The sequence below is a fragment of the Adiantum capillus-veneris genome, chromosome 3 (assembly GCF_014529385.1).
Source record: "Adiantum capillus-veneris isolate H3 chromosome 3, ASM1452938v2, whole genome shotgun sequence".
Classification (NCBI taxonomy): Eukaryota; Viridiplantae; Streptophyta; class Polypodiopsida; order Polypodiales; family Pteridaceae; genus Adiantum; species Adiantum capillus-veneris.
The window spans coordinates 5,939,889-6,011,977 of NC_140933.1; the positions used below are offsets into that span (position 1 = coordinate 5,939,889).

The 72,089-nt window shown below is 43.8% G+C and overlaps 2 protein-coding genes across 2 annotated transcripts; both read right to left on the reverse strand.

Annotated features, from left to right (window-relative positions):
* Positions 1-6,112: 6,112 nt before the first annotated feature.
* Positions 6,113-48,419, reverse strand: LOC147460454 (oleoyl-acyl carrier protein thioesterase, chloroplastic-like). The gene is made up of 7 exons (XM_086507711.1): positions 47,640-48,419; positions 47,142-47,275; positions 46,912-47,025; positions 46,709-46,804; positions 6,894-6,981; positions 6,755-6,823; positions 6,113-6,665 (listed from the first exon to the last, which is right to left on the reverse strand). The coding sequence occupies exons 1-7, from the start codon at positions 48,072-48,074 to the stop codon at positions 6,363-6,365; spliced, it is 1,239 nt and encodes a 412-aa protein (XP_086363837.1). The 5' UTR covers positions 48,075-48,419; the 3' UTR covers positions 6,113-6,362.
* Positions 19,907-22,456, reverse strand: LOC147460455 (uncharacterized). The gene is made up of 2 exons (XM_086507718.1): positions 21,412-22,456; positions 19,907-20,593 (listed from the first exon to the last, which is right to left on the reverse strand). The coding sequence occupies exon 1, from the start codon at positions 22,232-22,234 to the stop codon at positions 21,500-21,502; it is 735 nt and encodes a 244-aa protein (XP_086363844.1). The 5' UTR covers positions 22,235-22,456; the 3' UTR covers positions 19,907-20,593; positions 21,412-21,499.
* Positions 48,420-72,089: the final 23,670 nt, after the last annotated feature.

Below are 72,089 nucleotides of genomic sequence, written 5' to 3' on the forward strand. Positions count from 1 at the left end.
CACCTTCTTCTTCCTTCAGCTTGTAAACCCATTTGTTTTGAAGTGTCCGCTTACCTTTAGGCAACTCAACCAACTCCCATGTTTGGTTGCGATGTAGTGAGTCCATCTCCACTTGCATGCTCTTCCTCCATTCTTCTTTGGATTCATGTTGCATAGCTTCTTCGTATGATTCCAGCTCTCCAGAATCTGAGATCAAGAGATGGTTGAAGGAAGGAACAAACCTTTCTGCAGGTCTACTTGCTCTTGTAGATCTTCGGGGAATAGGTTGAGGCTCCTCATTTAGTTGACGTTGTTGCACATTATCATCGTTTGCAGTCCTTAAGTCTTCATTGTCCTCAAGCTCCATGTATTCATCACATATTTCTTTTGTTTTTTTTTCTTTCCAAGTAATCTTTGTACATATTTTGTTCGTTAAAAGTTACATCCCTACTCCTTAAGATTTTACCATCTTCAGGATTCCATAGGCGATAGCCAAAGTCACCTTCTCCATAGCCAATGAAGAAACATTTTTTGGACTTTGATTTTGCATCTAGTTTTGATCTTAGGCTTCTATCTATGTGCATGAAAGCCTCACACCCAAACACTTTGAGAAATGCATAATTCACCGGTTTACATGTCCATGCCTCTTCTGGAACTCCCCCATCCGCTACCGTTGAGGGTGATCGATTGATTAAGTACATAGACGTACTTACAGCTTCCACCCAAAGCTCAAGCGATAGGCCTGCATGTAGTCGGATGCTTCGTGCTCGCTCCATGATTGTCTTGTTCATCCTTTTTAAAATCTCATTCTGTTGAGGTGTCCTTGGGGTTGTCCTTTGCCTCCGAATGCCATTGCTAACACAAAAGCTTGGCCACAATATTCGCCTCCATTGTCGGATCTGACGCATTTATCCTTGGTACCTATTTCATTCTCCACAAAGGCTTTCCACCTTTGGAATATAGAAAATACATCGGACTTATTCTTCATGACATAAACCCATGTTTTTCTAGTCGCATCGTCTATGAATGTTACATAGTACAATGAGCCACCAAGTGATGGTGTACTTGCAGAACCCCAAACATCAGAATGAACCAACTCAAGTTTTTTATTTTTTCTTTCATGTCTTGATTTTTGAAATTTTACCCTCTTTTGTTTACCATAAACACAATCTTCACAGAACTCTAAGTCCACTTCTTTCAAACCTGGTAGAAGCTTCTTCATTTGAAGGATTTGCATCCCTTTGGCACTCATATGCCCAAGCCGGTAGTGCCACACCGCACTATCAACTTCTGTAGTTAATGCACAAGCTGAAGGTTGCATGTTGATAGTACACAAGTAAAGTGTACCGACCTTTTCTCCCTTGGCAACCACCAAAGATCCCTTTGAGATCTTCCACCGTTTGTTTCCAAATGCACTGTTGTGACCTTCATCGTCCAATTGTCCTGTAGAGATCAAATTTTTTCAAAGAGAAGGAACATGCCTAACATCTTTAAGCTTCTATTCATTTCCGCTAGGAGCTTTGACAGAAACTGTACCTTTGCCGACAATCTCACAAGCTTCAGCATCTCCCAAGTATACATACCCAAAACTACATTTGGTGTAATCTTGGGAATGTTTCTTGTGTGGTGTCGCATGGAATGAAGCCCCAGAATCTAATATTCAGGAATTAGACACATTGTTTAATGAAAGAATTGGAGCATCTTGCTCTACTTTACCTGCCACATCGGCCTCCGATGTTGGCTTGTTGTCTTGAGACTTAGTCTCCTTCTTCTTCTTAGACCAGCAATCCTTCTTGACGTGGCCCTTCTTGCCGCAGTTCCAACATTCAAGAACTGACTTTGTGCGTGACTTGCTCCGTCTTGAGCAATCACGACCCTTTTGGTTTTTGAACCTCTCCTTAGGACTTCCTCTTATTTCCCCTGACAGTGTAGCACTTGATGATTCTCCTGTGCTTCTCCTTCGTATTTTCTCACTTAGGAGAACACCCATAACATCATCAAACTTAAGAGTATTTGTGCCAGAAATAGAATTACTTACAGCCATCACAAGGCTGTCCAAACTATCCGATAGAGATGATAGTATAAGCAGAGCTCCCACTTCGTCATCGAAATTGATTTTCATCGATCAAAGCTAACTTATGTTTGTGTTAAAGTCATTTAGGTATTCTGCAATTGAACCATTCTCTGTCATCTTTAGATCCAACAAGCTTTACATAAGAAATACCTTATTGGATGCCGATGGTTTCTCGTAGAAGTCGTCAAGTGACTTCATCAAGTCCTCCATGGTCTTCATCTCTGAAACATTGAAAGCTACCGTTGACGCCAAGCTTAACCGGATTGTTCCTAGTGCCTTTTGATCAAGGACAATCCATGCTTCATCTGTCATTGTTGCAGGCTTCTTCGCAAGACCGCCTACTGGCAAATAGAGGTCCTTCTGATAGAGATAGTCTTCAATCTGCATCTTCCAATGTTGATAGTTTTTGTCGTTGAGCTTCTCAATCTTGAGCTTCCCTTCCTCCGCCATAACTCCCACTCAATTCAAGGAATCCTTTCCTTGGGATAATTTGGTTACAAGCAAACCTTGCTCTGATACTAGTTGTTAGGAAATAAGACGTAGCTAAATAGATATTTGAGTAAATTACTTAATGGAGAAAGATAGATTTCACACATAAGAGATTATAGATTAGAGAGAGAGAGAGAGAGAGAGTACACACGATATACGTGGTTCACCCAATGTGGGCTACGTCCATGGGAAAGCAGTCACTCAATGGCTTTCGTACTCCAAAACAAGAAGTAGTTTACAAAGGGATTATATCCTTAATAAAGCTCCCGCCTTGCTTCACTCTCACCACCTCACACTCACCTTGTTGCATCAACTTCACACTATGAAATGTGTGTAGAAATGGCCTCCTTTTATAGGCCAAAAGGGTTGCTCTCTCTCATGAGAGGCAACCATGTGTAGCCGCCCTTGTGTAGATAAGTTCAAATCGGACCCTCCAATCCGCCCATGTGTGGCCGCCCTTAAGAAGACAAGTCCACTTTTGAATTCGGCCACTGGCCACGGGCTATTAACTTCCAACCACCGGCCACCGGTCATTATCTACCGGCCATCGGCCAACCGACCGATCGTTTTTCGACCACTTTTCGGCTGCCGTCCGGCCATAATATTCTGGTGAAAAGGAATATTCCGGCGAAGGAAAAAAAAAGACTCAGGCTAAAGTTGCCCCTAAATTTTGGCGGTGAAAATTTTGGTTTCTAGCGAATGATTTTTATTTCTGGCGAGTGATTTTCCTTCACGCATTATGGCTTCTCCTCATAATGGGGACCTTACAAATGTGCGTTTTTACCACAAAAAATTACAAGGATAAATCAGGCTCCATACTTAACACTATGACGAGGCCACGAGTAGGGGGATCTCCAACAACCTGTATCACCAAAGGTGTCTCATACATCTGAAAACACCCCAGCTCAATAGGGTCCTTCAAAGGATCAATAGACTCAATGATTAGCCACAGTCTCAGAAAGGGCTCTTTCACACCGATTCTCAGAATCAGCTAGGTAACTGCCAAATCAAGCCATAATAGGCTCTACAATGGCGTACATAGGCAATATCTGTAGCACAGCGTACATAAGTAGTATAGATCACCGCAAGAGGTAGGGCACGTGCATAAACAAGCACCAATATGTATTCAAGAAAAATAGATTCCTATGGAGATACCGCTCTCAAAAGAGCTCACAACACTAAACTTATGCTCTAACATGCAAAAACCATACACATGGAACTCCCCCTAGAACTGAGATGATCCAAAAACCTATGTCAATCTGTTGTAGACCATGTGAGTGTAAGAGAACTACAAATTTGGAGATATGGAGATCGCAATCTCAAAGTACAAGTGTGTACATCATGCCCAAAATACATATGGCATAACCAATCACTCTCAAGATGTAGAGAGGGCTCAGAACACTTGTGAACGCATAAATGCTAGGACACTTGAAGTGTCAATGTTGCATCTTCACATCCCAGCAGTGTGCTCAAGAATCGTGTCTCTCAAGAGACCACTGCTGCGGAGAGTGTACTCTCCTTGCCTCCCACTACTGACAAGCTCTCTCCTTGTTTCACCCTCTACAATGCTCGAGAGTGTGTATGTGTGTAAACCAACAGAGACTGACAAAGCGTGTCTACCTGTGAGAATCTAGAGTTGACGTCACCATTGTCGATGATGGTCAGAGCCGCAAATACTAAAGGTAAGCGGACGAGGATGCGATGGGATGCCTACTCTTTATTTGCTTTGTTGACCACCACATTGTAAGGCATATCAAGGGAGGGTTCCAACCTTACCATCAAAGAGTGGTCAGAGTCCATATCAGTGGCACCATATGCAATTTCTCCTTGTCTATCATCACATGAGCATCAACAACATCCATAGCTCAATATCTACTACCCAATCTTTATGATCTTCAACTCTTGTGAAAATAGGGCAAATGTTTGACATCATTATCTTCATTAACTCTTGATTTAACCATCAAGCATTTTACCGTGCAATTTGCAAATCAGCCTTCATCTTCAAAACTGATTTCTCTTATAGCTTATGCATTCAAGTTATCAATGGAAGGACAACACTATGGAATGCAACCTTAACGCCCTCCCACAAGGCTAACCTGCCCAGGGGAAGACTACATGAGAGATAACAGAAGAGAACTAGGGTTAGCGTGGAGAGAGAGAGAGAGAGAGAGAGAATTAATTAATGGAAGAACACCACTATGGAATGCAACCCATCAATCCAATTGACCACACCAAAGCTGCTTTTGTGCAAACAATATGTGGTGGCTCTCTCTCTCTCTCTCTCTCTCTCTCTCTCTCTCTCTCTCTCTGCGCGGCCAAGTAACCATTAGAAGAACCACTTTAATGGACACCAAAGCTCCTTTTGTGGAAACCATATGTGGTGCATGCCTCTCTCTCTCTCTCTCTCTCTCTCTCTCTCTCTCTCTCTCTCTCTCTCTATGTGGCCAAGTAACCATTAGAAGAACCACTTTTATTATGGGATGCGACTCATCAATTCAATTGGCCACACCAAAGGTCCTTTTGTGCAAACCTCTCTCTCTCTCTCTCTCTCTCTCTCTCTCTCTCTCTATCCATCCATAGATTTACAATCAAAGATCAAAAAGTAGAGATGTCAAGAGACCTGTAGACCCAAAGTCTCTTGCACTAAATAACCTTTCTAGCACACATTTATTGTATGTGTAGATGTGCTTTTCACTTTCCATTTTATTTTTATCTTTTGACTTGGCTACCGCCTCACTTTCATTGAAAGCGCGCAACTAGGTGATACAATTTTTGAAAAAGAAGAAAAGAAAATCAAGACAAGTTCTCCTCATGCAATCTGTGAGGTGGTGGTCCCGATATCAATAAAGCAAAGAGAGAGAGAGAGAGAGAGAGAGAGAGAGAGAGAGAGAGTACGGTGTGCCTTGGTCAACATCAAAAACCAGAGAGTGCTCGAGGAGCTTCCGGTCCACGGCATCATCTCTTGGAGTTCACGACAAGGCGACGGGCAAAGCAGAAGGGTGGGGCACCAAGGCTACGATTGACCATTTCCTACAATTGAGGCTTTTTATCCACTGATTTTCAAGCCTCTAAAACAACACTTTCAATGAGTTTCAAAAACTTTTCCCAGTAGGTGGGTGGGTTCATGACTCGTCGAAACTTTTCTGGACCTCCAAACCTTGTGCCACAAGGTACATTTTGTGAAAACAATTATCAACGTTTCTTTTGTGAAATGAGATACATAAAGCCTACAAAAGAAATTAAAATCAATCGATGTATCACAATGGGTCAGATTTCACGATAATAACATTTGATCAAATTTTGTTGTTATCCAAGATACACGAAAATTTGTGCTCTTCTTAGTGTACATTCATAGTATCCCCCCCTCACAACACGCAATTCAACGAATTAAGACACCGTCTCAATCACATGAATCTATGCCCACTGTGCATGACAACGCCATTTTTTGTGTGAACTTTTTTACGACTCCTAATCATATCTACGCCTCGCATCAAAAGGGGAAGGTGAAACAAATTACTTTTCATGTGGTGCCACGTACAAAACTCAAAGCAACATCACAAACACATGATAAGCAGGCAAAATTAAGCTTCTAATCTCAAAACCTAGAGGTCCCTTATGCACCTACGCAGTTAGGCTGGACTGCTCTGTATGAATGGTATGCCCGAAAAAACGCCTAAACATCATGTTATCATGCCGCAAACTAGTCTCATGTTTCCAAGAATGGCCTGGCATCTTGTCTTGCTAGGTTTAAGAAGAGCTCCAATGTCCTAACTGTTAGACAAGGTACATTCATATAATGGAAGCACAAACTCGTAAACTATCACTGAGCTCTCTCTGATTTTCTCTTCCACACAGTTCTGCCCCTGTTGATCTCGATGTTGCTGCCAGCAATGCGTAGAAGGTGCAAGAACTCTACGCCATCTGCAACAGCAATGTTTGGCTTCTGAGCTAGCCCATTGATGCCAGCCTTGAATCCACCGCTTTCTCCACCTCTGCTGCCTTCCTCATAGCAACTTTCCAAACTTGCAAGAGACTCTACTGAATCACCATGCTTGCATTCTCGCCTATAATCGAGAGTGATCCTGTGCAGCTGATGTGTATCCAGTACGCTGAGTGGCGTGCTCTACAGAAAGCAAGGAAAAGGTGAGACTTTAGCTGAGATAAAAACATTTTGAGCTTGCAACTTTGAAAGTGTTGTGCGTAAATGCATACCTCCAAAATCCATCCAATGTAGGTGACATTATTCACATGTTGGTTCATATCAAGATCTCCACGCCTTGGCTATACAATGTTCCAGTGAAGTAAATGACAAATTATGTTGTGCGTACAGACTAAACAGACTTTCACTTACCATGAGGCCAGATCTAACATGCTGAGCTGGATCCCCTAGCTTTGGTATCTTCCTCAAGCTGGAGCTATTCTCTTCCGGAAATGCATATCTGCATCATCATCATCATCATCATATCTCTCTCTCTCTCTCTCTCTCTCTCTCTCTCTCTCTCTCTCTCTCTCTCTCTCTCTCTCTCTCTCTCAATATATATATATATATAAGTTCAACCGTGCCATGTGCAAGGGCCTACCTGATACTTGGAGTTTGTCCACTATCGTACGTACCTTCAAGTCAGGGGACCCTATGGAGCCTCGGAATTACCGCACTATCATGATTGGACACACATTGGCACGGTTGTACGCATCCATCCTTGAGCAGAGATAGGGTGTATGGGTAGCAGGATAGGTGGGTTTCAAGAGAGGTTTCTCTACTCTTGATCATATTCTGACACTCAGAGCCATTATTGAGGAGGGGAGATCACGTGGGAGACTCCTCTATTGTTGCTTTGTGGATTTCCACAAAGCCTTCGATACAGTGCCCAGAGCTAGATTGATGCGCAGATTGTAGGAGATGGGCCCTATATAAGTCAATAGTGGGGCAGGTACGCACTCCAGAGGGGATTTTTGATTTGGTCCACTCCATTATTGGGGTGAAACAGGGCTGCCCGCTATCTCCTACACTATTTGGCATGTATGTGGATGAGGTTGCTGATTACATTGAGAGGGATGGTGATAGAGGAGGAGCACAGTTGGCAGGGACATGGATCCCACTATTGTTATATGCTGATGATATTGTGTTGATTTCTGACTCCCCGGAGGGGATGCAACGTCATTTAGATGCTTTGTACATGTTTGCCCACGATAGTGGATCGTCAGTCGGCCTAGGGAAAACCAAGGTGGTTAGATGCAGCGGAATGAATGTTTGTGCTTTGCTCAAGATGAGTGCTCCGAACTCTGCTCAAGGTTCCTTTTGTTCTTATGGAAGGTAGAGCCTTCCGTTTTTAATGAGAGAATGCTATGATCACAAACAAAGTGAATGGACACTGTGCGTGCAAGTGTATGAGACTGAAAGATAGAGAGAGAAGAGAGAAACGACACCAGAGACGTTGTAAAACCCTCCTCCGAAGGCCCCACTCTCGTCGGCTAGAGTAGTCTACTTATGATTGCACAATTTGGTACAAATGAATGCAAGTCTAAGCTACGTCGACGATGACAACGGTGATGACGAAGTCGACCTGAGGGCTGAAATCTGCAATCTTTCTACTGCTGTCCAAAAACGCTATGGGCTGAAATCTGCAAATCTTCTATCGGCTGAATTCTGACTCTATGTCGATGACGACGATGCGACGACGACGCGCTGAAAACGCAGATACAGAAATCTGTGTTTTCCGGGCTGAAACTGTAAACCTTGCGGAAACTGACCGTGCGGCGAGGAACTGCTGCGGGAAGGTGAGATCTGCGAGGTTCGGGACTTGATCTGTGATGTCTAACTGCTGAAAACTGAAAACGCTGATGGTACTTGACTTTCCCTCGCGGTTAAGGTGCCAAACCCAGGGCTGATCTGCAACCAAAAACACTAGGGGCTGAAATTGGTGTTTCTGTCGCCGTGGTTCTGCAAATGCAAAAACGCTAGGCTGATCTGCTGTGGTCTTGTCGCCAGGGATCTGCAAGAGCAAAACGCTGGCTGATCTACGGTGGTCTTGTCCAAAAACGCTAGCCAGGCTGTTGTGAAGCAAAAACGCTAGTAAGTCCTTGGATTCTGCTAAGAAGTTGCATGTTGAGCAAGGTGCTCCTGCTGCCTCTTCTGCCATTGAGTGCTAACTTGGGTTTGCTTATATACAAACTTAGCAAAATTGCCCTACCTACTTTTGTTGGGAAGTCACTTAAATTAATAAGTGAAAAATGCCAAAAATAGGTAAAATAGGCTAAATGCACTCGAAAATTCCCTAACTGATTCTAATGGATTCTGATGGGAATACTGATGATCATGCTGTGTGCAACCAGAGGATATGCATCTATACTAAGTGATTGGGCATGCACGGTCTACGAATAGACTCACAAAAGTGCCAGATCACTTCTAAATCTAGACTGACTTGACTGAACTGAACCTTGATCATGCTGTAGCTTATCCACGGACACATAGGGTTGGATGTTTGGATGTGTCACGTGTGACAAAGGTTATGGTGTTTTAACACCACACCCCGGTGGGTCAGGAGGTGAACACCCACTTTTACATATGGCGAGGAGGGTGGAGTATACAGATGCATACACCTATCTTGGGGTAGTCTTCAATGGACCGGTGTTTTCATTGAGGAGAGCAGCAGAGACTAGATTGACGAGAGCTTATGCACCCTTGGGAGGACTGGAGAAGATGTGTTCGTAGGTTCAGTTTCACTTTCAAGAACCTCAAACAAAGCTATGGCTTTCTGACACTCTAGTGGCTTCAACTATGCTTTATGGGGTTCAGATTTGGGGACCCTAGTGGACCACCATGGAAGATCTAGTAGTACTGATGAATGGAGATGTATGGAGAGGCCTCTAGTCTCTATGATCTCTCGGCTGATTCCGACTAAGGCCTCAATGCCACATGAGATTATTCAAGCCGAGCTAGCTGCCCCCCCCTCTCGTAGTTGAGGCCCTTACTAGATCAATTTCATTCATGCATAATTTATGGGACCTCCCCAGAGACGGATATACTCGGCTAGCCCTTGAGTCATCCCTGGCTTCAGCATGGATAGACTGCCCCCATTGCAATATTTTTTGGATGCACCCTCCCTTTTTCTTACACGAACAAAGATCACTAGACTTACACGCCAAGATTTGATTCAACTAGATACCGGTTGCCAAAAGCAGAGCCCTAGAAGCACATGGATACAAGCGGTACAAGAGTTGGGCACGAAGATGGCTTTCTATAGAGAGAATCTTCTCTAACTAATAAAGGATGGATATGTGATAAGACCGGCCTAAAATGAACACTCATTGAACAGGATGTGCTATTGGTCAGATGTGCACATCATCGCATCAACTAGCGATGAGACCTGGCAGATTTAGGAGAGTACCAGTTGTGTCATATAGAGCTAGAGACAAAGTTACATCACATTTGTCATTGTTCGGTATACTATGAGATACGAAGCAGCTTTCACTGTCTATTCAAAGAGGGCTTTGGACCGTTGGCTGGAGTCATGAGATATCAAGATCAGAGATGCCTCGGGTTGTTTTTGCTTGAGCTGCACAGACACAGGGAGAGTTGCTTGAGGAGACCATGCAGTGGGAGACATTCACAGAGGGAGATAACTGACTTCTTTAGAGTAGGGACTTAGCCCACTTATACCAGAGGTATATTAGTGGACAGAGCCACTGAGCTCGAAAGAACTAGACGCCCACGTCTACAAGGGCAACCACGACATCGATGGAGGCTCCGTAAGAGGATCACGACTCCCAATACGACTATTTACAGAGGTGGACATTGACGATTCTTTTCAACGACCGATGCAATACTTTCTCGGACAACACCCAATGCCGGGCATCCTCAAACATTGATGATGATGATTTCAGTTTGACGATTTTACTCTTTTAGTTTAGTCTTTCACTTTATTTCATTTTATTTTTGCACCCAGACATTGGATTAGATCCACAAGGATTGTATCAGTTTGGTCTCATAAGTCAATTTGGCCTTTTGAAGACGTATAACATTTCATTTAATCTGTGTGTGTGTGTGTTTTTTTTTTTTTTTTTTTTGGGGGGGGGGGGGGGGGGGGGGGGGCCAAAGAAAAAGGCTGATTTCTCTGCTTAATTCCTCCAAATGCCCAAATGGTGCCGATTCTGAGGGTAAGTACATGAACATGAGGCAACATCTGAAAAGTGTAAAAACCGGAGAATGTAGAAAAAAAGATTAAAAACCCCTCCTAAAGAGAGTAAAAAGTGCCCTGGCAAGCTAAGTGGAGAGAGGATGACAGCACCCTCTAAAAGATGGGCACTTCCACTGTCACGTGACACATCCAACCCTATGTGTCCGTGGACAAGCTACAGCATATCAATCAATCCAGTCAAGTCTAGATTAGCAATGCTCTGGCACTTTTGTGAGTCTATTCGTAGACCGTGCATGCCGAGTCACTTAGCATAGATGCATATCCTCCGGTTGCACACAGCATGATCATCAGTATTCCCTTCAGAATCCATCAGATTCAGTCAGAGGAATTTTCATGTGCATTTAGCCTATTTTCCCTATTTTTGGTTATTTTCACTTATTATTTTTAAGTGACTTTCCAACAAAAGTAGGTAGGGCAATTTTGCTAAGTTAATATATAAGCAAACCCAAGTTAGCACTTTCTAGCAGAAGAGGCAGCAGGAGCTTCCCGCTCAACAGGCAACTTCTCAGCAGTAACCCCTCAGCACCCCTAGCGTTTTCTGTCTTGACAGTTCCCGCTACGGCATCGGTACCGGGATCCATGGCGTTTCCATCCTATGCATGATCACCATCACCATCAGCATCTTAGAGTTTGCAGATTCCTCCCATCGCCATCAATGGGCAGCCCTAGCGTTTTTCAGCCAAAAACGCTACAGCCATCATCAGCGTTTTCAGCCCAAAAACGCCAGCAAGCCTGCAGCCATCATTGACGTTTTTCAGCCCAGCACATAGCAACAAAAACGCAAATTTTCAGCAGTAACAAAAACGCAGATTTCAGCAGATAGAAACGCAGCAGATTCAGCCTAAGCGGTTGCAGCAGTTCCCCCATTTTCAGCCATGAAAACGCAGCCAAAACAGTCATTTTCAGCCACCGAAACAGTCCCAAAAATCAGGAGTTAGAAGATCTCAGATTTCAACCATCAAGTTGTCGTCGTCGTCGTCGTCACCGTCGTCGTCACCGTCGTCGTCACCGTCGTCGGCATAGTCCAAGTTGCATCAGTCCATTGCATTCGCATTGTACCACTTTGTGCAATCATTAAGTAGACCACTCTCGCCGACGAGAGTGGGGCCTTCGGAGGAGGGTTTTACAACGTCTCTGGTGTCGTATCTCTCTTCTCTCTCTATCTCTCAGTCTCATACACTTGCACGCACATTGTCCATTCACTTTGTTCGTGATCATAGCACTTTCCACTAAGAACGGAAGGCTCTCCCTTCCATAAGAACTAAAAGGAACCTTGAGCACAGTTCGGAGCACTCATCTTGAGCAAAGCGCAAACACTCATTCCGCTGCACCTAACATTGGTATCAGAGCTTTGACAATGTTCTGTATCGCTCAAGGAAAGAACCCACAAGAACCACAAGAATTTTTTTTGCTTGTTGAGGTCGCACGAACCCAAGTTCGCTTGGGCGTGTCGATTCCTAATCGTGTTTTTTTGAAGACTGACAGGAATCCCAAGAAAGAAGGGCTTGCCAGCCTCCCCTTGTGTCTCTTTTCACTCACTGAGAGCGGACTGTGCACTTAGCGGCCGGCCAATCGACGTAAGTGGAAAAAAGCAACCTTTGTGTGAGCGCAAGGCTGCCAAGGGGTGTGCCCGCAAAAAGGAGTAGAACTCGGGTGAAGAGAAGATCCTTCTCAAACGCGATTGGCAAGCGAAAAAAACCTCAAGAACCTCAAGATCCTCAAGAACCCAAGAACCCAAGACCCTCAAGAACCCAAGTTCCTCGTGAACTTAAGAACCAAAGATCATAGTGCATGGTCGTCACCCGAAGCGGAATGGATACTTCGCATACAGGTGATGAGCATGAGAGAGGCGGCGAAGATTTTTCCCCACGAGGAGACTTTTTCGACCCTCCCCCTTCGCCATCTACGCCACGAGTTGTACTAACTCCTATGGAGATGATAGTCAAGTCGATGTTGGACATGATGGCACAACAACAAGAAACGAATCGAGTTGCATTGGCACAACTCACAAGCAAAGCAGAAGAACAAGCAATAAAGGACCGTGCACAAGAAGCCAAGGATGCGAGCGCGACGCAAGAAAAGAAAGAAAAGAACTAAGGAAGGAGGAAGCGGCAGCACGAGCCGCAGCCTTAGAAGGCAGAGCGTGAAGCTCGAAGGGAGCTACGCACTCAAGAATTGCTTGCCAAGTCCTAGCCTCGAAGACCGAACCACCCAAAGATCGTGGGAATTTCTCAAGTGGTGCAAGCCACGACACGGATTCTAACCATCCAATCACAGAGAAGTTGACTTTTAGTAAGTATAACGGTAAGATGGATGCTACGGTTATTCATTCTTGGTTGCATCAATTTAATGCTTATTTTGCGACAACTAGGAAGACAGGAAATAGCAAAGTTTTGACGGCAACTATGTACCTTGCTCTTGATGCCATCAATTGGTACCACGCATGGCAAGAGGCACAGCTAGCCGCGCACCTAGAGGAAGCCGACGGATTCACGCCCCTTTCCTTCGATTGGACTGATTTCCAAGACAAGCTCAAGGCGCGGTTTATGCCACCTCAGTACCTCGCACGATTGAAAGACGATTGGCGCTCTCTCAAGAAAAATGATATACCAATCATGTCTTTTTCTGATCGTGTTTGCAGCTAGGCACTCAATTACGAAAATCGGATGATGAAGAGGCTTTTCTCTTTGGATTGGACGAGTATATCAAGTACGATGTCGAGATACTCGATCCAATCGATCTCAACAAGGCGATAGCGATTGCTCTCGCACAAGAGATGAAGCACAACAAGGGAAAGCCTAAGGAGAACAAGACTTCCACAAGTACCTCGCAGACTTCTCAGAACCCTCAGAACGGTAAGAACGGTAAGAATGGTGAGAATGATAACTCTTCTAACCAATCTTCCAACAGTCTCTCATCAAAGAATTCTTCCAATGAATCAAAGGGTAAGGTTAACACAATTGCTAAACCTAAGCTTACTCCAGATGAAAAGGTAGCACAAGGAATTGTAGGAGGATACATCACGTCGGAAGAACAAAGCACTTATTCTAAGGAAGGTCGTTGTTTTCATTGTCACATTGAGGGTCACATAAAAAGAACATGTCCTAAGCTTGAATCGAATGAATCTAAAGAACCCACAGCACCCACTTCCTCTGTCAATGCAATGAATGATAACACGAGTGTGCCCCAAGTTTCTCAGGACCCTCCCATTGATGAATCTCTCATCAAATGTTATGGTTGTACGTCGGGGCACCGTTTTGTCATATTGTTTGACCCAGGTAGTATGCATGATGTGATCAATTCCTCTCTTGTTGAGAGAGCCCGCCTCGAAGTTAATCTGACATCTCCTATCGAGGTCTTTGGCTTTCGTCCCGACATGGATGCTCTCATCACGGAGGAGTGCCTTGATGTGTTGTTTGCAATTCAACAGACTGCCTTCACTAGAAGATTTGTTGTTTCTCCTCTCTCAGGGCCAGCTAACCACACATGGGTTCAATCAACAACTGAATTCTATTCTAACACTGGTCATAGGTTATAAGAAACAAATATGGCGTTCATTGTAACACACCCCAAAAGCATTTATTATGTGCTTCCTCTTAGCCTATGCTACAAGCTTGTCCTACTATGCCTTCAAGCACAAATCGATAGTTGTATCCACCCCTCTATGGGCATACACACACACACACACTATCCCTCATACACACACACACTATCCCTATTGCAAAAATCTCTCTCTGACAGAGTTACCGTAAGCTGTCTATTGTGTATATGCGATGGTTTCGTGATAATGACGCTCTCATGAAATTTGCGGCTAACACTAGAACTCTCAATGCCAATAGTGATTCTCCTATTGTCATTCATGGAGAGGACATTGCTCATTCTCCATCTCTCATTGCTAATATGCAGGACAATATTGAAAGGATTCAAGAAAAGGAGACTCTCTCAGTCTCTTTTTCTCCACAGCATGATACACAGGATTTGCATGATTGTGTGAAGCATGATGATGATTTGATTGCCAATGACAAGCATGATGATTTGCATGATCAAGATGTGATTTCTCACAAGCATGTCGATTTGCATGATAAAGATGTGATTTCTCACAAGCATGATGAGTTGCATGAAGAAGATGTGATGGTTCACAAGGATGATGTATTAGTGGATGCTTTTTCTAGCGAAACTAATCTCGTTGTAGATTCGATCAATCACAGAGAACCGACCTGACTTTCGAGTCGAGGTCCAAAGAACCCCCACAAGACGATTCGATCATTCAAGAAGAAGCGATCTTGGCTCTCGAGCCTAGGTCCAAAGAACCCTCACAGAAAGTATGTTCGCATGATTGATACGCACGAATTGTTCGAGTGTTTCATTCGTGACGGTTTCCTGTATTTTAGTCAGCATTGTTATCTGATCCCTTTTCTTAGGCATGACATAATGTATGTTGAGCACGTTTCTCTCGTGGATAAGCACGAATGTATGCGGATTTTTCATGAACAGCTGAAAAGTATGTATGTAAGGAAGTCACGTTCCATGTCTCTTCCTTGGCATGACACAGTTTCCGAATGAGCACATGATAGTATGAGCACCAAGCATGGGCATTTCCATTGTGATTTGCCACAGTTGATTGATTTTGATCAAACAGAAAAGATTTGACCTCATTGTTTGCATGTGTTTGATGAACAGGTTGTCACTCCATCTCTATGTTCATCTACATTGCATACACAGTCTTTAGAGAAGACAAGATTTTTTTCCTTCACTTTACATGGAATGGGTATGTTCATGTTTTTGTGTTGGAAGTGGTTTCAGGAATTTTCAGCCATGGAGATTCTTGAAGAAAGAAGCATGACTCTCGACGAAGTTAAAGCATTGAAGGAGCCACAGAAGACTTTGTGTCGCTTTCGGCGCGGCCCAAGGAAGCAAGCGTTGCAGACCTTTATAAAGTTCAAGTACCGCACGACCCACACATCAGAGTGGGCCGGCGAAGAGTCCCTTCCAGGATTCCGGATGTTTTTGGAGATCTCCCTCGACGCCATACAGTTCAGTACCAATACCTCACTTTGAAAAGGAGAGGATGTCACGTGACACATCCAACCCTATGTGTCCGTGGACAAGCTACAGCATATCAGTCAGTCCAATCAAGTCTAGATTAGCAGTGATCTGGCACTTTTGTGAGTCTATTCGTAGAGCGTGCATGCCCAATCACTTAGCATAGATGCATATCCTCTGGTTGCACACAACATGATCATCAGTATTCCCTTCAGAATCCATCAGATTCAATCAGGGGAATTTTCATGTGCATTTAGCCTATTTTCCCTATTTTTGGTTATTTTCACTTATTATTTTTAAGTGACTTTCCAACAAAAGTAGGTATGGCAATTTTGCTAAGTTAATATATAAGCAAACCCAAGTTAGCACTTTCTGGTAGAAGAGGCAGCAGGAGCTTCCCGCTCAACAGGCAACTTCTCAACAGTAACCCCTCAGCACCCCTAGCGTTTTCTGTCTTGACAGTTCCCGCTACGGCAGCAGTACCCAGATCCATGGCGTTTCCATCCTACGCATGATCGCCATCACCATCAGCATCTTAGAGTTTGCACATTCTTCCCATCGCCAGCAATGGGCAGCCCTAGCATTTTTCAGCCAAAAACGCTACAACCATCATCAGCGTTTTCAGCCCAAAAACGCCAGCAAGCCTGCAACCATCATTGGCGTTTGTCAGCCCAGCACATAGCAACAAAAACGCAGATTTTCAGCAGTAACAAAAATGCAGATTTTCAGCAGATAGAAACGCAGCAGATTCAGCCTAAGTGGTTGCAGTAGTTCCTCCATTATCAGCCATGAAAACGCAGCCAAAACAATCATTTTCAGCCACCGAAACAGTCCCGAAAATCAGCAGCTAGAAGATCTCAGATTTCAGCCATCAAGCCGTCATCGTCATCACCATCGTCGTCATGGGCACAGTCCAAGTTGCATCAGTCCATTGCATTCGCATTGTACCACTTTGTGCAATCATTAAGTAGACCACTCTCTCCGACGAGAGTGGGGCCTTCGGAGGAGGGTTTTACAACGTCTCCGGTGTCTTATCTCTCTTCTCTCTCTCTCTCTCAGTCTCATACACTTGTACGCACATTGTCCATTCACTTTGTTCTGATCATAGCACTTTCCACTAAGAACGGAAGGCTCTCCCTTCCATAAGAACTAAAAGGAACCTTGAGCACAGTTCGGAGCACTCATCTTGAGCAAAGCGCAAACAATCATTCCGCTACACCTAACATCCACCAAAAGCTTACTCTACTACTGCATAACAAAACCTAGACTACCAAAAGCCACCAACAGTGAAATGGACAAGGAACATCTGCAAGAGTTCGAACGTTAGGCAATGCCCGCAAACTGGTAAAATCTAACAGTAGAAGGTAATGGATAAACAGAAAAGGAAAGCAAAAGGGAGAAGAGGCAACTGACATCACGAAGAAACTACAAGAGGATGCCAAGAGATGAGTAAACAAAGTACTACATTGGAGTTGACAAGGAGCTATCAGCCAAGATAGAAACCAGGCCACTTCCTAAAGGTGGCTCCTAAAGACAGAGTTTGAGGAGGGAACTCCAAGAAAATGGTGGAGGCTTCTCTGAAGACGACAACCTATGGAGACCTAATGTAGAGGTGCGCAGTCAAATGTACTTCTCTTGCCATACGTGGTACCAATTAATGGCATCACCGGCAAGGTACGTAGCTGCCGTCAAAACTTTGTTATTTCCTATCTTCTTAGTTGTCGCAAAATAAGCATTAAATTGATGCAACCAAGAATGAATAATCGTAGCATCCATCTTACCATCATACCTACTGAAAGTCAACTGCTCGGTGACGCGGTTGTTAGTCCGAATCTTGGCTTGCACCACTTGACGAACCTACCAATATATTTGGCCGGCTCGAGTTTCGAGGTGAGAACCTATTGGACCAACTCTTGCATGCATAGGTCTCTCTGTGCCTCATGCTCGGCCTCCAAGGCCGCTCGTCCTTTTCGGCCGCTTCCTTTCTTACTTCGGCCGCCAAGCGCGCTTGCTCACGCTCACGCTCAATAGCTGCTTGTCTTTCTTCGGCCGCCAAGCACGCTTGCTCACGCTCACGCTCCATAGTTCACTTTCTTTCTGCTTTTCTTTCTTTTCATTCCACGGCCGCCAAGCGCGCTTCGCGATCCAAGGTAACGCGTTGCGCTTCTTGGTGTAACATCATGTCCATCATCGACTTGACCAAAGCCTCCATAGGATTTGGTGCAATCCTTGGCCTAGATGGGAAAGGGGCAGGGTCAGAAAAACCTCCTAGTGGGAAATTATTCTTCGCCACTGCCATGCTGATCACCTCCATGCGAAGGATCCATTCCGCTTCAGGTACTGACCATACATTGAAGTCTTGGGTTCTTAAGTTTACGAGGAACTTGGGTTCTTGTGAGTCTTGGGTTCTTGGGTTCTTGAGGGTCTTGAGGTTCTGTGTTAGAGAAGGATCTTCTCTTACCCGAGCTCTACTCTTTTCCGCGGACGCACCCCTTGGCGGCCTTGTGCTCACACCAAGGTTGCTTTTTCCCACCTCACGCCGATTGGTCGGCCGCTAAGTGCACGGTCTGTTCTCAACCAGTGAAAAGAGACACAAGGGAAGGTTGGACAAGCCCTTTTCCTGTCACTCTTCCAAAACACGATTAAGAATCGCCACGCCCAAGAGGTCTTGGGTTACATGCGACCGCAACAAGCCAAAAAAAAAAATTGTGGTTCATTCCTTGAGTGATACAGAACACTGTCAAAGCTCTGAAACCAATGTAAGATGCAGGGGATGTGAATATTGGACTTTGCTCAAGATGAGTGCTCCGAACTGTGCTCAAGGTTCCTCTTACTTACGGAAGGGAGAGCCTTCTGTTCCTTTAGTGAGAGAGTGCAAGTGATCACAAACAAAGTGGATAAACACTGAGAATGAAGGTGTTGAGAGAGAGAGAGAGAGAGAGAGAGAGAGAAAAGAGAATACAACACCAGAATGTTGTCAAACCCTCCTCCGAAGGCCCCACTCTCTATTGCGAGAGCGGTCTACTATTGATTGCACAAATCTCTACAATGCTTTGGAGTCGCCGACGAGGTCGACGACGATGAGGACGGCAACGAGACGGGCTGAAATCTGAAAACGCTAATGGCTGAAATCTGCAAATCTTTATCTGCTGAATTCCGACTCTATGTTGGTGACGACGGCAATGATGACGATGTGCTGAAAACGCAGATGCTCAAATCTGTGTTTTCCGGGCTGAATCTGCAAATGCTCGTTGATCTGACCATGCGGTGAGGTCCTGCTGCGGGAAGGTGAGATCTGCGAGGTTCGGGACTATTCTGTGGTGTGACTATGCTGAAAACTGAAAACGCTGATGCTTATGTGGTTCTGTCGCGAGGAATCTGCAAAAACGCTAGAGTGCTCTGCAAATTCAAAAACGCTAGGGTCGATGTGTGTCCTGCTGCAAAAACGCTAATGCTCTGATGACTGCTCCCGTCGCCAGGTTTGCCTACAAATGCAAAACGTTGGGGCTGATTTGCAATGGAAAGAAAACGCTGGCTGATTCTTCTTAATGGCTTGCCGAAGGGGGGGGGGGGGGGGGGGGGGGGGGGTCTTGCTAAGAAGGTGCATGTTGGATGTATGGTCCCTGTTGCCTCTCCTGCCAGAAAATGCTAGCGCTAGGGTTTCTTATATACTTCCCGACTCAAATTGCCCTACCCAATTTCCCAACAAAAGTCACTTAAAAATAATAAGTGGAAATTGGCTAAAATAGGAAAAATAGGTCTATGCACTGTAAAAATGCTCATGATGGGTTCTTATGGAAATCTGATGATCATGTTGTGTGCAACCAAAGGATATGCACGGTTTGCGAACAAACTCACAAAAGTGTTTGGACATGCACGGTCTGCGAACAAACTCACAAAAGTGCCAGAACACTTCCTAAGCTAATTGAACTGAACCCATGTCATGAAGTAGCTTGTCCACGTACACATATGGTTAGATGTGCACATTGCATGTGACATCCCCTCCTTTTCAAAGTGAGGTACTAGAACTGAACTGTATGGCGTCGAGGGAGATCGCCAACAGTGTCTGGATGAATCCTGAGAAGGACTCTTCGTCGGCCCACTCTGATGTGTAGGTCGTGCGATACTTGAACTTTATAAAGGTCTACAACGCTTACTTCTTTGGGCCGCGCCGAAAGCAACACAAAGGCTTCTGTGGTTCCTTCAATGCTTCAACTTCGTCTATAGTCATGCGTCTACCTTCTTCAAGAATCTTCGAGGATGAAAATTCCTGAACCCACTTCCAACACAAAAACATGAACATATCCATTCTATGTAAAGTGAATGGAAAATTTCTAGTCTTCTTTAAAGACTGTGTATACAATGTAGATGAACATATAGGCGGAGTGCTAAACCATTCGTCAAACACGCAAACAATGAAATTGAAACTTGTCTTTCTGATCTAAATCTATCAACTATCGCAAATCACAATGAAAATGCCGATGCTTGATACTCAATCCTTCTTGTGCTCTTTCGGATATTGTGTCATGCCAAGGAAGAGACATAGAATGTGAATTCCTTGAATGCAAACATTTCAGTTTTTCATGAATAATCCGCATTCATCCGTGCTCATTCATGAGTGAATCGTGTTCATCGTGCAATATGTCATGCCTATGAAAAGGGATCACATAAGGACGGTGATTAAAATACACGAAAGCATCACGAATGAAACATTCGAGGTGACTAATCATTCGAACACATAATACTTCCTGTGGGGGTTCTTTGGACCTCAACTCGAGAGCCAAGATCGGTTCTTCGTGATCGATTGTATCTGCATCAAGATCAGTTTCAGTAGACAAAGTATCAACTAAACCATCATCCTTGTGAACAATCACATCTTTATCCTACAAGTCATCATGGTCGTGAATAATCACACCTTGATGCTGCAAATCATCATGCTCGTGAATAATCACATCTTGATCATGTAAATCATCATGCTTATCATTATCATGCAAATCATGTGTGTCATGCTTTGGAAAAGAAGAGACTGAGAGAGTCTCCTTCTCCGGATTCTTTTCAATCTTCACATGCACATTAGAAATGAGAGATAAAGAATGAACAACTTGCTCTCCACGAATGAGAATGGGAGAGTCACTTTTGGCATTGAAAGTGAACGTATTATCCGCCCAATCAATGAGAGGGTTATGCTCATGAAACCATCGAATGCCCAAAAGCTTATCACATCCTGAAAGAGGAGAGACTACAACTTTTCTGCGGAAGGATGCTTGTTGAACAGTGAATAAAACATCAAGCACTCTTGCGTAATGAGAGAGTCCATACTGGGAGAGAATCCTGACACCTCAAAAGGAGATGTCTTGCTAACCTCCAAGCGGGCTCTTTCAACAAGAGAGTCACTAGTCAAATCATGCATACTGCCTGAGTATGAAAAACAATGAAAACAACGACCTTCCTTAGAATAAATGCTTTGTTCTTCCAACGTGATGTATCCTCCTAAAATTCCTTGCTCTGCTTTTTCATTTGGAGTGAGCTTAGGTTTAGCAATTGTGTTAGCTTTACCCTTAGGTTCATTTGGAAAGTTCTTTTCTAAGAGACTATTGGAAGATTGGTTAAAAGAGTTACCGTTCTTACCATTATGAGGAGTTTGAGTGGTACTTGGAGAAGTCTTGTTTTCCTTAAGACTTTCCCTTGTGCTTCATCTCCTGTGCGAGAGCAATCGCTACCGCCTTGTTGAGATCGATTGGTCGAGGTCTTCGACATCAAACCTGATATAGTCGTCCAACCCGAAAATGAAAGCCTCCTTGCACTCATCATCCGATTTGCGTAATTGGGTGTCGAGCTGCAAAACACGATTAGAGAAAAACATAACTGGCATACCATTTTGCTTGACACTGCGCAAATCGTCTTTCAACCGTGTTAGGTACTGTGGTGGCATAAACCGCGCCTTGAGCTTGTCTTGGAAGTTGGCCCAATTGAAGGAGAGGGGCGTGCCTTCCTCGGCTTCCTCTAGGTGCGCAGTCAACTGTACTTCTTGCCATGCGTGGTACCAATTACTGGCATCACCGGCAAGGTACATAGCTACCGTCAAAACCTTGCTATTTCCTGACTTCTTAGTTATCGCAAAATAAGCATTAAATTGATGCAACCAAGAATGAATAATCGTAGCATCCATCTTACCATCATACTTACTGAAAGTCAACTTCTCGGTGACGGGGTTGTTGGAGTCCGAATCTCGGTTTGCGCCACTTGACGAACCACCAAAATCTTTGTTCGGCTCGGATTTCGAGGTGAGAATCTGTTGGACCAACACTTGCATACATAGGTCTCTCTGCCTCTCACGCTCGGTCTCCAAGGCCGCTCGTCTCTCTTCGGCTGTTTCCTTTCTTGCTTCGGCTGCCAAGCGCGCTTGCTCACGTCCATAGTTGCCTTTCTTTCTGCTTGTCTTTCTTTTCATTTTGCGCACGCCAAGCGCGCTTCGCGATCCAAGGTAACGCGTTGCGCTTTTTGGTGTAACATCATGTTCATCATCGACTTGACCAAAGCCTCCATAGGATTTGGTGCAATCCTTGGCCTAGATGGGGAAGGGGGACGGTCAGAAAAAACCTCTTGGTGGGGAAAAAATTCTTCTTCGCCATTGCCATGCTCATCACCTCCATGGGAAGTATCCATTCCGCTTCGGGTAATGACCATACACTGCTAAAGTCTTGGGTTCTTAAGTTCACGAGGAAGAGAATGTTGAACTTTTGCTCAAGATGAGTGTTCCGAACTGTGCTCAAGGTTCCTTTTACTTACGGAAGGGAGAGCCTTCCGTTCCTTTAGTGAGAGAGTGCAATGGACACAAACACAATGAATGGAAGTGCATGAGACTGAGAGATAGAGAAGAGAATACGACACCAGAGACGTAAAACCCTCCTCCAAAGGCCCCACTCTCTATGGCGAGAGCGGTCTACTATTGATTGCACAAATCTCTACAATGCTTGGACTTATCGACGATGTCGACAACAATGAGGACGACGACAAGACGGGCTGAAATCTGAAAATGCTAAGGGCTGAAGTCTGCAAACCTTTATCTGCTGATATCTGACTCTATGTCGGTGACGATGTCGATGGCGACGATGCGACGACGACGGGCTGAAAACGCAGATGCTGAAATTTGCGTTTTCTGGGCTTAAACTGCAAACTTCGACGGATCTGACCGTGCGGCGAGGATCTGCTGTGGGAAGGTGACATCTGCGAGGTTCGGGACTACTGTTGCGATGTCTAACTGCTGAAAACTGAAAACAATGGTGCTTACTGAGGTTCCGTCACGATGAATCTGCAAAACGCAGAGGCTGATCTGCAAACCAAAAACGCTAGGGCTGAATTATGTTCTGCTGCGAGGAATCAGCTAATGATAGGGCTGTTTTGTGGTCTTGCTATCGCCAGGCTACTACAATGCAAAAACCATGGGATCTTGGTCTTGGTGCAAAAACGCTAGGTCTGCTCGGGGGGGGGGGGGGGGGGGATTTCCTGCTGAGAAGTTGCCTGTTGAACCGAAGTTCCTGCTGCCTCTTTTGCCCAAAAGTGCTAGTGCTAGATTTTCTTATATCCTTGCTCTGCTAATTTGCCCTACCCAGTTCTCAACAAAAGTCACTTAAAAATAATAAGTGAAAAATATCAAAAATAGGGAAAATACATCTATGCACTGTAAAAATGCTCCTGATGGGTTCTGATGGAAATCTGATGGTCATGCTGTGTGCAACCAGAGGATATGCATCTACGTGTCTGGACATGCACAGTCTGCAAACAGACTCACAAAGTGCCAGATCACTTCCTAATCTAGACTGACTGAACCCTTGCCATGAAGTAGCTTGTCCACGTACACATAGGGTTAGATGTGCACGTGACATTCGGACATGTTCTTTTTTTAGACCCTCTTTTTGAAATAGCAAATGGTCGAACATTGTATGGCCAATGTGAACAGTAGTTTCACCTGCAGACGGGAAGCAGTCGACACTAGAATTCGTTTAGTGAGAGGATGTCTAGGCTCAGAGCAAGATCATGTAGGTCCCTTCGTCGCATTTAGCAAGTTGACGGATACTAGGAAGTGAACTCAATAAAGGCATAAAGTCAAGGTGGGATCACCAACAGAAAGTATCCGACAGTTGGACCACATTGCACTCTTGGATGCGGTCCCAATGAGGATAGATGGTCAGATGACCAGTGGGAGCCCAACGGAAGCATCTCCTAAAATTTAGGGAACTGCTATTTTGGGCCGTGAAATGTGTTCGCGTCATTACCTCCGATATGACTAGGAGAACATTTTACAACTCTGCCGCGAAGTCAATTGAGCAATCAAGGAGATTTTTAGGCGGCAACCCCGAAACGAGAAAATGCACGTAATCATGCCAAGTGGCGCATTTTAGTGAACTTTCCCAATGCAAAGAAGAGGTAGCGCTGAATTTATAGCTGGGAGGCTCATTTTTTAGTTTCCTGTCACAGGTTAAGAGCTATGGAGTGCTTCCTTTCCCTCCATAAACAGTGTGGTGCCAAGAGTGATGCCCTGCAAGCTACACACTGCTATCTCTCTCCCTTACGTGCAGTTATGTGATGCCCCACAAGAGGGCATTTCATTTGACTGATGTACAGTTGTGTGGGTTCATGCGCGATTGCCGAGGCAAGAGCCTCTTGCACAAGTACTGGATTAGCTAGTGGCTAATCCCCCGCAGGCATAGGTGAATTCCCAGAGGTTTCACGTGAGAAATCTCGTCCGATTCAAAGGGCAAGCAGCCCTACAGGTGCGGGAGCTCGAGGACTTGCTACAGATGCGACCGGCACGCGAAACGGAGCCCAAAACAAGGAATTACAGCCTGCTGTGTATTTTTGCAGGTTTAGGGTTTCGGCCCTAGACGGTCCCTAATTCCCTTAGGAGGTTCAGGGACGCAAGGGGACCGTTGTAGAGGTGATCCGGTGCATTTTCGGGGCAGAAAACAGAGAATTCAGCGTGCTGCAAATTCTTGCCAGGTTTTGCAAAGTGTCCATATGCATCGGGAAAGTCATCTATTGTGTGGGGATACTGATTATGAAGCGTCCTAGTACAATTATGCTGCCAAAATCGGGCCAGAACAGGTGGATTTCAGCACGGATGTCACGTGACACATCCAACCCTATGTGTTCGTGGACAAGCTACAGCACGACAAGGGTTCAGTTAGTCCAGTCAGTCTAATATGGCACTTTTGTGAGTCTGTTCGTAGACCGTGCATGTCCAGACACTTAGATTAGATGCATATCCTCTAGTTGCACACAACATGACCATCAGATTCCAGTCAGAACCCATCAGTAGCATTTTTACAATGCATAGGTCTATTTTGCCTATTTTTGACATTTTTCGCTTATTATTTTTAAGTGACTTTTGTTGGAAAGTAGGTAGGGCAATTTTGCTAAGTTTGTATATACGCAAACCAGAGCTAGCACTTTCTGGCATAAGACGCAGCAAGAGCACCTTGCTCAACAGGCAACTTCTCAGCAAGACCAACCCCGCAACTACTCTGGCGTTTTCTCCACAAAAGACCTAGCGTTTTTACATCAGATCAGCCTTGGCGATTTGTGCACAGCAGATCAGCCCCGGTATCGTCAAGACACAGCAGATCAATCAGACTAGCGTTTTGCATTTGCAGGACAACCGGCGACAGTAGCAGATTTTCAGCCCTAGCGTTTTTGCATCTGCATTATACCCTGGCGTTTTGCAGATTCTCCACGACGGAACCTCAAGAACCATCAACGTTTTCAGTTTTCAGCCCTTAGACCCCACAGATCAAGTCCCGAACCTCGCAGATCTCACCTTCCCGCAACAATTCCTCGTCGCACGGTCAGTTTCCGCAAGGTTTACAATTTCAGCCCGGAAAACGCAGATTTCAGCATCTGCGTTTTCAGCGCGTCGTCGTCGCATCGCCGCCATCAACATCGTCATCGACATAGAGTCAGAATTCAGCAAATAAAGATTTGCAGATTTCAGCCCTTAGAGTTTCCAGATTTCAGGCCGTCTCGTCGTCCTCCTCATCGTCACGTCGACATCGTCAGCAAGTCCAAGCATTGTAGAGATTTGTGCAATCAATAGTAGATCGCTCTCGCCATAGAGTGGGGCCTTCGGAGGAGGGTTTTACAACGTCTCTGGAGTCGTATTCTCTTCTCTATCTCTCAGTCTCATGCACTTCCATTCACAGTGTCCATTCACTTTGTTTGTGTCCATTGCACTCTCTCACTAAAGGATCGGAAGGCTCTCCCTTCCGTAAGTAAAAGGAACCCTTGAGCACAGTTCGGAGCACTCATCTTGAGCAAAGTTCAAACATTCATTCCGTTGCACCTTACATTGGTATCAGAGCTTTGGCAGTGTTCTGTATCACTCAAGGAAAGAACCACAAGAATCACAAGAATTTTTTTTTGCTTGTTGCGGTCGCACGAACCCAAGTTCGCTTGGGCATGTCGATTCCTAATCGTGTTTTTGAAGAGTGATAGGAATCCCAAGAAAGAAGGGCTTGTCCAGCCTCCCCTTGTCTCTTTTCACTCATTGAGAGCGGACCGTGCACTTAGCGGCCGGTCAATCGATGTGAGGTGGGAAAAAGCAACCTTGGTGTGAGCGCAAGGCCGCCAAGGGCGGAAAAGAGCAACTCGGGTGAAGAGAAGATCCTTCTCTAACACAGATTGCAAGCGAAAGAAGAACTCAAGAACCTCAAGAACCCGCAAGAACCCAAGCTCTTGGTGAACTTAAGAACCCAAGACGACAAGAACCCACGACTTCAGTGGATGGTCATCACTCGAAGCAAAATGGATACTTCGCTAAGAGGTGATGAGCATGAGAGAGGCGAAGAAGAATTTTCCCCACCAGGAGGTTTTTCCGACCCTCCCCCTTCCCCATCTACGACAAGGATTGCACTAACTCCTATGGAGGCTTTGGACCAGATGTTTATGGAAAGGGAGCTAGAACGTGAAGCAAGAACAGCAGAAAGAATGGCAACCATAAAGCGCGAGGCCCAAGCAAGACGAGCAGAAATGGCTCGCAAGCACGAAGAAAGTCGATTAGCCTTTGAGCGTCAGCGTGAGCAAGCGCGCTTGGCGGCCGAACAGAGAAACCAATACAAGAAAGAGTATGAAGAACAGAGCGCCTAACACATGAAAGAGATGTTGCGACTCGTTTCTCAAGTGCAGGCACAGATGCAAGAGAATCAAAGGAGACTCTCTTAGTCTCTTCTTCTCTAAATCATGAGACACAGGATTTGCATGATGATAAGCATGATGATTTGAATGACAATGATTTGCATGATGATGATTTGAATGACAATGATAAGCATGATAATTTGGATGATAATGATAAGCATGATGATTTGCATGATCAAGATGTGATTTCTCACAAGCATGATGATTTGCATGACCAAGATGTGATTTCTCACAAGCATGATGAGTTGCATGAAGATGATGTGATTGTTCACAAGGATGATGATGCGTTAGTTGATGCTTTTTCTAGAGAAGCTAATCTCGTTGCAGATTCGATTAATTACGAAGGATCGATCTTGGCTCTCGAGCCTAGGTCCAAAGAACCCTTACAAGAAGTATTATGTGTTCGCATGACTAGTACACACGCATTGTACGAGTGTTTCATTCGTGATCGTTTCCTGTATTTTAGTCAACGTCTTTATGTGATCCCTTTTCCTACGCATGACATTTTGTACGTTGAGCACGTTTCACTCATGAATGAGCACGAATGTATGCGGATTGTTCATGAAAAGCTAAAAAGTATGCATTCAAGGAAGTCACATTCCATGTCTCTTCCTTAGCATGACACATTCGTAGAAAGAGCACATGAACACCAAGCATGGGCATTTCTATTGTGAATTGCCACAGTTGATTGCTTTAGATCATAAGAGAAAGATTCAATCTCATTGTTTGCATGTGTGTGGTGAACGGGTTAGCACTCCGTCTCTTTGTTCATCTACATTGCATGCACACTCTTTGAGGAAGACGGGATTTTTCCACTCACTTTACATGGAATAGGTATGTTCATGGTTTTGTGTTGGAAATGGTTTCAGGAATTTTCAGCCATGGAGATTCTTGAAGAAGAAAGAAGCATGACTCTAGACGAAGTGGAAGCATTGAAGAAGCCACAGAAGACTTTGTGGCGCTCTCGACGCCGCCCAAAGAAGCAAGCGTTGCAGACCTTTATGAAGTTCAAGTACCGCACGCCCCACACATCAGAGTGGATTGACGAAGAGTCCCTTCCAGGATTCTGGATGCTATTGGCGATCTCCCTCGACGCCATACAGTTCGGTACCAGTACCTCACTTTGAAAAGGAGGGGATGTCATGTGACACATCCAACCCTATGTGTCCGTGGACAAGCTACAGCACGACAAGGGTTCAGTAAGTCCAGTCAGTCTAGAATAGGAAGTGATCTGGCACTTTTGTGAGTCTGTTCGCAAACCGTGCATGTCCAAACACTTAGATTAGATGCATATCCTCTGGTTGCACACAGCATGACCATCAGATTCCAGTCAGATCCCCTCTGTAGCATTTTTACAATGCATAGGCCTATTTTTCCTATTTTTGACATTTTTCGCTTATTTTATTTTTAATTGACTTTTGTTGGAAAGTAGGTAGGGCAATTTTGCTAAGTTTGTATATAAGCAAATCAAAGCTAGCACTTTCTGGCAGAAGAGGCAGCAAGAGCACCTTGCTCAACAAGAAACTTCTCAGCAAGACCAACCCCGCAACTACTCTGCAACTACTCCGGCGTTTTCTCCACAGAAGACCTAGCGTTTTTGCATCAGATCAGCCTTGGCGATTTGTGCACAGCATATCGGCCCCGGCATCGTCAAGACACAACAGATCAGCCTAGCGTTTTGCATTTGCAGGACAACCGACGACAGTAGCAGATTTTCAGTCCTAGCGTTTTTGCATCTGCATTATACACCGGCGTTTTGCAGCCCTTAGACCCCGCAGATCTCACCTTCAGTTTTCAGCCCTTAGACCCCGCAGATCTCACCTTCCTGCAACAATTCCTCGCCGCACGATCAGTTTCCACAAGGTTTACAGTTTCAGCCCGGAAAACGCAGATTTCAGCATCTGTGTTTTCAGCGCGTCGTCGTCGCATCGTCGCCATCGACATCGTCACCGACATAGAGTCAGAATTCAGCAAATAAAGATTTGCAGATTTCAGCCCTTAAGAGTTTCCAGATTTCAGGCCGTCTTGTTGTCGTCCTCATCATCGTCGACATCGTCGACGAGTCCAAGCATTGTAGAGATTTGTGCAATCAATAGTAGACCGCTCTCGGGGCCTTCGGAGGAGGGTTTTACAACGTCTCTAGTGTCGTATTCTCTTCTCTATCTCTCAGTCTCATGCACTTCCATTCACAGTGTCCATTTGATGAGCGCACGGCGGTGTGTGCAAGTGATAGAGCACGCGAAGATGTGCAGGCCTTGAGGCTTGAAGCGGAGGCACTGTGCTGCAGAAGGGAAGCGCTACCAGAAAGAACAGAGAGAGAGAGAGAGAGAGAGAGAGAGAGAGAGAGCTCACATTTTTGGGGAAAACTCAATAAGTGAGTTTTGGGTTTTCCCACTTTTATTATAAGTGACCTTTAAAAAATGTGTCCAATATAAAAATGTACAAAAAGGGGTTATTTCGGCATTTAACCCAACAACCTCCCACTTAAAGGCATAAATGACGCCTTTAAGTTAACCAACTCCCACCAGCTGTATGCAATGCTCATGTTGAGCCTTAGCAAGACTCTTGGTGAGAACATCTGCAGGGTTATCCTGTGTATGGATCTTAATCAAGCTGACTAGACCATCCTCCAATACCTGTCGTAGGAAGTGGTATTGCACATCTATGTGTTTGGTACGCGCATGAAACATGGCATTTTTGGCTAAATAGACAGCACTCTGGCTATCACAACCCAACACGGGTGTATGAGCAGGCATGCCAAGTTCTTTTGCAAGCCTGCCTAACCAAATGGCCTCTTTTGAAGCCTCTGTGGCTGAAATATATTCAGCCTCAATAGTACTCAATGCCACAATTTTCTGTAACCTAGAACACCAAGAGATTGCACCACCAGCAATGGCAAATACATATCCACTGGTAGATTTCCGGGTATCCATGTCACCTACCATGTCTGTATCACAATATCCCTGCAACTTTAAGTAACTTTTGCCATAACAGATACACTTTGATTGTGTACCTTTCAAATATCTCAAAATGCATTTGACAGCTTCCCAATGCGCTTTGCCAGGATTCGACATGTATCGATAACAACTCCCACTGCATAAGCAATGTCGGGACGAGTGGCAACCATAGCATACATAAGAGAACAACAAGCTGATGCATAAGGGATTCCCTTCATTGCTTTCAATACCACATCATCCTTTGGGCAATCTGCTTTGCTAAGCTAGTGTATGGAGGTAAAGGTACTCCAAGAGACTTAGCATCAACCATATTAAACTTGTCAAGTACTTTTGCAATGTACCTTTCTTGAGATAAAAATAGCAATTTCAGCTTTCTATCTCTTTTAATACGCATGCCCAAAATATGCTCTGCATCACCCAAATCCTTCATAGCAAATGTTGAATTTAACTTACGTTTCAGAGCATCAAGACTAGTCTTATGTTTCCCGGCAAGCAACATGTCATCAACATAGAGAACAAGTATGATGGGACTACCATCTTCATCCCTTTTCGTATACGAACAATGATCTGCATGGCTGCGTTTAAAGCCTTGAGACAGCATAAAAGTGTCAAACTTCTTATACCACTGCCGTGATGATTGTCTCAAACCATACAGAGCCCTTTTCAGTTTGCATACAAGTTCCTCACGTGTAGGAACTACAAAACCTTCAGGTTGTTGCATGTATATGTCCTCTTCAATGTCACCATGCAAAAACGTTGTCTTTACATCCATTTGATTCAATTCCAAATCAAGCACCGCAACGAGAACAAAAAGGACACGTAAAGTTGTAAGCTTTACAACGGGAGAAAAAATTTCTTGAAAATCAATTCCTTCTTTCTGTGCATATCCTTTTGCAACCAATCTTGCCTTGTACTTGGGTTTTCCATCCACAATCTTAATCTTGTATACCCATTTGTGAGGAAGAGCCTTTCTCCCTTTAGGCAATGGCACAAGATCCCAAGTATCATTTGCATACAAGGATTTCATTTCCTCTTGCATTGCAAGCTCCCACTTACTGCTTGACTCACATGTCTTTGCCTCTTTATATGTAAGAGGCTCTCCCTCATCTGTCAACAAAATGTAATGCAAAGAGGGATCATATCTACTCACAATCCGTCTTCGACGAGTAGATTGCCTCACTCAATGATCCACATTATCCGGTAATGGGTCTACATCAGGTGGCATAATAAAATCATCAACAATGGGCTGCTGTACATCATTTTCAGCATTGTTTCGTGGCTGCAAATGCCCTTCAGGAGCCTCAATTTGCTGTCCAACATCATCTGCATCAAACACCACTAGATCATCTACATTTTCAGCCATATGTGGTGCATCTTGAGGGTCAAAAATAGGCTTAAAAGGTGGCTGGTCATGCTGAAATTTAACCCTTTTATGGTCATGCTTTGAGGCACAATTGTTTTAAAGCAACCTTGCCTCATTAAAAACAACATCCCGGCTGCATACAACCCTTTTGAGTTGAGATAACCAAATCCCGTAACCCATTTCGCCTTCTTCACCATATCCCATGAAAAGGCCTTTAATGGATTTGGCATCTAATTTACTCCTCAACTCGGGTCTGACATGCACAAAAGCCTCACAACCAAAAATGCGTAAGTGATCATATGAAGCACGCTTGCCAAACCAGACCAAACCTCTTCACGGATGTCACCTTTCAAAGACATGTGAGGGGATCGATTGCATATATGCACTGCAATTTTCAAAGCTTCTCCCCAAAATCCATGAGAGAGATTAGTTGTGGACAGCATGCATCTCACCCTCTCACAAAGTGTCCTATTGAATCTTTCAGCCACACCATTAGAAGAGGGGCTGTATGGCACAGTAAGCTCCCTCTTAATGTCCAAATTTTCACAAAATTTGTTAAATTCAGCACTTGTGAACTCCCCCCCATTGTCCGTACGCAAGCATTTTAGCTTTCTACCTGTTTGGGTAGTCACAAATGCATGAAATCTCTTAAACGCAGCAAAGGCTTCATCCTTAGATTTAAGGAAATAAACCCAAATTTTCCTAGAATGATCTGATATCAACAAAGGAAACAAAATAGCATGCACCTCCCATAGACTTAGTAGGCATGCTACATACATCAGAATGTACAAGATCAAGCACACAAGATTTACGAGAGACACCAGAGTAATAAGAACGCTTTACTTGCTTGCCATATTGACATTCATTACAAAAGTCAAGCTTTGTGCCTTTAGCATCAAGCTTGTTCAAAGTACAAAGTTTAGAAAGACCCTTTTGGCTCATATGGCCAAGCCTCTTGTGCCACAACTCCATGTGAGTTAATTTCAACCAATGCAATAAACTTGCCCAACACGGCCTTTCCATGCATGCAGTAAAGTGTCCCTTTCTTTGTGCTTTTTACAATCAATCTTCTTTAGTCATTTTCCATGATCCTCTCTCAAACAAGATGCTATAACCATGCATATCCATCTGACCAACAGAAAGCAGACTCTTCTTGATTCTCGACACGTATCTAACATCATGCAAAACAAGCTCATTTGTGTCATCTATGGAGAGATGCACAGTGCCAATACCCTCAATGGAACATGCAATGATTGTTTCCAAGGTATACATGGCCACGCTTGCCTGCATCAAAAGTAGAGAAACACTCCTTGATAGGAGTCACATGAAATGAAGCATCGGAATCAACTATCCAAGTCTGGGGTAATGCATCATTCACGGTCAACAAAGCATCAATAAGATCACTCTTGGTGATCTGCATGTCCTGTGAATGAACACTAAGAGAAGCATCAATGTCATAAGCATCATCATCTGATAAAGTGGCACACAAGATGTCCTCTACATCTGAGAGCTCCTCAATCACAACACTAGAAGCCACATTGGCCTTCTCTTTGTCCTTTGAGCTATCTTGTGCATCTGCCTTGACTTCCTCCTTCTCTTTCTTTTTGTCTCTGCATTCTTTTTCCGTTCTAACTCCGCTTTATAGTACCTGCAATCAGGTTTCTTGTGACCTTTCCTGCCACACTAATAGCAAGTCACATCACCCTTCCCTTTGCTAGCATTTCTCCTTTCCTTACTCTTACTCTTACTCCTTTGTGCATAAGGATTCTTCTTTTTTGTCTTGCCTCTAACTATGTTGGCAGAGCTGCCTCCCTCTCCATTTGCTTTCCTCCTGATTTCCTCATTCAAGATAGAACCCCTAACACCATCAAAGGTCAGATTGGGATTATTGGACAATGAAACCACCAATATTTCCCATGACTCAGGTAAGGTCATAAGCAAGAAGATAGCTTTCAGCTTATCATCAAAAGGGGGCAAGCCTGAATCCTGTAACTGTGACAAAGTACCTGCGAACAACGACAAGTGCTCTGCAGCGCTCTTGACTCATCTAGTTGAATGCCAACAAGTTTTCGCATCAAATACACTTGGTTGATAGGCGTATTTTCATACATTCCCTTTCACTTCTCCCACACATCAAAAGCAGTTGTGAAACCTTTCACATCAATGACTGTCTCATCGGTCATGGCCATTTTCATGTATGTAACAACCTTCCTGTTTAGGCTAACCCATGCTTCATCCGTCATATTCTGTGGCTTTACCTGTTCAAGTGCCCCTTCACAATCCTTAAGAAATAGGATTCCCTGGATCCTGTCTTTCCAAAGGTCGAAGCTTGTTCCATCAAACCTCCTATCTCGAAGAGATTCTTCACATCCGAAGAAGATGAGGCCATAGTTGCATGAATAAGAGGACCAATTCGTTGAATTTTTGGGCAAAATGCGCAAAAAACCGGAGTATAGCCTCACAGAGGTGTGCACTACAGCTCCAAATGGTCACAGGAGCAATTTGGGGCAAAATAGGTCGATTTGGACACAAAAAAACAATTCCTGAAATTTATGCGCAGGAAATTTCAGCGAGCGAATTTGTGCTCAAAAACAACAAATTTAGTTGTTTTTAGCCTCACAGAACATACATAAGGCTAATGCACAACCTTTAGAAGCATGTAAGAGCAAAAGCCCCAATTTGTAGCATCAAATTGCATGAAATTGAGCCACAATTGTTCATACATAGCCAAAATTTGTCAAACGTGCGTAGATTGCATCAATTTGCACTTTCCCCAATGTAGTCACATCATAAAAACACTTGCAAAAACCTGCATAAATCTGAAATTTGCTGAAAACTCCTGTTTTAGGACCTATTTTTTGGCAATTTTAGTGTTTTCGGGTAGCAGGGACTTAGCAAAAGTGTTCACACACCTTAATACATCATTTGCAAAACCTGTATTTTGCTGTTATAGCCTGTAATTTGCTGATTTTGACCTAATTTCATCCTGTTTTAGGTCAATTTTACTTGCGGGAGCTCTCTAGTATCCGCGGATAGGTCCTTTGGCGATGAAATTGCAAAATCTCGCGTGAAAGTTGACCTCCTTGGCTGAAAATCAGCATTTACAGGTTTGGGAGCAAACCCTAATTGGACTTTGATACCAGTTGATGAGTGCGCAGCGGTGTGTGCAAGTGATAGAGCACGCGAAGATGTGCACGCCTTGAGGCTTGAAGCAGAGGCATTGTGCTGCAAAAGGGAAGCGCTAGCAAAACGAAGAGGGAAAGAGAGAGCTCTCACATTTTTGGGGAAAACTCAATAAGTGAGTTTTGGGTTTTCCACTTTTATTATAAGTGACCTTTAAAAAATGTGTCCAGGTTCATTCTTGGACAAAGTATAAAAATGTGCAAAAAGGGGTTATTTAGGCCTAAAACCCAACACCATTCACTTTGTTTGTGTCCATTGTACTCTCTCACTAAAGGAACGGAAGGCTCTCCCTTCCGTAAGTAAAAGAAACCCTTGCACAGTTCGGAGCACTCATCTTGAGCAGAGTTCAAACATTCATTCCGCTACACCTTACAACGGATTATGCGGGACAGCTCGTAGGAAATCACAGGTTATATTCCCTTTGTTAAAGAATAAAGAAATACCGAAAGGGGCGCCAATTTTGGGGCCTACAGGTTGTCGACGTCTGCTCGATGCATTCTAGCTTCCGAGTTGTGTGTGTACTTAAGTGTTAATTCCTGTCACAAGTTTCCTTTGCCCGTTCTCTCTGTGTGTGTTTAAAGTAAAGAATTTCGGGTGAAAGCAAAAGCCTACCGCCCTACGGGCGGGTTTCAAGGTTCCATTGCCGAGACATCAATCACTTTTTCCTCAAGAAGTCACGTGACACATCCAACCCTATGTGTCCGTGGACAAGCTACAGCATGATCAGGGTTCAGTCAGTCCAGTCAGTCTAATCAGTCTAGATTAGAAGTGATCTGGCACTTTTGTGAGTCTATTCGTAGACCGTGCATGCCCAGTCACTTAGCATAGATGCATATCCTCTGGTTGCACACAGCATGATCATCAATATTCCCATCAGAATCCATCAGATTCCATCAGGGGAATTTTCCAGTGCATTTAGCCTATTTTCCCTATTTTTGGTATTTTTCACTTATTATTTTTAAGTGACTTCCCAACAAAAGTAGATAGGGCAATTTTGTTAAGTTAATATATACGCAAACCCAAGTTAGCACTCAATGGTAGAAGAGGCAGCAGGAGCACCGCTCAACAGGCACCTTCTCAGCAGGACTCCAAAGGCTTCTAGCATTTTTGCTCCACAGCATCTTGGCCAGCGTTTTTGGACAAGACACCGCAGATCAGCCAACGTTTTGCGTCTGCAAAAATCCCGGCGATAGAAACTCCATTTTCAGCCCTAGCGTTTTTGCATCTGCCAGCAACCTCAACGTTTTGCAGATCTATCGCGACAGAATCAGCCCTAGGATTAGCGTTTTCAGTTTTCAGCAGTCAGACATCGCAGATCAAGTCCCGAACCTTGCAGATCTCACCTTCCCGTAGAAGTTACTCGCCGCACGGTCAGTTTCCGCAAGGTTTACAGTTTCATCCCGGAAAACGCAGATTTCAGCATCTGCGTTTTCAGTGCGTTGTCGTCGCATCGTCGTCATCGACATCGTCATCGACATAGAGTCAGAATTCAGCAGATAGAAGATTAGCAGATTGCAGCCCATAGTGATTTTGGACAGCAGTAGAAAGATTGCAGATTTCAGCCCTAAGGTCGACTTCATCATCACCGTCGTCGTCATCGGCATAGTTCAAGTTGCATCAGTCCATTGCATCCGCATTGTACCAATTTGTGCAATCATAAGTAGGACACTCTCGTCGACGAGAGTGGGGCCTTCGGAGGAGGGTTTTACAACGTCTCTGGTGTCGTATCTCTCTTCTCTCTCTATCTCTCAGTCTCATACACTTGCACGCACATTGTCCATTCACTTTGTTCGTGATCATAGCACTTTCCATTAAGAACGGAAGGCTCTCCCTTCCATAAGAACTAAAAGGAACCTTGAGCACAGTTCGGAGCACTCATCTTGAGCAAAGCGCAAACAATCATTCCGCTGCACCTAACAAAGTGAGCCTAGGTTGTTTTGGGTAAAGACACAGAGTGCAGGAACACGGGATTACACAAAGGGAAGGGCATTATGTAAGAGGGTTTCTCTTCAAAGGACGACAGGAAATCCCTATGGTCTTTGAGATTGGCGAGAGCTCACGGCCACGTCAGACTGTACCTCCTGTTAATGTGAATGTCCCTCCAGTAGTACAGGGCTTTATGATTGGGCAACTTGAGGATGATGCGTTCAGGACTTAGTTAGTTGCCGCGGTGAATGTCTTTTCGCAACTGGTGCAGAATCCAAGGTTTATAGAGTTCTTGCAAGCGCCACCAGTGTAACAGCAAAATAGGCAACCTACACCGCGTACTGAGCTTGTTGAGGCTCAAGCCCAAGTACTTAATGTGACTCAGCAGGATAGGGAACACTCGCATGTTGCAGAGTCAAGGGCTCCAAACAGGTTCCTCCCGTGCTTGAACAGGTGGCTAGAACGCCTATTTTACAGGTTATGCCAGTTCAGCCCGCCACCTGTCAAAGCCCACATGCTGTCTTGAATGGACAGGGAACTGGATACCAAGCTATGCACCCAGTTTTCCCACCACCCACGATGGCTAGTTATGCGCCTGGAAGTCAGCCATACATGCCAGGAACAGTGTTTGGGGGTATGCAAAGCATGATGCCAAACCCCATGTATGGTAGTATCGGCATGCAGCAGGGTTTTCAGTGCAACCAGGGCCAGTTTGGGGTGCCACACGGTCATTTTGGCATGGCTGGTTTTTCTAGACAGCAGTCAGATATGGAACCTCTAACGCAAAATGTGAATGGCCAAGATGTGCCGATCATGCCTACTACAGTGCCCATGTTGCAGACCATTCCTTATGACAACTTGGGGGCACTGGAGAAGCCGAAAGCTTACAAAGAAGGTGGTGCAGCTGTGAAGTTCAGCACCTTTAGTGGCTTTGAGGATAAAGCAAAGGCTCTCACTTTCCTCCAGCAGTTTGATACAGCTTATGCAGGAGGGAATTTTACAGAGGCCTCGAAAGTCAGGAAAGCTACCACTTTCTTAAAGGACAATGCGCTTACATGGTGGACAACATTGTTAATGCGAGGATAGGCACCCGCCACTTGGGTTTACTTCAAGCAAATGTTTGCATCTGCTTGACTGTCAAATGAATTTGAAGCCGACGTCATGACAGATTGGCACCAGCTTACTTCAGCTACATGCAAGAGCTTGCTGGATTACAATCGGATGTTTTGTAAAGCGTTACTCTTAGTGACCTCCTACAAATTTGTGCCATTGACAGAGCAGATAGAGAAGTGTTGTGGGCTGCCTAAAGGGCTTCGTGATTACTGTACCAAGAACAGAGTGGCTACCCTCACTCAGCTTATGGAAGTTGCGAGCATTGGTCTTGCCTTGTTGAAAGGAGAGGACAGTGGGTTTCCGAGCAACGAGAAAGGAGGGCAGCAAAAGAAAAATTCAGCGAAGAAGCCCTTTGTGAAAACGGCTCCTGAAGCGTCACAAGGGTCGGAAAAGACCATTAAAGACAAGGATTCAGCCGAGACTTCTGGAGCGCAAGCAAAGAAACAGAAAGGGAAGCCTTTTGTGCACAAGTCGCTCGAGGAAAAGAAGGTCTTAATGGCTAAAAACAAATGCTTTATATGCGAGCAGCCTGGTCACTTTGCTACCAATTGTCCACAAATGAAAGACCAACTAACTCAGATGATAAAGAAGACCAGAAAGGCAAGAAGCCTAAACCCACGGCAGGTTTGATGCCAAACATGGTGGGTGACAGGCCAAGTACAGATGCCAGTGAATTATGCAGGACATGGGGTAAAGTTAGGGATCAGACGACACTCATTTTTTCTGATCCAAGTGCCAAAGCCAACTTTATCTCACCGGAGTTAGCTATGAAGTTGGGCATCAGAGCTGAAGAGATGGGGTACACAACAGAGGCAGGGTTGGCATGTCCTGGCCACTCAGAGTGTGTTACTCCCATTATTGGAAAGTTGCGTCTGCATATTCAGTCGTATGTGGACACAGAAGAGTTCTACACCATGCCGCTGGAAGGATGTGCTGGAAGGATGTGATGCCTTGTTGGGGATCCCGTGGATGTTCCGACTGCATGGAGTCTTGGATGCCTACAAGAATAAGATCACTGTACAGCATAGGGGCAAAACTCACATCTTGGATGTAAAGCTAAAAGGAGAGTCAGTCCCTATTGTATCTTCTTTTGCTATCACTTCTGTAATAAAGAATCATCTTTCTGTGTACTTGATTTTTACACGTGATGTCTCAGATAGTGATCAGTCAGATTTATCTAGTGATCAGTCAGATTTATCTGTGTTAGATAAAGAAATCTGTGTTAGATAAAGAAAGGTCAACATTTTTACAAAAGTTTAGCGATTGTTTTTCTAATTCATTACCGTTGCAATTGCCGCCAGAGAGACCTGAGGACCATCGGATAGAGATAGGTTCGCATAATGGTAAAAATTCAACTTTTTTGTACCTATTTATTTTGGAAAAACAAAAAATAGTGAGTGAGAATGAGCACTACCTCCTCAGAGATGGTTTTATGATGATGCATGGCAGACTTTGTGTCACAAGGCCACTGCGACATAAGGTCATGGAAGAGAGTCATGTCCCACCGTATGCAGGGCATCGTGGTATTGATGCGACAGTTAAAGTGGTAGAGACATTCTTCTATTGGCCTACCTTGAGGAGAGATGTGGTTGCCTTTGAGCGAGCATACATAATTTGCCAAAAGGTCAAGTTTGACAGGCAAAAGGCACCAGGGTTGTTACAACCACTGCCGATTCCGGATAACCATGGGAAAGCATTGCTATGGACTTTATCTTTGATCTTCCAAGAACACCAACAGGGATGATGGTATACGGGCCATTATCTACAAGTTCAGCAAGCAGACCCATTTTATCCTTGTCAGGGAGAAGATAAAATCTGATCAGATGGCACGCTTGTTCATGTACAATGTGTTTAAGTAGCATGGAATGAATGTTGTTCTTTCTCAAGATGAGTGATCCATATTTGTTCCAAATTCCTTTTAGTTCTTATGGAAGGGAGAGCCTTCCGTTCTTAATGGAGAGTGCTATGATCACGAACAAAGTGAGTGGACACTGTGCGTGCAAGTGTATGAGACTGAGAGATAGAGAGAAGAGAGATACGACACCAGAGACGTAAAACCCTCCTCCGAAGGCCCCACTCTCGTCGGCGCAAGTGGTCTACTATTGATTGCACAAAGTGGTACAATGTTGATGCATATGACTGATGCAAGTCTAGGCTATGTCGACGATGATGACGGGGATGACGAGGCCGACAAAGGGGCTGAAAACTGAAAGTTTTTGACGGCTGTCCAAAAATGCTCAAGGCTGAAATCTGCTGCGAGGGAAAACCCTGATTTCGAGGCTGTTTTGCACTGCTGAAAACACAGGTTTTCCTTGCTAAAAACGCTGATGTTCCTGCTGTAACTTAGGGCTGAAAAATGCTACTTGATCTGATGTGCTTCAAGCTGAAAAACGCTGGGATTTGCAGCTCTCTGGCGATGTGGAAAACGCTGGAGGATGGGGGAGGAAACTGTGTGTCCTATGCTGAAAACGCCAAGACAATGCTAGCGATACTGCAACAAAACGCCAGGGGCTGATGGATGGAAAAACGCCAAGGCAAAAGGGGTGTTGGTGGTTCTTGCTGAGAGAGGGGAGAACTTGTCGCCAATGGCCTGTTCTTCTCCTGGCTCATCCGCCATTTAGTGCTAACTTTGGTTTGCTTATATATTTTCTTACCCAAATTGCCCTACCTACTTTTGTTGGAAAGTCACTTAAATTAAATAGTGAAAAATGTCAAAAATAGAGAAAATAGGCTAAAATCACTGGAAAATTCCCCTGACTAATTCTGATGGATTCTGATGGGAATATTGATGATCATGTTGTGTCCAACCATAGGATATGCATCTACACTAAGTGACTGGGCATCCACGGTCTACGAATAGGCTCACAAAAAGTGCCAGATCACTTCTAATCTAGACTAACTGGACTTGACGGAAACCCTGTTATGGTGTAGCTTGTCCACGGACACATAGGGTTGGATGTGTCACGTGACAGGTATAGGCTATAGGAGTCTTGTCACTTAGCGATTGACACCTGTGATACTTTACTTTCCAATATACCAAACAAGTACACACAAGCTCGTCCACATCCTTCTTGAGTTGCGGCCAAGAGAATTAACTCTAAACACCCTTCAGTGTTGCCTCTATGCCCCTGTCCCCAACAAAACGAAAATTGTGATAATCCGTCAAAACCCTTGATCGCAAACCACGTGACACACACAACATCGACGTCCCTTTGTTATGGGGACGTGGCAACTGTTAACTATGTCACGAGGACGTGGCAACTGCTAACTTTAGTTGTTGCTTTCTTTCCAAGGGGACGTGACAACTATTAACTATGTCACGAGGACGTGGCAACTGCTAACTTTAGTTGTTGGTTTCTTTCCAAGGGGTTTTGTTTTATTTTTGAGACCCTCTTCTTGAAGTAGCAAACGGTCGGACATTGCATGGCCAATGTGAACAGTAGTTTCACCCGCAGATGGGTAGTGGCCGGCACTGGAATTCGTATGGTAAGAGGATGTCTAGGCTCATAGCAAGATCATATAGGTCCCCCCGTCACATTTAGCAAGTTGGTGGATACTAGGAAGCGAACTCAATAAAGGCCTAAAGTCAAGGTGTGACTACCAACTGAAAATATCCGATAGTTGGGCCACATTGCATTTTTGGATGTGGTCCCAATGAGAATAGATGGTCAGAAGACCAGTGGGAGCCCAACGGAAGCATCTCCTAAAATTTAGGGAACTGCTATTTTGGGCCAAGAAATGTGTTCGCGTCATTACCTTCGGTATGACTAGGGGAACATTTTATAACTCTGCCGCGAAGTCAACTGACGCGTCGGTTGAGATATTTTTAAGCGGCGAACCTGAAACGGAAAAATGCTTGTAAATGCGCCAAGTGGCACATTTCTATGCACTTGCCTCACCAAGGAAAAATGGGCGCTGATTTTTAAGTTGGGAGGAGCCCTCTTTTGCAGTCTGTCACAAGTTAAGAGCTATGGAGTGCGCTTCCTTTCCCTCTTATGCACAGTGCGGTGCCAGGAGTGATGCCTTGCACTCTACGCACTGCTCTCTCTCCCCCCTACGAGCAGTATGTTATGCCCCACTAGTGGGCTTTTCATTTGACCAATGTACAGTTATGTGGGTTCATGGGCGATTGCCGAGGCAAGAGCCTCTTGCACAGGTAATGGATTAGCTAGCGGCTAATCCCCCGCAGGTACAGGTGAATTCGGAGAGGTTTCACGCCAAAAATCTCGTCCAATTCAAAGGGCAAGTAGCCCTATAGGTGCGGGAGCTCGAGGTCTTGCTACAGATGCGACCGCCACGGGAAACAGAGCCCAAAACAGGGAATTACAGCCTGCTGTGTATTTTTGCAGGTTTAGGGTTTCTGCCCTAAACGGACCCTAATACCCCCAGGAGGTTCGGGGATGCGAGGGGACCGCTGTACAGGTGAACTGGCGCACTTTCGGGGCAGAAAACAGAGAATTCAGCGTGCTGCAGATTCTCGCCAGGTTTTGCAAAGTGTCCGTATGCGTCGGAAAAGTCACCTATTGCATGGGGATATTGATTGTGAAGCGTCCTAGTACAGTTATGCTGCCGAAATCGGGCCAGAACAGGTGTTTCTTAGCCTAGATTGTGCGGGGGGAGCTTGTAGGATATCACAGGTTTTATTCCCTCTGTTAAAGAATAAAGAAATACCGAAAGGGGCACCAATTTTGGGGTTTACAGGTTGTCGGTGTCTGCTCGGAGCATTCTAGCTTCCAAGCCGTGTGTGTACTTAGGTGTTAATCCTCGTCGCAGGTGGGTCTTCTAAGACCCTTCGTGGGTGATGTGCCAGAAGATATGCCACATGAGGATCAGCCAAAAGTTGAGGAACTTGATGAGATCCTGGTACCTGAGCAAGTTTTGGCACATAAGGACAGAAAAGTTAAAGAACAAGTTGCAAGACGCTATTTGGTGAAGTTCAAGAACTATCCGCCTATGGATGCAAAGTGGATGGAAGAGCATAAACTGTCAAAGTCACCAAATGTATTGCAGCTTTACCTTGAAGCCTTTGGGTTACAGCCTACTTATGCCCGTGTGCAAAGGAGGGCTAATCATAGAGCTAGTACATCAAATGTACATATGAATTCGGTGTAATAGATGGAAATGACAAAAGTATGAAGGCCTCATTAAGTCATTTGTATCTATATGTTATGACCTTTCTTGTGGATACATGCAATGATAAAAGAGTGTTATCAGCACAAGATCATCAGTGGCGTGTATTTATGGTATGCAATCGAGGACGTTTGCGATTTCAAGAGGGGGGTATGTCACGGGGACGTGGCAACTGTTAACTATGTCACGAGGACATGGCAACTGCTAACTTTAGTTGTTGCTTTCTTTCCAAGGGGACGTGGCAACTGTTAACTATGTAACGAGGACGTGGCAACTGTTAACTTTAGTTGTTGGTTTCTTTCCAAGGGGTTTTGTTTTATTTTTGAGACCCTCTTCTTGAAGTAGCAAACGGTCGGACATTGCATGGCCAATGTGAACGGTAGTTTCACCCGCAGATGGGTAGTGGTCAGCACTGGAATTCGTATGGTAAGAGGATGTCTAGCCTCATAGCAAGATCATATATCTCCCCCTCACACTTAGCAAGTTGGTGGATACTAGGAAGCGAACTCAATAAAAGCCTAAAGTCAAGGTGTGACTACCAACTGAAAGTATCCGATAGTTGGGCCACATTGCATTTTTGGATGCGGTCCCAATGAGGATAGATGGTCAGAAGACCAGTGGGAGCCCAACGGAAGCATCTCCTAAAAACTAGGGAACTGCTATTTTGGGCCGAGAAATGTGTTCGCGTCATTACCTTCGGTATGACTAGGGGAACATTTTATAACTCTGCCGCGAAGTCAACTGACGCGTCGGTTGAGATATTTTTAAGCGACGAACCTGAAACGGGAAAATGCTTGTAAATGCGCCAAGTGGCACATTTCTGTGCACTTGCCTCACCAAGGAAAAATGGGCGCTGATTTTTAAGCTGGGAGGAGGCCTCTTTTGCAGTCTGTCACAAGTTAAGAGCTATGGAGTGCTTCCTTTCCCTCTTATGTACAGTGCGGTGCCAGGAGTGATGCCCTGCACGCTACGCACTGCTCTCTCTCTCCCCTACGAGCAGTATGTTATGCCCCACTAGTGGGCTTTTCATTTGACCAATGTACAGTTATGTGGGTTCATGCGCGATTGCCGAGGCAAGAGCCTATTGCACAGGTAATGGATTAGCTAGCGGCTAATCTCCCGCAAGTACAGGTGAATTCGGAGAGGTTTCACGCCAGAAATCTCGTCCGATTCAAAGGGCAAGTAGCCCTATATATGCGGGAGCTCGAGGTCTTGCTACAGATGCGACCGGCACGCGAAACAGAGCCAAAACAGGGAATTACAGCCTGCTGTGTATTTTTGCAGGTTTAGGGTTTCGGCCCTAAACGGACCCTAATACCCCCAGGAGGTTCGGGGACGCGAGGGGATTGCTGTACAGGTGAACTGGCGCATTTTCAGGGCAGAAAACAGAGAATTCAGCGTGCTGCAGATTCTCGCCAGGTTTTGCAAAGTGTTCGTATGCGTCGGGAAAGTCACCTATTGAGTGGGGATACTGACTGTGAAGCATCCTAGTACAATTATACTGCCGAAATCGGGCCAAAACAGGTGTTTCTTAGCCTAGATTGTGCAGGGCAGCTTGTAGGAGATCACAGGTTTTATTCCCTCTGTTAAAGAATAAAGAAATACCGAAAGGGGCGCCAATTTTGGGGCCAACATGTTGTCGGTGTTTGCTCGGAGCATTCTAGCTTCTGAGCCGTGTGTACTTAGGTGTTAATCCTCGTTACAGGTTACCTTAGCAAAGTGCTCTGTGTGTGTGTCTAAAGTAAAGAATTTCGGGTGAAAGCCACCGTCTACCGCCGTACGGGCCGGTTTCACCCTTAGTGTCCCACTTCGCATCTGTCCAACCGTTTTGGAAATCCCTTGCCCTCATGTCCTTTGTAGATGAATAACAACAAAAAAATGAAGATTAATTTGTAGATGAATCACTTTGTGTATAACTAAGCACGTTGTAGCATAACATTTGCAAAGAAAAGCATAATTTCATCAAGATTCAAACACGCATGCACACATGAATTGAAACATAGTTACATAGAGAGAGAATTCGACACAAGCTGAGGGCAAGACTTTTTTGGAGAGAACCCCCCTCAAAAAGGACTTTGTATTAACTGTTCTCTTCAATCAAACGGCATTTGATTACTTACAATGCTAATCACACTTCCGGCTAATCGAATTAGAGAGATAGAGACCCTAGAATTCGACAGCATCCTGTGAATAGACTTAACTTGTAGGACTCAATCTCAAGGCCTTAACCTCCTCACGGGTGATAAGATCTACAAAAATTAAGTAAGAACTCAAGTTGGAAAGAGGAATACATAAGGATTAAGAAGAAATAACCTCTTCTATTGTTAATTAGCATAAGCAATATACTTAGTTATGGAGACTCGTGCGCGAGTTTCTTGTTTTGTTTTAGGAGTTGGGTTGGGCACTCCCTGCCGTTTCCCTCATACACCAAAAAAGCGCACAGGAAGAACGTCCAGGACTATGCACCCCAAGCTCCTAGGGTAGACCCTTTTATCACTAGTTTCCTTTGGACTACGTGAGGCTTTGCTTCCCAAGAGGCAGAATTATCTACACTCTTAGGAAAGTGGCCTTGAGAGACCCATCTCGCTGACTAGTAATGGGTGTGACAGCACTAGTCATGGGCGTGGCAACGACCAAGTACCTCTGTTCAGAGGCCCACGTATTGCAGGACTTGCTTCAGTCTTCCTTCGGAGTTGCCTCCTCCAGGTAACTTATCGCTCACCACGCTAAACTGCCTATTGTTCATCTCGTTGTCTTCAATAAGACACGCGGCCCACTTTTGAAGAAACACGTTCTTTATTTTAAAAACCATAGGGATAGTATCTTTCAAGTTTTTACTTTGCAATCAAATAGTCTTACATTATTTAACTTTTGCTGATAGTTTCCTATTTCTATAACTACTCCTATTACCTTCTCTCTTGCATGGGAGGCTTGTGGACCATGTCCATTATCTCCACATAGCTTTAACTTTGCATGTGTGGATAATAACACCTTGGCTCCCATTCACACCTTGTGATTAGACATTTTGCTAACTTTCGGAGGCTTTTGAGACCCGTTTCAAACTCTTCAGGACTCGTAAATATCCTGTTTTCAACCCGTAAAATCCCGGTTGAATCCTAATTGGACTATTGCCACTTTTATGAAATTCATTAACCTTCTGGAACTCTCAAGCCCTAGAATACATTTTACTATCCATTTTACATTATTAGCTCTTTTACTTTGTTCTTATTCTCACTAGAATGGCCAATTCTAAAGAGAAAAAATCATTTTAATAGATGGTACATGAAATTTGGTGACATCCTTCTGCCAGTCTGCGTGCTAACAGACTTTCCCCAATTAATTAAAGATACTCTTTACATGGGAAAGAGTCGATCTTCTTGTCTCCAATCTTGCATATGTGATCTTTGCCTTTTGTTGAAAAGTGATATTCCTGAAAGTCTTATGAACTTTGAAAAACTAACCCCCTCCCGCTTTCCAATCTGTAACAATGGTATTAGAGCAAGGCCCTCTCTCTTTTCCATACATAAAAACTCTTCTGACAGTCATTATTTATTAAAATACACTTAATAGTGGTAAGTAAGATTTCATCAGCCCAAAGGCTGTTGTGAAAATCAAGCCTAGAAATAGCCCTGAAAACTTGCTACTCTTACTCCACATTCACTAACTGCTTCTCTCCTCTAGAATGCTTTAAAACAAAGAAAGGTATTGCACTGCAAGTACTATCCCAAGACCAAAGCGCAACATGTCTAATCAACAGTAGGACCCAAACATATTGAAAACAGCCCTCAAAAATTAAAAATCCACAAGGTTGCCTATTAGTTTACTGAGGCCGAGTAAACAGGATGTGCCAAAAGTAACAAAGGATCTACGACCTGGTGGCTCAATGACAACAAAAAAAAGCACATGGAATAGGCATAATGTCATTAATAAGGCATAAGGACAATGCATTCACAAAGAAAGATGGCCTAGGTATCAAGAAACTTTCATCAAAAGACCTAAATGAAAACCGCAAGCCTCTTTTAAGATTCTACAAGGTTCAAAAATGTGGAAAGAGATCAAGCACCTTGGTAGGACTGGACAATGATTTGCATATTCTTCTCGTACATCATCTGTAATTCTTGAGAGTCGTCTAGAGTCCTGATTCATCATCACCCATGTGCTGCATTCAAAAAAAACGAGAGGAAAATTTTCTTTACAAGCCTGAGAAAAAGGCAAATTTGCCAACTTGTTGCAAAGCAAATTGAGCCCCAAGGTCCTAAGGCTTGCCTTGTAGCTCGGCCAATCAATTTACTGTTAGCCACATCAGATATAAGCCAATCCCTCCTCGTCCCAGCTTTTCCCTCACCTTGACACCAGGTCTCAATTTCGACAATATCACCCCTACAAAAACAAATTTGTCAATTGCACAAACAGAAACCACATACTTTGGCTAAGAAGCAGTAACAATCATTTTGTCTCTAACAATATGAAAGCAAAATTAAGGAAATGTTTCAAACCAGACAGGGTACTCCTCTACTTCAATGTGCATTCTTGTAGTAACCCAAATCAATCTACGTTTCCGCATTGACGGTGTGGTAGCAAAACCATCAGTTGAAAATCCTACGCTTTGTGCATGATTACAAGCCACCTCCTGCATGTGCCATAGATAATGAAACATAAACATTGTAGCTAGTCAAAAGTGTCAAATACCACAATTAAATGAGATGACCACAAAGATTTTCACCAAACATCAGAAATTCATGAGTCACTAGGAACCCGCTACAAATTTAAACAATGAAAAATCTGCTTTTAATTTCACCATGGATGAAACGTCAGTAGAGCGCATGGCCATGCATACATGCACACTAACTGAGCCTCAATGAATACCCCTCGAACGAAATAAACATGCTAAGACTACAGCAAGAGGGGGAAAGGATTGTGCTTCAAAAAGGTGCAGAAATATGTAGAGCGTGACAATTTTGGAATCAAAATACAACTTTGCAATGAAAACATACCTGAAGCAAGTTTGCAATGGTTTCAATGGAAGCAGTTCGATTCATGCCAACTTCATAGCATCGGATGACAAACTTCTCACTGTATGAGTGAAGTACATTGTCAAGCCCACCTAATCGAAGATCATTTTCAGAGAGCTTTGTGTTATCAGGCTCACTGCGTGCGACCGAACCCTCTTTCAAATCCTCTTCTTGCAGTAGAAATCTGTCAAGAAGGGCACCATTTTGAGATGCGATTGACCCAGAAACAGCTGTCCGGTCCTCCGTACTAACTGGTGACAACGATGCCCCGATGCTGAAACTTAATCCTCCACTGCCCCGTCCATGAGACCAAGGGCCGTAATTAGGACAGTAATGAGTGTTGAGATTAGATCTCAGGGGCTCTGACAATGCATGAGACAAAGAGCGAGAATTGTGGAAAGAGGGTCGCAGCAACATGATTTCCGCGAGAAAACGCCGCCTCGATTAAAGGCTATGTTACGAACAGAAGGCCAAAACAGCACTTAACGAAGACCATGCAGAGCCAACGTAAAGAAAGGCCTGCGCATTCTCCGAGAAACGCGAGATGGGCGAGGGCGACGGGAGGAGCGAGCAGATCGCGGGCGCAAGCAAGGCGAAGGGGAAGAGCAAAATGCAGGAAGCGCAGCTGAGGCAGGGGGGCGGAAAGGCAGGACAGGGGCTGTGCGGCTATGGCGAGACGACGCAGGGGCTCGAGAGCCCTCCTCTTCCGAGGTGGAGGCGGAGAGATCGCGCGCCCTGCAAAGTGGACATGCAAGGGAATAAGCAGAAACCCCTTTGCAAAATAGGAAAGAAAGAGGGGTCTACTGTCTGTTCCACGCTGGCTACACCTGTCCCCCTCATTGACAAGCTTCCTTTTCAAAATCCTTAATTTCGTGAAAAAAAAATCGGACACCCCTAGCTAAGGCTGCGTTCAGACGTGAACGAACAGGAAAAGACGTAGAGGTATACAAACGCCCCCCGGGCCCGGGCCCGGCCCCAAACCTCGAAAAACATGAGCTAACGCTCAACTACCACTTGCAGAAAATGGAGATAGCAGCCTGCAATACTTCATCAAGTGAATGGCTCACCTTATTTAAGTACTAACACTATCGTTCGTGTGCCCTACTCACACGGTGCCTCAATTTCACAAAATCCTCGACGAACGATAGTGTTAGTACTTAAATATTTCTTATAATAATAAGTGGCAATATTATAGGGGCTGCAGGCGTGGCACCAATTGTGAGGCATAGGCGACGGAGGACAGGCAAGCGGACTGAAACGTCCATGCACGCCTACGACAGAGAGAGAAAGAGAGAGCATGCTGCAATGATTAGCAAGCAGATGTGGAGCATCACACACACACACAAAAAGAGGGAGAGAGAGAAAGAGAGAGAGAGAGCTCCGACACGCAGCAATCGAGGGAGCTAAAAGAGACATGGATAGAGTTCGCGAGGGAGTTAAGAGAGAGAGATTGATGTCGCTTTCTTTTGTTGGGAGCCGTTTGGGGGACGGTTAATTTTTTATCGGCTTTCTATTTCTATGAATAGTAAGTTCTCCCCCTTCAATTTTACAAATTGAAAATAAAAACTCCAGCCCGGCATTCCCTTTGATTCCTCCAATAAAAAGTACTCCAGATGTGGGTGCTCTATTGGCTCACCTTGCTCCTGCAAGACGGTTGCCTCCGCTTCGTCTAACAAGGAGGCATGAAGAGAGACTCTCTCAACGTTGTGCTCATTCCCGAAGGTTTCATTGGACCCAAACCTAAAGCTAGGATGCAAACTATGCTACTAACAGGCTTGAAAGCAAGCGTCCACAATGGCCCTTCCAGCTAGCGAAAACTCCCACATTCTCCTCTTTCAATCATCAACTTGAAAGCAAAATGGAGTTGCTATTTTGACCTCCATCCACCCACCCTCTCTCTTGCAAGATAGGGCAGGGCGTCCGTGTGTCGCTTCCTCTCTTGAGAGCTACATTGTGTCTTCGAACTCTATGTGTCGCTTCCTCGCTTGAGATCTACGTTGTGAGGAGCTACTCTCAAAGTGTCTTCAAACTGCTTGGCAATAATTTTCAAGCCTATGCATAGTCCACGTGAGGACGTTCACACTATGCGCAAAGTTGAAGAAAACAAACAATGCAGCAATGCAACAAATGAAATATGGATTCATTGTTAAATCGTTAGTCGCAAGAGACCAATGCTAGGTTTGTGTTCTTCATTACTAAAGTGCTTGGAACCTCCTTGCATTCGGTGTGTTGAGGGCAATGCATATGTAGGTTAGTACTACATGGCATAAATTCTTTGTAGGTGTACTCAACCGCCATTGGCACCTCAAAAACTGATTGAAAGGGTTTCGAGAATTATGCTAAATTGAGGGGCATGTTACAAAATTGGAGTCATGATGTGTGAGCATGCATTCTCTCTCTCTCTCTCTCTCTCTCTCTCTCTCTCTCTCTCTCTCTCTCTCTCTCTCTCTCTCTCTCTCTCTCTCTCTCTCTCTCTCTGTGTGTGTGTGTGTGTGTGTGTGTGTGTGTGTGTGTGTGTTCAACAAAACCCTAGCCGCAAAAGCTCCCACCTCTTCTACTTCTCGTCGGCCTCCCAAGGGCTGCCCTGAGAGAGCCCTATGCACCCACATCTCCACCCCTACCCCATCTCCTCCCAACATGTAACCGACCTCTGCTCCAACCCCCTGGCTCCAGGTGCATTCCATCAAACCTCGTTGCTCAAACCTAACCTAAGATTGTCCAGTTTTATCAAACTTGACAGCAGCTCAGTAAGCTAAGGAGATAAATCATGTTCACACAACAAGCAAGACTTTCAACCCTTCAGAAATAGGAGCCCCTTCCCACGGAGAAGGTAGAGGCTCGAGTTTGGCCTAACCTACAAAATACACAGCCTTTCCTTGTGAAGGGGGCTCCTTCAAGCTACGATGCAATGCGATGGCTCTCACTCTCCCCGATTAAGCAAACTCGTCTTTTCGTGCCCACCCCATGGGTGGATTCAATGGATCATCTTCAAGCTCAAATTTGAGAGCACAAGGATGAGAGTGCATAGCTCAAGGTGAGTCTCCTAGCCCTTGAGACATATCTCTCCTCCTTGGAGTCTCAAAATCAAGAAGCCGACAATGAGAATGCCCTCTCTAAGACAAAAGAAATTGAACTCGCCCTCACCACAAGTGTGGCCAACCTTGCCACCCAAGTTCACGAAGAAACCATCACAGTCTCTTCCAAGGTAGAAGAATGCCTACAAGAATGTCGTCGACGAGAAAACTTAGCACTGTCCGTTTGCATCGACGGCTCTCCATCTACTTGGTGGGGAGAGAACAACAACTTCACCTCCACACTAGAGTCAAGCTCAATCAAGCCATTCATCCAATTGAGTTTGATCTTGACACAATTGGGAAGGTTCACCATGTTAGAGTTTTTCAAGTCCAACACATCCTTTTCAATAAGGTAGAATCAATAATGTTGGCATGGTAGAATCATGGCATGGTACCTTAGCATGGTTCTTTGACATCATTTTGGACGGTCATGAACCCCTACATCATCAGCTATGCACGTTGGAGGACTCTACAACCACCACTTAGAAGATAGTGTAGGAGCAATTTCAAGAGGTCTAGAGGTAGATTTGTAAGAGCGATATCAACCACCTACAATACTGATCTCATGGAGCAATACAAAAAGAAATTGTTCTACTAAATATGGAATACAATCAAGCAAGAGGATTTACCCTAATTTTACTCCTACCATTTATGGTGAAGGCACTATGTTGGTTGCCTGCAGAGCTATAGATTTCATAGAGGAGCCAACATACTAACTTGGGAGTGACCTACCAAGAGATACGTCCATCGTCTCCTTATGAAGTGTAAAGAAGGAATGTTTCCCACATTATGGTGCATCTACCTACCAAATGAATCCACGACTTATGCTCATAGTTGAGAACTAAAACTACATAAATAGAACACGAGTTTTGCAGAGAGGCAGACTGTGAGATAGCAGAGAGAGAGCTGACAGACATTGTGAGGCATTCAAACATCTTGTATAGAGTGTTGTTAGTTGGGAAAACACACTCATTATCCTTGGGACTTTAGCCTCTAGCTTGGGTTTGGGGGTCATCCATTGAGTCTATCAGAAGTACCTATATTGTGTATCATAGGTACGTTCACAGTAGATATGATACAAGGTACTTCAGAGTACCTTTTGTAGACAATAAAAAGTACCTTAGTACTCATACTATATCTCATTTTAGTCCTTTGAATAATAAAGCTTTCCATTACATTATATCATTGTCTCTCTCGTATTTGTGTTGTGTTCATCTCCTCTCTCTCTCGTATTTGTGTTGTGTTCATCTCCTCTCTCTCTCTTCCCCCTTATATTTTTCACATGGTATCAAAGCTCTTTTTTCTGTACATGGTATCAATACAGGTTCAAGTGCCTAGGTAGAGGGAGTTTGAGTGAGTGTAAAAATCCCCTTTCATCACATCATTTATGAGATGTTGAAGATGGCACCAAGTCTACACGACCTACATTTGAAAAGCTCAATGGCAACAACTATGCAACTTGGAGGTGAAGACGGAGTCCCTACTCTTCTTCCAAAAATGTAGGGAGATGGTTTCTATGGAGAGACCAAGTGCAAAAGATCATACTCAAGAGGAGATTGAGAAATGGACAAGAAAGCTATGCTTGTTGTCCACATGATGAAGTTGAGTGTCAAAGATGGTATTCTCAGCCATCTAATGGATGTGAAGACTCCCAAGAAGTTTTGGGACACATTGAACAACATATATGAGTCCAAGGTCACCTCAAGGCAAGTGTCTTTGAGAATTGAACTTACAAAGACCAAGAGGAATCAAGGAGAGAATGATACAAGCTTCATCAAAAGGGTGAAGGATCTGCATTGACAACTAATAGCTATTGGAGACAAGATGTTAAACAACGAACTCTCTACAATCATCATTAAAGGATTGAGACATGGATATTAGGGCCTGGATTTTCTTGAGGGAGAAGCCATCGTTGATGGAACAAATTCTTAGAGATGAAGACTAAAGGCAAGCAGCCATGAGGACAATACTTGATGGAGGAAGAGCATCACCTCCAAGCACCAATGATAGGGCTCTCTTTACAACCAGAGGAAGAGGAAGATCCACTTCACAAAGAGGACATTAGCCCAACAACAACCAAGAGCAACCACCTTATGGAGGTAACTCACTTGTATATGATAGAGGAAGCCATTCATTTAGAGGTAGAGCAAGAGGAAGAGGTAGAGGTAACTACCATGCCATACAATGCTTCAAATGCTCAAGGCATGGGCATCTTGCTAAGGATTGTAGGAGCAACCAAGCTGATTGGAAGGGAAAACAAGCCAACTACATGGATGGACAAGATGGAGAAGGAAGCTCACATAACTTCAACGAGGATACATCATTGTTATCTTTGGAAGAGTTGGCAGTTCATAGTGAGGAAGAACCTTGGTGGATTGATAGTGGGGCAAGCTTCCACATTTTTTCTAACTTAGATGCTACATATAATGGAACAATATACACACCACATAGTACTTCTAATACTATAGCAGGTAAGGAGACATACCCATTCAATTGGGCACAAGTATGAAGAAGACCCTTGGCAATGTTCTTTTGGTACCATCCCTTACCAAGAATCTACATTCAATTGAAGCTATGACAAAGAAAGGTCTCAAAGTGGAGTTTGAAGGCCAACGATGCCTTATCAAAGACCCAAGGAATAATTGCAAGGTGATAGCTAGAGGGAAGAAGTATGGGAAACTCTTCAAACTGGATGGATTTACTTCAACACTTTTAGCCAAAGATGAGGGAAGTTCAAACCCTCTTTCAACTCATTAAGTGTGGCCAAAGGACATCCACTATGACTTCCTCAATGTGCAGCTTGAGGAAGAAGTAAAGCAACCACAAAGGAGTGTTGTTGCAACTACAAGGCACTTGGAAATAAAGTTGAAGGAAGGATCAACCACAAGGATACATGGTTGCAAGTTCAAAGCATTTCAGATGCAATCAAGGAAGATTCTACATGGAGTCAAGCAAGCCTCAAGAGCTTGGCATGGAAGAAGGAAAAATATTTCAAGTCTAAAGGAAACAAGCATGATATGGTGATGGATGCATACCACCAAGCAAGGAGATCTACAAAGATAGAATGGATTCCCAACTCAATCTTTGAGCAATGTGATTTTTCTCTTCTTAGCTCTACTATGGAGCATGTTGAGACTATTACATACAAGGACAATTGTGGTACAAGGCAATGGCAAGAATAAATTTTGTATGCAAGTGATCGGTTGAATATACAAGCATTCAGTGCATTGGCTAATGGAGAAGCCATGGTTGTAGCAAAGATGAGCTTTAGGGAAAGAGCTTGCTACTCTCAAGCATAGATCAACACTTGGCATGATGGAGCTTTCCTTAAGGGAAGGAGTTGAACAATAAGGGAAGGCTTGTTTAGAAAGTCTTCAATTTAAGCATTAGAAATTGGTTTTTCAATTCATTTTGGTTTCAAGTTTTTAGCCTTCTCATTAGAGATGCTTATGGACTTGAGGGAAGGTGTTAAAGTTTCAAGTCCAACACATCCTTTTTGATAAGGCGGAAACAAAGGGTCAATAATGTTGGCATGGTAGAATGATGGCATGGTACTTTAGCATGGTTCTTTGGCATCATTTTGGATGGTCATGAATCCCTACATGAATGGTCATGAACCCCTACATCATCATCTACGCATGTTAGAGGACTCTACAAACACCTCTGCCTCCCCCCTATAAGATAGCTAAAAAGTACCTAAAAGGTAGATGTCATAATAATCAATATCTAATTCTCCTAAATGATTTTCTCATATTAAACTGATCATTTAATGTGGGGAAGTGCCAGGGGAGAAAAAGCTAGAATATTGGTTAAGCTAGCAGACCGGCCACTGTAGGGATCCAAAGGAGGGAAAATAGGGATCCGAAGGGGGGGCCATTTGCAAAAGAGCCATGTGCAACAATGGGCTAAAAAGACCCTAAGGTTCAGCCCATTAAGACTTCCAAAATGCTAAGGTTCCAAAATTCAAAGGTTGTGTCCAAAGGTCAACCCTAGGGAAAATTGGATGCTTTGTGTGTAACTAAAAAGTCTTTGCATATCCCTACATGGGAGGGGGCGAGCCCTTCTTCTAGGGGATGAGAGAGAAAGTCACACACACGCACACACAGGCTCCCTTTACACAAAGGGAATTAGGGACACATGTCAGCTCCCTAGCCCAGATGCCCACAAGGTGTGCCCAATTCCTATTGGATGGCCTTTTGGAGGTGGACCAATGAGAATTAGGCTAGAGTAAATCTAGTTTAATTAATTTAAAAACATTTAATAAAAGAACCAATGAGAATTAAGTCTCCTAGAAGACTATTGGACAGTCTCCCAAGGGGTCCAATGAGCATTCAGGAGCCCAATGGCTTGCCTGATTCCTATTGGCCAGGAGGCAAAGGGGTCCAATGAGAGTTTAGTTTAATTATTAAATTACCTAAAGCTCTCACAAAAGGGGAAAGGGGGACACATGTCAGAAGGCTATCACTTATGCTGCTTAATAGCCATTGGCTTGACTTGGGGAGGTCCAATGGGGAGCCTGCAAAAGCAAATAGCAAGAGGGCTCGCCCAAGAGAGAGAGGGGGATGATTTTTGCAAGGCATTATCACACACACACTCACACAATCTCATGTGTGAAGAAAGAGAAGACTATCTCTACCAAGCTTTAATGGAGAGCTCATCACCTACTCCAAGCTTGTGAGATAGAAGCCTACATCGACACACTCTTGGCTTGTGGATGCAAATCCAACCAAGATCCAAGCTTCAATGCATGCTCATCTCCTCTACCAAGCTAACTACTAAGCTAAAGCTATGCTAATATGAGTGATTATGTGAGGAGATGTACATATTTCTCGTCCAAGCTTCAATGCATGCTCATCTCCTCTACCAAGCTAACTACTAAGCTAAAGCTATGCTAATATGAGTGATTATGTGAGGAGATGTACATATTTCTCGTAAGATACTCCTTCTTCCTCTCAATCTACTCTCATACCCTGCTAGCTCTCACCATCTTCGAAGGTGTGTGAGGTCTTGGGTCTGAGAACGGGGATAATTAAAGTTGTGTTTGGTAAGTGTTTTGCTTAGTGCATGAAGCTTTCATCTTCATTGCACTAGCTAGTCTTGAAGGAACACAAAGAATTGTATTGTACAATGTCTCTCTTGATGGGAGAAACCATAATACAAAGCCTTTTGGAGGGGGGACCGGCTCCATGCAAATCCGGTCCTCAACTGTTGTCAATAGCTTAATTTCTCTCTCTTTTGAAAGTATTGTTGATGCTATCTAACTAGGTGTTATGCTTTTTGTTGCTCTCTCCACCCAAGCACTCTTGTAATTCTCATTAGGAATCTATTATAATGAAATGCCCACTATGTTCATGCTAATTTCCGCTACACACAAGTTTTTAGGCCATTAAATGTTACATTGGTATCAGAGCACAAGGTTTCTCTTTTCTTGCTCAAGAAGGGATGTCCTCAAGCTAGCTATAAATGGTTGGTATTATTAATTGCCTGTGAGTAAGTAGAATAGGGATTTTTCAGCCTTGCAGTGCGCCTGCCTTTGTGCAGTTAACAGGGCATCACCGTCGAGAGCTATGGTCTTAATAGTGGAGTCCTATGGGGCTTTCCTAAGGCTTAACCACTATTGAGCTATTAGAAGCTTGACAGGAGCCGGTGTTGTTCTGGTGTCGAAAGACCCTCTCTTCTATTCCTTGCAATTAATGGTATTCGAGCCGCGGGTACAGTGGCTTGAGTGCTTTTTCTAAAGGGGTAAAGAGGAGTAGCAACTAGGGCTTGAAGTGCCAAAGTACACCTAAAAAGTTTACACCTAAAAGTTGTTAGAATGGCTGACAATAGTAAAGAGAGTGAAATTAATGTTGATAACTTTGATTTTGCTCTTGAGCAAGCTACTAATGATGCTTCAATGCTTGTTAACTCTCTTGTTTCTAGGCTTCAACAAGCCATGGGCAATCCATCTCCCCAAAGTGAAGTGAAACGGCAGCTCCGTGCTCATGGGATTCTCCAAGCTCATCACCATGATGAGAGAACACCTAGGAAGCCTCCTTGTGAGACTCCCAAAAGAGGTCTCTCTCCGATTCGAGAAGAAGAAGAGAATCCATACAAAGGGCTCAAGAATTTACTTCTTGATGATGCATCTCCTTCCCAAAGGAGAACTCAAGAGCCTCCATCGAAGGAACGAGAAAGAAGTGAGTCTCCCGCCACCTCGACGGAGATGGCTCCGCGAAGACGGCAGGCTAAACTCTTTCCATCACCACCAAAGCGGAGAAGACCATCATACTCTTCTCCACGCCATAATTCAAAGAGGGATGATAAAAAGCAAGAGAAGAAAAAGGCGAGAAAGAGGACACCCTCTTCTCCATCTTCTTCATCCTCTTCCTCTTATGAAAGTGATGGTGAAGACAACGAAGATCAAGACAAGAAAAAGGCGAGAAAGAGGTCACCTTCTTCAAATTCTTCACCTTCTGAAGAAGTGATGGTGCAACCTTTGAACCATCAAAAAGAAGAGGCCATAGGAAATCCTATGCCGCATGGAAGAGGTCATCCAAGCTGAAGAAGTTCAAAGAGGGAGGGAAGAGCATCTCTTTCCTTGCCTATGATGGCACCTTTGGTGCTACGGACAAAGTCTTGGCCTTTATCCAGCAATTCGATGCGGCGTTTGGAGATGAGGGCTTCACAGAGTCCTCTAAGCTACGCCATCACTTTCAAAAGTCCGCCAGGCAATGGTGGTCTAGCCTATGAGCCAACGGTGAAGCTCCACGAACATGGAAAGCTTTAAGAGCTTCCATTATGAAGCAGTTTTTGGCCACCGATGCCAAAGACAAAGTACTCACCGAATGGCGAAGCTTAAAGCTCTCTCCCTATGAATCCAACCACAAATATGTAGACAAGTTTTGGAAGTTACAACTCAAAGCCACTGTCTTCAAAAAGTTGGATTTTGGAGAGCAAAAGCAACAATTTTGTGCGGGCTTAACCGAAGAAATGGCGGAGTATGTCAACTCCCAAAGGCCACGTACCATATCGGCGGTAATACACCATACTATGGTGCCTCTCGAATCAATTTCCAAACGGAGCTAAAAGAAATAATAAGCCCATGGAAAACAAGGGTTCCAACGAGCCTAAGGGGAAGGACAATGTCCAAAAGTCTCCTAAGGGCAACTCCAACAAAGCTAAAGAGAAGGGAGTTTACAAAGGTAAGAACAAACTCTCTCCTGAAGAGCTTGAGCATTATCGCAAGGATAACCGGTGTTTTAAGTGCGGCGAACAAGGGCATGCGTACCGCGCTTGTCCCCAAAAGAACAACTGCCAAGATCCTCCTAGAGCTTCCTTGGTTGAAATCCAAGAGGAGGAGACTCACCAAACTCATCACAAAGGATCTCCTCTATGCCATGCTTGGGGAAAGGTAAGATAACATGATGCTTTTATTCTCTTTGACCTTGGTTCTACTCACAATTTTATATCTATAGAGTTGGCCACCAAGCTAGGCATACAATCCTACGAGATGGGAGATGTCCTACCCGCAGACAATGACTTAAAGGGGCAAGAAGCTTCAGTCACTCCCTTAATTGGGAAATTGAGGCTTCATGTCCAAGGCTATGTGAACAAAGAGGACTTCTTTATCTCTCCTCTCAAGCATGAGGATGTAATTGTAGGGGCACCATGGTTTGACCGCCTGGCTGCCGATGTTAAATTTCCTGAAAGGAGAATCTCCTTTAAGTTCAGGGAAAAAGACATGTATATAGATGCTAAGGAAATGGGTAACACTATCCCCATTGTACATACACCAGCTTTCAACAAGTCAATAAAGAGCTCTATTTCCGTGTACATGATTTTTGTTAAAGATTCTCAAAATGAACCTAATGCTTTAGCAAAAGAAAATAAAAGCAACCAAAAGGAATTAGAGTTATCCAATTTTCTCAAGGGGTTTCAAGATGTTTTTATTGACGACATCCCTTGTGAGCTACCTCCTAAACGAGGTAATGATAACCATGCAATTGAACTTCTTCCAGGAAGTTCACCGCCTAACAAACCTCCTTATAGAGTTTCTCAAGCTCAACAAGAGGAGATTATGCGGCAAGTGCATGAGTTAGTTGAGAAGGGCATGGTTAGGCCTAGCTCATCTCCATTTTGCTCACCTGTGTATTAGTGCAAAATAAAGATGGCACATATCGTATGTGTGTCGACTATAGAGCACTAAATAGGATCACTATCAAGAATAGGTTTCTCGTTCCACGGGTAGAAGACCTATTTGATAAGCTACAAGGATCGACCCACTTCAGTAGGATTGACCTAAAAAGTGGCTATCATCAAATAAGGATAGTTGATCAAGACATTGTAAAGACCGCATTTCGTACCACATTTGGTCTTTACGAATACATTGTCATGCCTTTTGGCTTGACCAATGCACCAGCCACATTCAACCGCTTGATGGAGAAGCTGTTCAGGCCTCATCGAACCTTCACTGGAGTGTTCTTTGATGATATTATCATCTACTCTAATTCATTAGACAAACACAAGCAACACCTCCAGGTAATATTTCAAGAGAATAAACTTTATGTTAATCGTAAGAAAAGTGAATTTTTCTTGCAAGAGATTCAATATTTAGGTCACATTATCTCTCAAGATGGCATCCAAATGGATCCATCAAAGTTAGAGGTAATAAAAGGATGGCCTAAACCAAGGAATCTTCATGAACTAAGAAGCTTTATAGGAATGTGTGCATACTATAGACGCTTCATAGAAAAGTTCTCACAAATTGTGGGACCATTACATGACCTAACACATGGTCTGCTAAGGAGAACAATGCTTTCGAAAAGCTTAAAGAAAAGCTTATCTCTCAACCTGTGCTTACATTATCGGATCTCTCAAAACCATTTGAGGTCCAATGTGATGCTTGTGGTGATTGCCTTGGAGCTGTGGTGATCTACTAAAAGCCTATGTAACGGAAGTAAATCAAAGATCTCAATGGGAGAAGTACTTACCCTTAGTGGAGTATGCTTACAATAACACTGTACATACTTCCACGGGAAAAGCACCTTTCGAGGTAATTGAGGGAAGATCAAAAAGTCCCTTGCTACTTAAGGTACATGGGAAGATCTTCGCTGCATATGAGTATAGCCGAGACCTACAAGAATATTTTCAAAAGATTAAGGATGCTATCTCTATCTCACAGCAAAGGAAAAAGGCTGTTGCTGACAAGCACAGAAGAGCCCAAGCCTTTAAAGAAAATGATTGGGTCTTATTAAAGTTTCCCAAGGCTCGATTAAGGCACACGACGGGCAAGAATCCTACAGGCCACCAAAAGTACTATGCTAAACTAGCAAAAAGGTACTATGGTCCCTTCCAGATTCTTAGGCCAATCAATGAGATGGCCTATCAACTCAAGTTTCCCAATCATTGGCTCATACACAATGCTTTCCATGTGATCCTATTAAAGCCTTACAAAGGAGAGCCACCTCAAGAACCAACTATTGAAGACCCACCGGAGATCGAGGACCAAGAGGAGGTGCTGCAGCCCGAGTCCATTCTCCGACATGAAGACAAGGTATTAAGAGGCGGTAAGACTATTTGACGATATCTTATTAAGTTTAAGAATTATCCTTTTGAAGATGCTAGATGGATGCAAGGCATACAATTAAAGGATAACCTAAACCTTGTCAATGCTTACAATGCTTCCCAAGAGTAAGCAAATGTACAAAATGTTAAAAATGAACAAAGTTTTTTTTGTCTTATAAGACTCTCTTTTTCTTTATTGTGCACAAAAATGAAGTAGTATGCATGCTTAGATCAAGTTTGCGGAGACGACGTCTCCCAAACACCAAGTAGAGCTTGTCACTCTACTATAGGACTAATGTGCAGACATGCTTGTGGCGGCCTCAGGCTCTCAAGCGCCAAACGGACTAGTCATCCACTGTGGAATGATATCGTAGGGTAACATAGGGATCCTCTACCCGCTAAGAAAAGGACTCATGAATATGCTTTATCTTCTCTACACCATATTCGAGGACGACTATGATTTCAAGACAGAGGTAATGTCATAATAATCAATATCTAATTCTCCTAAATGATTTTCTCATATTAAACTGATCATTTAATGTGGGGAAGTGCCAGGGGAGAAAAAGCTAGAATATTGGTTAAGCTAGTAGACCGGCCACAGTAGGGATCCAAAGGAGGGAAAATAGGGATCCAAAGGGGGGGCCATCTGCAAAAGAGCCATGTGCAATAATGGGCTAAAAAGACCCTAAGGTTCAAAAGAGCCATGTGCAATAATGGGCTAAAAAGACCCTAAGGTTCAGCCCATTAAGACTTCCAAAATGCTAAGGTTCCAAAATTCAAAGGTTGTGTCCAAAGGTCAACCCTAGGGGAAATTGGATGCTTTGTGTGTAACTAAAAAGTCTTTGCATATCCCTACATGGGAGGGGGCGAGCCCTTCTTCTAGGGGATGAGAGAGAAAGTCACACACACACACACACATTCTCCCTTTACACAAAGGGAATTAGGGACACATGTCAGCTCCCTAGCCGAGATGCCCACAAGGTGTGCCCAATTCCTATTGTATGGCCTTGGAGGTGGACCAATGCGAATTAGGCTAGAGTAAATCTAGTTTAATTAATTTAAAAACACTTAATAAAAGAACCAATGCGAATTAAGTCTCCTAGAAGACTATTGGACAGTCTCCCAAGGGGTCCAATGAGCATTCAAGAGCCCAATGGCTTGCCTGATTCCTATTGGCCAGGAGGCAAAGGGGTCCAATGAGAGTTTAGTTTAATTATTAAATTACCTAAAGCTCTCACAAAAGGGGAAAGGGGGACACATGTCAGAAGGCTATCACTTATGCTGCTTAATAGCCATTGGCTTGACTTGGGGAGGTCCAATGGGGAGCCTACAAGAGCAAATAGCAAGAGGGCTCACCCAAGAGAGAGAGGGGGTTGATTTTTGCAAGGCATTATCACACACACACTCACACAATCTCATGCGTGAAGAAAGAGAAGACTATCTCTACCAAGCTTTAATGGAGAGCTCATCACCTACTCCAAGCTTGTGAGATAGAAGCCTACATCGACACACTCTTGGCTTGTGGATGCAAATCCAACCAAGATCCAAGCTTCAATGCATGCTCATCTCCTCTACCAAGCTAACTACTAAGCTAAAGCTATGCTAATATGAGTGATTATGTGAGGAGATGTACATATTTCTCGTAAGATACTCCTTCTTCCTCTCAATCTACTCTCATACCCTGCTAGCTCTCACCATCTTCGAAGGTGTGTGAGGTCTTGGGTCTGAGAACGGGGATAATTAAAGTTGTGTTTGGTAAGTGTTTTGCTTAGTGCATGAAGCTTTCATCTTCATTGCACTAGCTAGTCTTGAAGGAACACAAAGAATTGTATTGTACAATGTCTCTCTTGATGGGAGAAACCATAATACAAAGCCTTTTGGAGGGGGGATCAGCTTCATGCAAATCCGGTCCTCAACTGTTGTCAATAGCTTAATTTCTCTCTCTTTTGAAAGTATTGTTGATGTTGTCTAACTAGGTGTTATGCTTTTTGTTGCTCTCTCCACCCAAGCACTCTTGTAATTCTCATTAGGAATCTATTCTAATGAAATGCCCACTATGTTCATGCTAATTTCCGCTACACACAAGTTTTTAGGCCATTAAATGTTACAGTAGAAGCAATTTCAAGAGGTCTAGAGGCAGATTTGTAGGAGTGATATCAGCCACCTACAACGGTGACCTTGTGGATCAATACAAAGAATATTTGTTCTACTAAATATGGACTACAATCTAGTTGGAGGGTTTACCCTAATGTTACTCCTACCATTTTTGCTGAAGGCGCCAAGTTGGCTACCTGCATAGTTGTAGACTGCACAGAGAAGCCAACATACCAACTTGGGAGCGACCTACTAGGAGATACATCCATCATCTCCTCATAAATTGTAAAGAAGGATTGTCCCACATTATGGTGCATATATCTACCAAAGGTATTTGCGACTTATGCACGAGCGGAAGTGCGACGCGAGAGAGAGTGCAAGAAGAAGAGCACGACGATATGGTGAACCCGCTCTACTGTAATGTGTAGAGCATAGTGAGTTCTTATTAGGTTTTAACAAAAGAATATGTGTACATACCTGGCAGCCCACCCACTTACCTGGGCGACCACATTGGGCTTTATACCCCAACAACCTCCCACTTAAAGTCCAATGTGGTACTTTAAGTGTGAGAGAAGCTACTATACAAGCTAATATACAAGAGATGTAGAGAAGTGATGTACTACCCTACACCTAATTGCTTGCGAAAATGCGCAAAGCTCTCTGTGGGAATTCCTTTTGTAAGTAGATCAGCAGGATTTTCTGTGGTGTGAACTTTGACAAGCTGAAGTTGCTTATCCTCGAGCATTTCCCTGATGAAATGATACTTCACATCCACATGCTTTGTCTTTGAGTGATAAACTGGATTGCGAGCCAATTGTATAGCACTTTGACTATCACAATATAACACAGGCATCTCTTCTTTGATTCCCAAATCTGTTACTAGTCGATTAAGCCAAATTGATTCTTTGCATGCCTCTGATGCTGCAACGTATTCAGCCTCTGTAGTAGACTGACTAACACAATCTTGTAATCTGGAACGCCATGATACTGCTCCACCAGCCAATGTAAAGACATACCCTGATGTAGACCTTCGGTTGTCTAAGTCACCTGCATAATCTGAGTCTGTAAAACCCTTTACACTTAGCTCCTGACTCCCATAGCATATATGCATACTGTTTGTAGCTTTCAAGTATCTCAATATTCCTTTCACTGCCTCCCAATGTTTCTTGCCTGGGTTTGACATGTATCGACTTACTACTCCCACTGCAAATGCAATGTCTGGGCGAGTAGCAATCATTGCATACATCAAACTACCCATTGCAGACACATATGGAATCTTATCCATTTCAGTCTGTTCTTCCTCAGACACAGGACAATCTTGTTTGCTAAGTTTCACATATGGTGGCAATGGAACACTCAATGCCTTTCCCTTCTCCATATTGAAACATTGCAAAACCTTGTCAATATACTATGTTTGAGATAACCAAATCAACTTCTTTGATCAGTCTCTCTCAATGCACATACCAAGTATATGACTTGCCTCACCCATGTCTTTCATGTCAAACGATTTTTCCATCTTTGACTTCAAAGTTGAAATTTCTTCCAAGTCCTTGCCAGCAATCAACATGTCATCCACATACAAAATAAGAATCAGCCAACTGCCATCCTTAGCCTTCTTTGTATATAGACAGTGATCGAACTCACTATGTTTGTAGCCTTGAGAAAGCATAAACTTGTGGAACTTATGGTACCATGCCCTTGGTGATTGTTTTAAGCCATAAAGACTCTTTAACAACTGGCATACCAAATCTTCCTTGCCTTTCTCAACAAACCCTTCTAGCTGCTGCATGTAAATTTCCACATCTAAATCACCATGCAAGAACGTTGTCTTGACATCCATTTGGTGCAACACCAAATCTAATATGGCAACCAATGCAAGAAAGCATCTCAATGTAGTCATCTTGACCACCGGAGAGAAGACTTCATCAAAGTCAATGCCTTGTTCTTGCTTAAAGTCCTTGGTAACGAGCCTTGCTTTGTACTTTGGCTGACTATCATGAGCGGTGATCTTATACCTGTAAACCCATTTACAAGGTAGAGCATTTTTGCCCTGTGGTAATTTAACTAGCTTCCATGTCTGGTTTTTATGCAGAGCTATCATCTCTGACTGCATGGCCAATTGCCAATTCCCAGAGTCCTTCATTTGCCTTGTAACATGAAGGCTCATTGCAATCATTCAACATGACATAGTTCATAGATGGAACAAACCGATCAGGAGGTCGTGAGATCCGTCCCGATTTACACAAAATAGGTGACTGACGCTCAGCCACAACCTGTGGTTCCACTCTATCCTGTCCTTGCTCCTCTTGAGCCTTGACATTTTGTCTTGCACGTGCAGGTCCATCTTCTTGGAAGACAACTCTTCTAATCTCCTCAACCCTCTCTGGTTTAGAATGATATTTAGCTTCATTAAAGTGAACATCATTGCTGCGGATAACCTTTCTGGATTCGGGATCCCAAAGTCTATACCCCATCTCACCAGAATTACCATAGCCTAGAAAGATGCACTTTCTACTCTTTGGCTCAAGTTTGTTCCTAAATTCCTTTGGAACATTAGTATATGCCTCACAGCCAAAGACTCTGAGATGCTTGTATGAGGGCATTTTGCCTGACCATACCATCTCTGCCCACTGAATCCTTCAGCAAAACCTTGCTAGGAGATCTATTTATAAGATGAACATTTGTTGATACAGCTTCAGCCCAAAACCCATTTGGCAGTTGTGCATTAGACAACATACTTCTGACCTTCTCTTGTATGGTCCTATTCATCCTCTCAGCAACACCATTTTGAGGAGGATTGTAAGGAGCAGTAAGTTCACGTTTTATACCTTTTGACTCACAAAAGTCCTGAAAGGCCTTTGAAACATACTCTCCACCATTGTCAGTGCGTAAGCATTTAAGCTTCTTGCCACTCTGATTCTCCACAAGTGTCACAAACGTTTTGAAAACACTAAAGGCTTCATCCTTGTGCTTGAGAAAGTAAACTCATACTTTCCTCGAGTAATCATCTATAAATGTCATAAAGTAAGAAGCTCCCCCTAGAGATAGGTTAGGCATAGGTCCACACAAGTCACTATGAACAAGTGCCAACTGTGTATCTCTTCTACTGCTTCTATGCTTTATGTGGCTGCTGTGTTTGCTTACCATACAGACAATGTTCACAGAATTCAAAATCATTAAATGACAAGCCAGGCAAATAACCAGAACGAGACAAGATTTCCATTCCCTTCTTGGACATATGTCCTAACCAGCTATGCCACAAAGAAACGTTCGGCTGCTCGGTTACATTTATTACATTTTTAGAGACATTTGATACATAAATCATGTAAAGTCCTCCAGACTTTACTCCATGTGCTACTGTCATAGAACCCTTGGATATCTTCCACATGTTCTGTCCAAAAGTGGTGACGTAGCCAGCATCATCAAGTAAACCTGTGCTGATCAAGCTCTTTGTAATTGCGGGAACATGTCTCACATTATTCAGCGTGAAAGAAGAGCCATTCTGAAACTTCAATTGAACATCTCCAACACCTAAGATCTCACATGTCTGCCCATTGCCTAGCCAAACATGATCTTTAGTGGTCACATAAGAGGTAAACCACTCCTTGTTTGGAGACACATGAAGTGATGCCCCTGAGTCTATAATCTAGTCACTCAGTGCATTTCCATCAGATGCTGTAAGAAGAGATGAGTCCATTGTATTCTTCAAGAAGTAGATGTCTCCTGACACTAGACTGTCATCCTCTGCAACAGTGTTTGTCACATTTATTTCTTGAATCTTCACTGAGGACTTGTTCTTCTCACCATGGTCTTCAGCTTTCTCTTTGCCTTTTTCTGCTTTCCATTCTCTGCAGTCTCTTTTCATGTGACCCTTCTTGCCACAATGGTAGCATTCTATGTTACTCTTGCCTTTAGCACTGCGGGACTTGCTACGAGACTGATTCCTCTTTCCACCTTTGTCCTTTTCTTTGGTCCTTCCCTTGACAACTAAGGCTGTTCCTTTGCCTTTGTCCATTGTCTTTCTGTTGGTTTCTTCAGTAAGCAGACTGCCTTCTACACCTGCTATGTTCAAACCATCTGGAGGTGCAGAATTACTCAAAGTTGTGCAAAAAGTGTCCCAACTTTCTGGTAATGGGATCAACAGGAACATAGCTCTAACAGGTTCATCAAACTTGACACCTTGAGCTGACAACTGACTATAGATGGTGTTGAATTCATTCAAATGATTGGACATAGGTGTCCCTTCTTTCATCTTCAAGTCCACAAGCTTCTTAAGCCAATATACCTGTGAAGCTGCACTCTGCTTCTCATAAAGATCACTCAGCTTTGTCCATGCTTCATAAGCCGACATCTCGTCTGCTACATTGAAGTAAACGCTTTCTGCCAAAGTCAGCATAATGGTAGAAAGTGCCAATTCATCCATTTCGCTCCATTCATCTTCGTCCATATCTTCTGGTTTTATCCCCTTGAGATTTATAGGTTTTATCTGCTTCTTTTGTACCAACACGTGCCAAATCTGCTTCTTCCACAATGGGAAATTGGTTCCATCCAGCTTCTTGATATTGTAAAGAGCAGTGTTCTGTGATCCAGCCATAACTACGCTTCACAGTAGTTTACTTTCCTGGGAAAAATTCGGCAGAGTTTCCCCTGTAAATTGACCTCTGAACCAATATCAACCTGTCAAATGAACCAAGAAAGCTTCAGATTCTGCAGAAATTTCGGCAGAGTCTCCTTTGTAAAATGGCTTTGGTGTACTAAAAAACAGACCAAAAACAGCTCAAAAAACCACTGTCTCTCTAACACTGTAAGCTGTGGGTAAACCTGTCCTGCACCTGTACTGTCTCTCACTTTCCTGTCACTGTCTTGTAAGCATAGACTACGACAATGCCTCAACGGCAGTAAAGCAAAGATGCAATCCCAACTGTCTAACTCACAGTCAATACATCCTAGCTGCCTATCTAAGGGTGCTCGAGGGATCGCTCCAAGACCTGTATCACCGAAAGGATCTCAACATTCGAGAATCCCCCAGCTCAATAAAACCTCACTCGATCCTCAACAAAGGCTGCAGTAAATCTGACAGTACATAGACTTCCCACAAAGTCATACATCCACAAATTTCCCACTGTATGCTGTAACCGTTGCGACGGCGGTTGTTTGCTACGTGACTCACAGCCAGCAAACCCTCAACAGACATACATCATCTCTGACAATACATCCCATGTGGAAGTACCTGCAATGTCATGATAAAATCTGGAATATCAAGCAGCAAACACAAGCTACTAGTGGATGTCGCCTACAGTCTGTGTGTAGGTGCGCCCGTGTCGTATGTGACACGCCTCCAAGAACTGTGAGCCGTCATTCGTTGTGTAGACAGCCACAAATCAGCGCTCTGGAAGTGCAGATATCCTCAGCACTTGCAGTCGTAGGCCGAAACCCCAAATTTGCAGAGTCGGATCTGCACCCGTCGAGACCATGTAGTCGAAAATGGCCTGCGCAGAACTTTGTCGAAGCCGAACGGTGGCCGAGATGACCTCAGAATGAAATTTTGAGAACACCGAGCCCTTCGGATTCTCCCACAGGATTTGGGACCGTGTCTTCGCCTATCAAATCTCACTCCAATCTGAGCAGGTGACTCTAGCTTTCTGCAATGCTGCCCCAAGCCTCGATCTGAGCTCTGATACCAGTTGAAGGAGTACGAGCGGAAGTGCGACGCGAGAGAGAGTGCGAGAAGAAGAGCACGACGATATGGTGAACTCGCTCTACTGTAATGTGTAGAGCATAGTGAGTTCTTATTAGGTTTTAACAAAAGAATATGTGTACATACCTGGCGGCCCGCCCACTTACCTGGGTGACCACATTGGGCTTTATACCCCAACAGATTTGAGAGCTAAAACTATATAAACGTGACACAAGTTCTGCAGAGAGGCAAAGAGAGACTATACCTAGATAGTGAGATAGCAGAGAGAGAGTTGAGAGACATTGTGAGACATTAGATCATCTTGTATAGAGTGTTGTTAGCTGGAAAAACACACTCATTGTACTTGGGACTTTAGCCTCTAGCTTGGGTTTCCATTGAGTCTCTCACAAGCACCTATACTTTGTATCATAGATACTTTCACAAAACCTATCAAGGTACTTCAAAGTACCTTTTGCAGACAGTAAAAAGTACCTTAAAATACCTATTTGTGTACTTTAAGTACTCAAACTATATCTCATTGTAGTCCTCTGGATAATAAAGCCTTCCATTATAGTGTATCATTGTCCCTCTCGTATTTGTGTTGTGTTCATCTCCGCCTCCCCTTCCCCCTTATATTTTTCACATGGTATCAGAGCTCACGTTTCTTGACACACCATGACAACTGCACCAATCAAGGCATCTTGGTCTTCAAAAGTAAAGAGATGGGCATATTATTTCTACTACAAGCACGACTTCTCAAGAGAATTAAAATATGGATAAGCGAGGCCATGACCCCCACCGAACTCAAAGTGAAGAAGCAGGAACTTCAAAAGGTTTGAGAAGCACGAGCAGCTGAAAAATGGGCCGTCCATCAAGGCGGCAAGGCCATCATTGGGGATTTTTGGGCTCCAAAAACTCCCAAGCCACCTTCCCCTTCTCCCCTCCGTAATTGACATATGTCACAATTTTGTTGTTATGTTTCTTCATGTACTCTGCTAGTAAGAGGTCCAACCATGTATGTTTTCTCGGTCCCATGGGTCATATTCGACCTCCAAGGATGATAATGAAATCTATCTATCCACATTAGTTATAATTCTCCATGTACTCTCCTAGTAAGAGTTCCAACCATGTATGTTTTTTTGGTCCCATGGGTCATATTTGACCTCCGATGACAATAATGGAATCTCTCTCTCTCTCTCTCTCTCTCTCTCTCTCTCTCTCATGAAAAAAGTATGTTTTCCCTTGGGAGAGGAGACCATATTCATTTACATGATTGAGCCTATTTCCTTACCCACACTAGCCTTCCACCTTAGCTCCCACTTGTAATGCATGTGGTGGTGTGCCTGTGCGTGCATGCGGGAAGGGGAAGAAGAAGGAAAGAGCAATTGGGCGGAACATCACACCAAGAAGGAGGAGTGTGTGCTACCTTTATTGTTATATGAAGAGTAGAGTTAATGGTTAGTCATGGGTGGGTGGACCGTGGTCACATCCTTTTTCCCCTACAATCTCCCACTGAAATGCCAATGTGGCCATAAGTGACTATGACTAAAGCTAGTATGTACAACCATGAACCGTGATAGCTTCACCCATGTGCATTGTGGAAAAGTATTTTCATGTATGCACATTATGTCTCTTGAAAATTTGAGAGTATGAGCATCATACCCAAAGTGATTGGTTAGTTTCTCATCACATCAAGCTTTCCTCGCATTTTAGGTTGAACCACTACCAGCATAGGTTTCTCTCCTAGCCATCATGGATTGTTAGTTGCCATCCTTCTATCTGTAGTCTTGATGCTTCTATCTGTAGTCTTGAAGCATCAAGAGTCGTTGACCAAATGAGCATAGAGCATACAACACATTTCATTTGATTCCATAGGTCAATTTGATGTTTCAAGATTATACCACTCCCTCTGTCTCTCTCCACCCCCCAAAAGTCACTCATAGGATAAATCTTTTAGCTCTCTCTCTCTCTCTCTCTCTCTCTCTCTCTCTCTCTCGCCTCCCCCCTATCTCTCCTTGTGTATATATGCATGCACAAGCTCTGTAGATTTCAAGAATCCAGACTTGAAGTCTCGTGTCATTCTTCCTGCTTATTCTTCTCCTTCTTTAACAAAATGCTTACAAAATTAAAACAACCATTATCAACTAATGGTGACCTTCTTCAATAATAAACACTAATTAGCTAGATTTTACTCTTCTCATCCATACCAAGATGTTGTCATCTTTTAACTCAAGCTATGCATGGAGTCCACCATATCTAATGACCTCTTCTTATGTCCTAATCTGCACTCAATTTGCATCCCCCCTCTTAGGTGGCCTATCATCCGCGAAGCAGCTCCTTGCCCATGGCCTCATCACGATTTTCCCTTCTCACAACCTCATCATCTCCTTGGCAGATTTTAGCCCTTGAGAAGCTGTCGTCCTTATATCTCACCCTCCAAGAGTGGCTCTTTCTCAAAATACTATCTCCTTCTAGCAATCTCTCTCTCTCTCTCTCTCTCTCTCTCTCTCTCTCTCTCTCTGATTGCATGGATTGTATCAATTTAGTCACACTCATGGAGTGGAGCCTCTTTTCTAGAATTTCCACTTGCTCAATGTTGCTTAGCCTCATCCTCATCCTCTTCACCTTGGTCTTCATCATAACCATGTCCTCTCTCTCTCTCTCTCTCTCTCTCTCTCTCTCTCTCTCTCTTTGAGCAAGAGCTAACCGAGTCTCTCTCTTCGATGCCTTTTGGTGATAGCAAGTGTGTACGACCCCTAGGTACCATGATAGGAGGACACGTGCATGGGATGAGCATTGTGCATTTTTTTAGCGCAGCATCTACAAAGAAGTTAGAGTACTTTTGTGTGGTCTAGGGTTTATTCATGGTTCCCTCTACCCCCACATTGTCAAGGCATTTTTGCAAGCGATAGCCAATGGCAAAAAAACCTTTCATCATGGCACACACTGGCCTCTTATAGATTGGCGGTAAAAAGTTTCTTCCTATTCCACCCATCCATGCGTCACTTCCTAGACGTGATTAGCAAAGAGAGGAGGCTTGCAAATGACTCATGGACCGTGGTGCTGCATGTCCATGAACTTTGAAGAGAAGAAGCTCAAGAATTGCCTACTAAAACCGTGACATTGGATCTCACGTGGGGCACCATGTGTCCATGTGTGTGTGTGTTAGAGAGAGAGAGAGAGAGAGAGAGAGAGAGAGAGAGAGAGAGAGACGGAAAATTGTTGTTGGCCTACAAACATGGAAATAAGAAAGATATTGTATGTTTTCATGTGCATTGAGAGAAAGATTGCACCGGGCTTGAGCTTGAGTGTGTGCTTATGCGTAAGAGAGGCAATTGGAGGAGAAGCAGGCATCACACTAGGAAGAGTGGTGGGAACACACTGGCAAGAGTGTTGAGAGTGATCTCTCTCTTTCTCTATTGGTATGAGACCGGTACTCTCTCTCTCTCTCATGTACATATGCACATGACAACAATACTTCTCTCGAGTGAAAACGCCAAGCCATAGTGTGCGTGAATAGCACCAAGTGTAGAAAACAAGAAGCCGACTATGATTTATCCACAAAGGCAGAACTGAATACATTTCTAATACCTACTATCACTCACACACACAATACTTAAGATATGGCAAATAAATTCAATACATAAGTACATAGTGGAAGCTCTAGCAAGAAAAGTAAAATTATAATCTTGAAAGAAAATAGGAACAAACATGGAAACTCTAAAATTCTAAAAGTGATCTTATGCCTATGCACAAAAGGCTACTTCTTTATATATATAAAGAATAAAGAAAGTCTTTGGACTTTCCATTGCCAAAGGTCTTTCGTTTTCTAGAATCTTTTTTTTTTCCATAGCTTGAACCAAATGCAATTGGAAAGAATTTTTGAAACCCATCAATCAATAGATTCTTATGGAACAATAGACTCATTTTCTAGAATCTTACCTTCACTTTTGCATTCTAGATGTTTTGAAAGCTTTTCTTTTTTTTTTGAAATGAGCCAGTATGTGACATGTGGAAGTGTTGAGCTCTTAATATTTTGTT

Excerpts from the sequence above, each read along its gene's own strand:
- LOC147460455 (XM_086507718.1), bottom strand. The coding sequence starts at position 22,234 with ATGAAAAGAAAGACAAGCAGAAAGAAAGGCAACTATGGACGTGAGCAA.
- LOC147460454 (XM_086507711.1), bottom strand. The coding sequence starts at position 48,074 with ATGTTGCTGCGACCCTCTTTCCACAATTCTCGCTCTTTGTCTCATGCA. Across the intron at positions 6,824-6,893 it reads ATGTTAGATCTGGCCTCATG|CCAAGGCGTGGAGATCTTGA; the intron begins GTAAGTGAAAGT and ends AACATTGTATAG. Across the intron at positions 6,666-6,754 it reads ACATTGGATGGATTTTGGAG|AGCACGCCACTCAGCGTACT; the intron begins GTATGCATTTAC and ends TGCTTTCTGTAG.